The sequence below is a fragment of the Indicator indicator genome, chromosome 12 (assembly GCF_027791375.1).
Source record: "Indicator indicator isolate 239-I01 chromosome 12, UM_Iind_1.1, whole genome shotgun sequence".
Classification (NCBI taxonomy): Eukaryota; Metazoa; Chordata; class Aves; order Piciformes; family Indicatoridae; genus Indicator; species Indicator indicator.
Genome location: NC_072021.1, coordinates 10,018,310 through 10,079,257, shown reverse-complemented (window position 1 = coordinate 10,079,257; position 60,948 = coordinate 10,018,310). Strand labels below are relative to the sequence as shown.

General features: G+C 40.1%; 1 protein-coding gene across 1 annotated transcript; it reads right to left on the bottom strand.

The window, feature by feature from the left end:
* Positions 1-19,318: 19,318 nt before the first annotated feature.
* On the bottom strand, positions 19,319-39,068 carry RAD21 (RAD21 cohesin complex component). Its single transcript, XM_054385679.1, has 14 exons — positions 39,044-39,068; positions 32,179-32,352; positions 30,942-31,071; positions 29,808-29,907; positions 28,751-28,857; positions 27,730-27,933; positions 27,040-27,165; positions 26,735-26,857; positions 25,280-25,503; positions 24,812-24,974; positions 24,305-24,456; positions 22,683-22,832; positions 21,817-21,900; positions 19,319-21,022 (listed from the first exon to the last, which is right to left on the bottom strand). The coding sequence occupies exons 2-14, from the start codon at positions 32,320-32,322 to the stop codon at positions 20,831-20,833; spliced, it is 1,899 nt and encodes a 632-aa protein (XP_054241654.1). The 5' UTR covers positions 32,323-32,352; positions 39,044-39,068; the 3' UTR covers positions 19,319-20,830.
* Between the last annotated feature and the right edge of the window lie 21,880 nt (positions 39,069-60,948).

The window sequence follows — 60,948 nt, the reverse complement described above, 5'->3', positions numbered from 1 at the left end:
TCCCTCGCACTTCAGTGGCTGGGATTGCTAGCACACATAGGTCAACAGCCTGCTGCACTGACACTATTGTAAGAGCCCAGTCTTCACCCAACACACAATAAATCCTAAATAAAACTCAGCTGTACACTGAACTTACAGCTGCATCCCTATACCCTAAAATGAAGATGTAAATGATAAATCAGATAGAATACAACCATAGAACAGCCCAGGTTGGAAAAAATTTTAGATCTTGTCCAGTCTTTCATGGGAAGAGAAGGCTAGATAAGATAATGTAATACATCAGTCTGTTCAATGATGGGAACTCCACCACATCCCTGGGGAGGTTGTTTGTACTGTGAAAAATATCTTTCTTATGTTGATACTACCTCTGACAGTGTACCTTGTTCCTGTTGCCCCTTGTCTCTCTGTGTGGCTCCATGTGAAGAGAGAGGCTCTGACCTCTTTGTAGCTGTCCTTTAAATAATGGAATAAAGTGCTGAGGTCCCCTTCTCCAGGGACAAAAGGCCTAACTCCTTCAATCTTTCCTCAGAAGGCAATTTATCCATCCCTTTGATCATCTTTGTACTCCTCTTTTGGACCCTCCTGTCTGTCCACATCCACCAGAACTAGCCACAATATTCTAGGTGTGGCCTGACACTTACTCAGTAGAGTGATATGTAAAATATCTGTGGGATGTTTAGTGGTTTGGCTTTTTTTTTTTTTTTAGTTGGTCTTTGTGTCTAATGGGCTAGGAAAAGGTAAGAAATAAAGCTGTATAATTAATCTGAAAATTGTCTTGTTTCCTCCCCTCATTTATTTCCTTTCAGCTGTTGAGATTTTGTTGTTATTTATAACTTATTTAATTATCTCCTTTGGAATATTTTTTGGTGGATTCTTGCCAGTTTACTAATATTCACTGCCCACTATCTGATGGTGTCACAAACACACCATCTGTTCACATGTGCCTTCCAGAAGTCTCTGAAGTAGCTAGCTGACTCAAGCTGCAGGTGGTAGGATTGCTCAAAATACATAATCACCACACTTGTAAATAACAAACCTTTTCTTTCATGGATGTTTGCTTGTTTTCTCTTTCAAACTACATTCAGTTAAGGGTTTCCCTCCTGTTGTATGTCTGCTTACCTCCACCACAAAGAAATCTGGTACCATTATGCTGAAGAAGACTAATGCTCTGCATTTGCTTTTTTCTTTTTTCCTCTTTTTTTTTTCTGAAGGTTTTCTCAGCATTTTTTCAGTCTTGCTACCATACACATCTGCCTAGTGGTAAGCACCACTTGTTTGTATTTCTGAAGGTGACATGAACACTACTTAACATTTGGCTGTACCTCTGCACCAGGACCTGCCTCATACCAGACTTGGCATCTCCACTCCCTTCTTCTCCTCTCACTCTTCTATCTCTTTCCACATTGACTCCTCTCTGAAAGCCACAGAAAAACCTGAGACATTTAGGTGCACCAGTCTTCTGTATAGACATGCAAGGTGTATGGACAGTGAATAGAACACAGCTGACACCAGATGAAGAACAAGAGTTTAGGGAAGACACTGGATGATTTACATGTATAGGTACATGAGGGCCAGGAAAGCAAATACAACCTAAAAAAAAAGGCATCTACAGCAGTAACAGCTATTAGGTTTAAGTTTGAGTATATCTAAAGTTACTAAGTTTAGTTTAAGTAAAAGCTTAAAATTCTGTGCTTCCATTGAGAGCAGAAGAAATGGCTGAAAAATGTGTAGTACAGTTCTGAAAACATTTACTCTTCATTAATGCCCTTGGCTTTTTGTCTGTCTTTATCTGACTGTCTTGCTGGTAAACTTTTCCAGGTTTATGACCATAGACCTCCCCATAGAATCACTTAAGAGTTTCCCAGTTGCCCATGGGAAGTGACATGTTACGTTGTTCAGCATGAGCTCCCCAATGGTGTTAGGCAACTGACTTACACTGGAGTCCTTAGGCACATTAAATGACTTTGTAAAAAACAACCATGGCTCAACCTTTTACCAGATTATGGTTGGTAGAGTAGATCTGAAAACTGTCAATGCTGGCTCAGTCTCCTACTAAGGCAAGACAGTGCTTGTAGCTGCTGTGCCCTTTCCTTCAGTTGCTAGTGAATTAATCTCTGTTAAAACATTTTCAAATAAGAAATCTCAATAGGTTACAAGAATAATAATATCATGCTTTTAAAAGGGAAAATAGCAATATTTTTGTGGGATAGTGGATATCTCTACAGGCTTTTACTCAAGCTATGTGAAACAGCCAGTGTTATTGCTGTGACTGAAGATTAATTTCTATGCCATTATCAACAGTAACCCTTGAGGAATTAATTGCATTTGTATCTCATATTGAAGTCCTATATGTGTAATCATGCAATCTGGAACAGCTAAGCCCCTTCTTGGGAAACCTTTGCTGCTCAACAATATTTGACTTTGCCTCAGACAGGTTATGGCCCACTGGGATCTGAGGAGCTCACTAAAACACCATTTGTAATGCAAAGTGACAAATCCCAGAGCCAGGGCGATAATCTCTGCAAACTCTGTACAAACAGTCCCTCTGTCTTAGCAAAGTGATTAATGGGCTCTGCAGAATCAGCATAGGGCCCTCTGTATTAATTACTTCAGAGGGCTGCTAAATGGAAACCCCAAAGCCTGCAGCGGCTCCAGGGGAAGGCTGGGGGATTGGTGAGGCCAGGCTGGATGTGGGGCTCTGCTCTCGGGGTGCAAGGTGGAAGGGGTGAGAGGGAACTTAAGCTCCTTCTGCAAGCCCTGGGGATGGTTGCAGAGGAACTGGCAGCTCCCCAGGCCACAGGTCTGCAGGCAGCAGTGGCTTTGCCTGTGCTCAGCACAGCCAGTGACATCACACTGGCTTGGCCAGGGTGGGCACGTGAGCACTGTGCCACTTCTGACTGCAGGTCTGTTCCTTCAGGCACTTTTTGTCCCCAGGTCAACCTGGGGTGCTGGTGGATGAGAAAACTTCCAGCAAGTCTGGCTTTAAACTAGAGGTAGTGAGAGCAGTCAGGTGGGGACCAGGAGCTGGAAGGGATGTGGTCATTCAGAAGGGATCAGGATTTGCAGTATTCCCTCTGTCTCGGCCATAACTGATGGGATTTAAAATGCATAGGCTCTTCATAAATTATTGCAGCTCTGCTGCTGCAACAAGTGAAACTGTGCCAATTTATCTCCAGAGAAGATCTGAGACTAAATGTTTTACAGAGAAGGAAAGAAGATGAGAAGTGTGCATTTATGTTTCCAGTACATTCTCTGGGCCTCATCCATTCTACATCTTGTCTGAGGACCTTGCAAGCCCAGCTGTGGGACTCTGGTTAGAGACCCCCACAGATAAGTCTTAATGAATTTACCATGGCTATTTTTCTAATTCATTAAAAATATGTCAAATCCAGTAAAGAACACTGTCCTGCCTGTGTATTTTTCACTTCTCCCATAGAAGCCTATGGCAGGGATATCATTACCTGCCTAGCTCTCTGGAGTTACCCAGCGATGGCACAATCCCAGCACTGCTGCCAGATGTGATGTGTTCATGCCCAGAAGGGGAACTGCCAGTCGCTACACCATAACAGTGATTTCATCTGGAAGAAATCATTTAGTTATTCTGTTTGGTGTGATCCAGTGACAACACAGAACTTCACTGTGCTCAGGCAGGTATTACATTGATTATTGATGGTACTACATCATGTATGGAGCCACCCTGGCTAAGAAAAATTTGAGCTTCTCTCTTTGTGTCTGTGCCTATGCCAGTGACAATTGATAAAAGCAAAAGAAGAGCAAAGTTCTGGAGTCCCTATTACAAGAGGGATATGGACATGCTGGAACGTGTCCAGAGAAGGGCCATGAGGATGATCAGAGGGCTGGAGCTCCTCTCCTGTGAGGAGAGACTGAGAGAGTTGGGGCTGTTCAGTCTGGAGAAACCTCCAAGATGACCTTATTGTGGCCTTTCAGTATCTGAAGGGGGCTACAAGCAAGCTGGGGAGGGACTTGTTAGGATATCAGGTAGTGACAGGATTAGGGGGAATGGAATAAAGCTGGAAGTGGGGAGATTCAGTCTGAACGTAAGGAAGAAGTTCTTCACCATGAGAGTGGTGAGACCCTGGAATGGGTTGTCCAGGGAGGTGCTTGAGGCCCCATCCCTGCCTGGAGGGCCAGGCTGGATGAGGCTGTGGCCAGCCTGATCTATGCCCATGGCAGGGGGGTTGGAACTAGATGATCCTTGTGGTCCCTTCCAACCCTGACTGATTCTATGATTCTATATATAAGGAAGCAAAGGCAGAAATAACTTCTCCAGGTGAACATGGAAGGGGGTAAAAGTTACAGCATTTTGGCTTCCTTGTCTTGTGCTTATCCTAATGTCCTAACTGATTTTTAAAAAGTGTATTCATCTGATGGTCACCCTCTTAACTGAAAGAATGCACCAAAATGGGTAAGCAATACCTGCTGGGACATTTTGCACGGTGTGGTGCTTAGTACTAGGGGATTTTTTAAAGATAAGGAAATGAACGGGACAGATTTTCACATGCTCAAAACATCCACTCATTAGGTGTTACATCTGATTTCTAAAGGCACTACTCTGAGTCAGAATGAGAAACTCCCAAGTGTTCAAACCAGCTGTAAAGACAGTACTAACAATCCAATTAGCTGGCAGAATCTTCAAACATCTTTAAAAATGTGGCTCTCAAAATTTCACCACTGAGGCCTGAACTCGATCTCCACAGGCAAAAATCACTGTTTTCCTTGCACTGCTCTGTCTTGAGAAGAAAAATGCATGAAATACTTGGAAAAATAGCATAACATTTGCTTTCCAGAATATGTTCCCCTGAAATTGCCTGGATAAAGGCAGGGCAGCAAGAAAACCACAGCCACATCAAGGAAGCTGAGGTCTCTCTTCTGAGAAATAAGACAGCTGGAATTTGAAAAGGACTTTAAATATAACAAGCAATAAAATAAAATTATTTCAATCTGTTCTGAAGTCTTGCCACTCCTTTGGCTGATCAGTGGGCAGGGAGGGCAAGGAGGGCAGTCCATGCAGGGGCACTTAGTCCAGGATGCCTTGTGAGAGGCTGCACTATGACACCCACACGAGGGGCTTTCTGCATGCTGTGAACAGTTTGATGGACATTTGATACTGGAATAACAAATTCAGACTTGTGGATATATTAAAAAGCAAAATGTCTTGTCAAGTAGTGGAATCTCTCTCCAAGTCAGACAGGTCAGAAGTGCACTGCCTGGCAGTTTGCTGATGGGAACAAGTGCTTGGGGAGGGCAAAAAGCAGTTGGCCTGGGTCATAGCAGGCTCCTTTCTGTATTATTTCTTTTGCCCCTCAGGGAAGGAGTCTTCATTCTTCTCTAGGAAGTTTCTAGCTCTTGTGGTATTCAGAGAGAACAGTTAACCCATAACCACTGGCAGCAGCTGAGCAGGAAGAAGCTGTGTTAAAAAGGAACCACTGAGAACTGTTTAAATTGCATTTCCTCATAACGAAACAGGACGGAATTATGTCTCCTTGGCATGGGCCTGAAACCAAAATGATTCTGCAGAGGCTAAATAATTTCAGGCACTGGTTAGACTACAGAGTGCAGCCTCAGATGGGAAGGAAGCTGGCTTTTCTTTAATTCTGTCCCTTGCTCTCACGAGAGCTTGAAACATGACTAAAAGTAATTCTTTCCATTGCCAACCTTGGATCCAGTTTAATTGCATTAATTTAGTGATCCTGTGATTGGAACCCATTGGTTTGCTGATTTAATCTCAATAGCTTGCAATCATAGAATTGTTTCATTTTTTAATTAACTTAGCAAAACTGTAGCAGATTAACCCTTTCTGCCTTAAGAGCAAACTCTCTTGCTTATTCTTTTAAATAAAATCAATTTCAATAAAAGCCACCACACCAGTTTATTCTATCAGACTGCTCCATGGGTTAGAAGCCCAAGGGAACATGCAATTTAGAATAAAGTGTTTCCAGGCCACTTGATTCCAGGCCACTTCAGATGAGCATGAATCCCTCACATAATACATGCATAATGCGATCAGCACAGAGAACAAAGATGAACAGGGGGAAAAGACTTTTTTTCATACTACTTATTTTTTTCCAGAAACATGCTATTGAATCACATAATTATTTCTGACTTAACTGTTGTCAGACAGAAAAGGTACAGAAATATGATTTAGGCATGGACAAAATAACTGTTCTTAGATGGATGTGCAGGTGTCAGACTATTCAGTAGGGTGGCTTCAAATAATGGTCAGAGTTCATATTTGTATGGTACCTTACAATCCATTCTGCCTTCTGTCATGTCTGATAAGAAAATAGTCCACTTACTGCATTGAAGTTTCAGCTGCAAGCCTGTGTAGAGAGTAATCATACATTTTTAGGGAATTTTCCATTCTGGCTATCTGGTGCTATTATTGAACTTTTCAACTAGTTGCCCATGCTTTTTTCAGCATAATCATACCTTTTATTTCTTTCTCACCACTCTGTTAGCTGTTACTCAGCTAGAAATCTCCAATACCAGAGTACAAAGTAAGGCTGCACAGTCCAAGCCTATGGACTTTTTTTTCTTACTGTCCCTACCTCTTAAACAGGGAGCTCCTACATGTACTGTGTGCATCCTCCTGGCACTGGCAGAAAGATGCTGGTTTCCCCCCTTCAGTTTCCCTGGCCCTAGAAACATCATATTTCCATCTAGTCCTCTTCTTTGTATGAACCATAGCCCAAACAGTTCACTCTAGGCTGAATACTTGTGTTTGTAGATGAAAAGCTCTGGGAGTTTGTTCTGAAATCTGATTTTCTGAATCAAACAGTGCATAGAAAGAAGGGGGATAACGTGTGTTGTCCACCTAGAAAAAGTATGATGTCTATATATTAAAAGAGGGGTGAGAAACAACCAGAAATTACCAGGATGTTGTTGCAGCTCAATTTCAATCTTCAAAACTACAAGCAAGAAAATGAACTGCATCTCAATGACTTGTAAAAGAAACTGGGGCATTGTCTGCAGTGAGACTGAAGCTGCTCTAATGAAATCATTCCATCAGATGTGTGCAAACAGCTGGAAGAGGAAAATAGCTTAAACAGCTGGTATAAAGACCCTGAGATAAATTGCTCACCAAAGTAACAAAAATTGCAGAAACATGTCAAATTCATTTAAGTTTCAAGGAGAAAAGACAGCTGCTGACCACACTGGTGCAAAGGAAAAGGTGGCTGCCAAAAAAACCCCAAGGTTATGAGCCATGTAACATCCACAGCATCAACAAAAGAGATCTTCTCTACTCAGCAGCCCTTGCTGGAACTTCTGCCACTTCAGGCAGCTCACAGAACAGAGCAAAAACAGTGGCCAGAGGTTTCACCAGGATGTTCTGCAGAGTCACGCAGAAGGGAGCCTCCACTGATGACAAGGCTGCTCCAAGCAAGACCCTGCTGGTCCTTTCATTGCAGCTGGGACTCACTGGGAACTCCTGGGACCTGCCCTGGGACTCTACTGGGACAGTGAACGATGGAGAGGGAAAGCAGCTTTGATCAGCCCATGGTGTGGTTTGCAAGAAGAGGGTACAGAAGCCTCAAGGCTTTTGTTTTCCTGTATTTGGTATGTTATTGTAATGCTGCCCATATTTGAGCTATTTTTTGATGCAGAACAAGTCCATCTGCTCTCTGCTGACAGAAATACTTCATTTATTGTCAGGCTTTTTTCAATTTTCAAACTTAGGCTGCTGAGAGGGCTCAAAGGTAATCCCATGCATCTTGTGAGTGGGATAGAGCAAACAGAAAGGCCACAGCACTGCCAGCTCACTCCTTCATCCCTTCACAAATCCATGCTTTCCTGATAAAGTGCTTTACCAACTAGTATTATCAACCAGAAAGATTAAGCTTCTGAAATGAAGGAAACAGCTGGGTCACAGCATGGTTGGTGAGCAGTAACTGGAAAAAAAGCCTGCTTCATGTCAAATACAATGGGAGCTTTACAGCATATTGTAGGAGACACTTGGTTATTTTAAATCTCATATGATGGACCACCCTCACTCTATTCACACACACACACACACACAAAATTAGATGATACTTAATTTTCTGCATCTCCCATGGAAGAGTAAGAGGCTGGGTCAACTCAGCCAGAAGAAATTGGATTCCAGGGAGTCTCCCCAGTTTTATTTCAAAGCTCAGTTCAATAAGATGTTCCTGTGCCTTAGAATAAAGACTTGTAAATATGTATTTGCCACCTGATTCTCTTTGTAATAGAACCAGGGGGTATGTCTCAACAAGTGATAATTGGAAAACACCCACATGTGAGAAATCACCTTCTTTCAGAAAGGAGACAGCCAAAAATAGAACTAAGCAGATCATAGCCCAGGGCACTCCAGGATCTTTCCACGTGAATGAAAGTGAGTGGAAATGAAATGGCAAAATCAGAGCTAATGACAGCCTGCCTGCCAGCTAGATGTGACCTGCAAATGAATTTTAAATCATTTCCAACTGCTACCACAATTCAGGCTGCATATCCCTGTTATCTGCACACAGAGGAACGTTTTAGAGGCAAAGGGGTGACTCTTTTTAATGGCTATACCTCTTAGCAGGTGTGAGATATTCTTTAGTAGGTGTGAGGTATTCCCAAACTCCTTGGTTAGGTCTGTGGTACCTACTATGCGTATTTCTGTGCCATGGACTCCTATTCCTATTTCAAATTCAGCACATCATTTGAGGAGTAATGAAACTACCATTTCAATCAGACATGAATGTTGTGCCAGCCCTGGCTTGGTGCTAGGAAGCAGGACCTGTTGTATGGGTTGAAGTTTGGCAAAAGGAGGTTGAAGGATGGCTTTCAAGAAAGTAGTGGTAGTTTCTAAGAGCAAGAGACCAAACACAGGGCCTCATAATAGATTTTCACCTAGAGTGGCTGAGATCTCCATACCTGAACAAAGAGAAGGAAGCATTCTTCCTGTAGCTTGAGTTTAATAAAGGAAAGAAGAAAACAAGAAACAGAGGGAGACACAGTGAGGAGGTTAGGACACCTGAAATGAGAAAGTCGTGAGGAGATGGAGTATAAGAAAGACAGCAGGTCAAAGCTGTGCAAGGAATTTATCAGCAGGCTCAGTTGTGTCATCCATCACAGGGATGTCTTCTCTAAATGAGTGAAGCACACAGTAAGCTGCCATTACAGTTACATGCACATTTGGGACTAAAATACCTTGTCACAACTTTTGCCAGAAATTTTCTAATATGCTAAGAACACAAGGAGAGGTTTGGTTTTTTCCCTCTTTTTTTTTTTCTTTTTTTTTTTTTTTCCTGGTTCTATGTACTGTAGGAACATTCTTTTTCCTCTCTTTTATAATAACCCTGCTCTGAGGGTAGGACATCAGTTGGATTCATTGTACTTCATTTATCAAGTTTGCAAAGCTTCTCAGAAGACACCCCTCGAGGGATGAGAAGTTCTGGTACTTAGAGAAACAAAATTTAATATCTACTTTGCTGGAGTAATGGAAATTTTTATTACTTTCAGAAATGTATTTCAAGTTGGAAGACAAAGGTTTTAGGCAGATCTTTTGGAGGAGATTGTGGTTTATTGCAAATGGGTATAGAAGTAGATTGAGTTTCTTCCCATACATTAATGCACCATACTTTATTCTGCTTCAGGAAGCCTGGCCAGCCTGTGAAAAATGTGAACTTGTCTAACTGATAGTCAGGTTTATCAGGGGACATCCTACAGGTAAGCCCAGTGTTTACATGGAAGTATCTTCAACACTGGAAATTGTCTGTAAAGCCAGGCAAAAGAAATGAAAAGCAGACAATTACAAAATTCATAGTAACTGAAAACAAAACAAAACAAAGACAAAACCCAAACATATGATAAACACCTCTGTAAAAACCTCAAAAGCTGTAAAATAATGTAGCAGCAGTAACTTCAGCAAACTGATACTGGTGTCTTGGAGACACAAGCACAGGTTTTGCCTCCTGCTCTTCTAGTGGTGCTTAGATAATCAACTAAGATTTGATACCATTGCCTGGCAGTAAATTAATGTCTCAAAGTTAGTTATGTCTCAGAGAAAAGTGCAATCCACTGGTGTTAATGCTCTTATCAGCCAGCAGACTTGCAAAGCAAAGAGGGCAGGAGGTTGCCAGTGAACTTCAGCTGCGGTGAGTCTCTTGCTTAGACAAGAATCTCAATACCAAGAGAGTCTGTGATACCCATCTCAGGGCCATGAAAGGATGCAAAGGTAAGCCCAGCATAACCCTGTCATGAGCTGTGATTGTCACCACTCCTAAGGAGGTTGGCTGTCCTGAATGCTACTCTGGAATGGTGACACTCTCCATCAGACCTGCTAGAGCTTCCTACTAACAAAGAGGTTGAGAAATGACAACCTCCAAACCCAGAAAATTGTCTCTTTCTGAAGGATATCAGGGAGTGGTGCTGCTGTTATTCTGGTACCAAAAAGAAAAAAAGAGGAAAACTGTTTGTTCATCCCCAAAATGATTCTGAACTAATCTGTTGTGTCACATTTCCAAAGCTCACCAAAGTGAACTTCTTTGCACAGTTCTCCCAGTGTGCATGAACATCCTTGTCTCCTTTTTTCAGGTCGTTCAACACCTTCCCTTATTCGTGCATGGACAGTGCATAAGTGTCCAGGAGGTTTCCTGACATGGCTGTATTGGAGTGAACTGTCTTCCTTCCTATTGCTCTTAGGACCAAAAGCAGCAGGTCCTTCTAAATGTCCCCGTGTTCCATTTTGTGCATGGACCTAGATAAGCAAACAACATTCATGTACACTTTCAACTTGATGAACAATCTGAAATACTGGAATGGCACCTGAACACTGCTTCCATTGAATCCACAAGAGAAATCTAGACACCAAGTGATTCATAAGTGGAAAAAGCTGGAGGGAAATCTCCTGTGCTGCTGGAGCTGGATTTGTGATGCTTTGCTAAACTCAGCATTGGTGGTGATAGCAGGTCTGTGCCAGATGTGCCTTGGGATGGGGATTTATGGAAGTGGAGAGAAAGCAATTGCTAGAAAGGGTGGGAATAATAGTCCTCCAGGGACTTTCTTGTAAAGAACATTCCCTGCTGGGCGGTTTCCTGACTGGATAATTTTAAATGAGATTTTATATTCTCTGTTTGGGATATTTAGCTCTTATGGGTTATTTTTATCAGCTGTGTAGTTTGGGAGATTCTATTTGCTAGCTGTGATTCCCTCCAGGGCAGCTGCTTTGGCCTTTCCTGAGAGGTTTGTGCTCTGGTGCTGATCTTCTAGCTATTTCAATTCTTCAAGAACCTTCTGAAAGCTCCCCTTGCCCAGAAGCAGTTCTCCTTCCCACCTGTCTGTAAAATCCATCCTGAAAAGTGTAGCTCTTTCAGGAGGGAGCTGGTGTCTCTTTTCACCTGGAGTAGCTACCACTTTTTCAGTGTGTGGATGAGCTTTGAAATGAAGGCTTCAAAAAAGCTGGTTCACCTAAATCCAAATTGAGAAGGAACTGGACAACTGCTTTTGAGTTATGCCACGTATCTAAATTACATGAGGGCATTGCTAAGATGTGGTCGAACTGCCACAGTGAAGGGACCCAAGAAGCCTCTTCAGCCTAGCAGACCTTTCAGATTTGAGGATAGAAGAGGAAGGGAATGAAAAGAGACTCAAAATCTGTTTTCTATACAACTAAAGTTCTCCATGGCAGAGAAAGCATATGGTGTGAATGCACAAAACTCATTAGTGCAGACCTTTGGGAGACACCACCATTAAGCAACACAGAGACAGATGAACATGTGAGAGAAACAACAAATTGCCAGCACTGGAGAAAAACAACTGAGAGCCAAGTGATTACAATTTTAGACTCATGAGAAGAATATTCAGGGATGTGATTTCTGAGGAAGACTTTTCCTGAGGAAGGTTTTTAGCTCTGTGAGAGCAGTCCAGGCATGAAGTAGATTGGCTCAGTCCTCAGTGGTGGTACAGAGAGATATTAACATTGGTAGTAGATAGCTGATGACATTTTTCTGTGGAGCATTTCCATCCCATAATACTTTAAATATGTCAAGAATTGAAGATCCTTTGTTGGACTTGCTTAGATTCTTGGTCAGTGTGGTCTTCTAAAATCAAAATATCAGTGCAGAAATGTCATGAAGAAAAGTTTCCTTCCCCTCCAGAAGGAAATAAGGAGTCATGATGGGATGTATTTACATGTGACCTCACACACATCCATCAGTCAGCAAGAAATTAACTCCTTGACATTTTTTCTTGGCCTTTTGCCCACCATTACATAGCTTTCATCAAGAGCTTATACCTACCAGACTTTATTTGGCATCTAAACCTTAAGCCTGGGGAAAAAAAAAATCTAATGTAGCTGATTGGAGGAAGGGAATATGGAGAAATTATAGTTTGTAAGGGGTTCTTTTAAATGCTAGCTACTTCCACTACATTTAACTGGGATCTAGAAGCTTCTTAAAAGAGGGTATTGTAGTGATGATTTGTCAGATTATGAGCCAATTAGTTCTGCAATCAGACTTCACAGATGTAGTAGTGCCCTGCTGCTGCCTGTGGCAGATCATGCTGTGACAGGAACATGGCTTTCCTCTGCAGCTGCAAGGTGCTTGAGGTGATAGGACATAGGATTAAAATGGCAGGGCACTCACCTCAGACATCTTCACAGAGATGAGATGAGATGGGAGATTAAAGAGCCACAAGGTTCTGTTACCTGGGCTTCCCTCTGCTTAGCCATGATAAGGCTTTCTAGTATGACTGGGTGGGAAATCCCTCTTCTGGGGGAGCTGGGGCTGTTTAGCCTGGAGAAGAGAAGGCTCGGGGGAGACCTCATTGTGTCTACAACTACCTGAAGGGAGGTTGTAGCCAGGAGGGGGTTGGTCTCTTCTCCCAGGCAACCGGCAACAGAACAAGGGGACACAGTCTCAAGCTGTGTAGGGGGGAGTTTAGGCTTGGTCTTAGAAAGAAGTTCCTCACAGAAAGAGTGATGCCCATTGGAATGTGCTGCCCAGGGAGGTGGTGGGGTCGATGTCCCTGGAGGCGTTTAAGAAAAGCCTGAATGAGGTATTTAGTGCCATGGTCTGGTTGATTAGTTAGGGCTGGGTGATCGGTTGGACTTGGTGATCTTGGAGGTCTCTTCCAACCTGTTTGATTCTGTGATTCTGCTTCTGTGGAAGGAAAGAGGACACTTGGGCTACAAAGTGCTGTTCATGGAGGGGTATTTCCATGCATGTCCTTGCACAGTACATCCCTGAGGAAAACATCAGCTCCTATGGAGCAGGCAAGCCCTGAGTCCAAGGTGGTCAGGCAACTCCTAGCAGCTCACAGGTGAGCTCACCAGACTTGGGGCTGCTGCATAAGGGCATCTGTTTCCCCTTTGGGCAGAAGAACACTCAGCCCAAGGTTTTTACCTGTGTACTGATAACCTTTGTGTGAGCCTGTTGCTACACTACAGGAATGCAACAGCTGTGGTACCCTTCTCAGACAGTGCTGTCTCCCTCAGCCAGACACAAACATTGATACCATGTGCCCATTTGCCTCACAGATGAGGTTGGAAATCACAGCTACTGCATTGCCAAGTATCCAGGCATGTTTAACTGGTGTTTTTCCACTGATGATGCACGTGAGGTAACAGTGTGCTTTGCTTTACAATACAGAATGAGCACACGTAGTCTTGGTTCCACAAATCTGGTCCTTCAACAGAAAAAGTCGTAGCCCTAAAATTAAACAGAAAACTGAGCCTCAAGGACCATGGAAAGACCTCAGAGACAGCATGTTCAGATTTGTACCCATGGGTCGTGTGAGCACATGGTAACTTTGTCACATCCTTGTCTCAGCAGACAAACTGCAGGCCCTGAATCTCATCCTACTGCATCCATGTCCACAGCTGGCAGGTCTCATGTCTCCACCTCTTTTGTGATGAAAACCCACAGTCCTCTCACTTTCAGTCCAGCCTCGGGGCTTCAGAGTCCTGTGGTTCCCCTATACATATGCCCAGCACACTTGGCTGGATTTGGTTCTTGTGCATTTCCCTCAGGGTGTGACTGCTCTACACATTGCACTGAACCCAAAGTGCCTTTTCCTAACAGAAACAGCACTTACGGTGTCATAGGGACAAAGTCTGCCAAAACACAAAGTAATGTTAGGTAAGGTTGGATGTGTACCTATCTAGCCAGACCTAACACTCCTCTCTGAAGCACGCTCAGCCTCCTCCTCCCCTGGCTCTGCAGGGAGTGATCTACATCTGCCCTCTGGGGAAGGACTGTGGGTGATGAGAGACAGGGAGTACAAGCTGCATCAAACACTTCCTCCACAGCTGTGTGCACCAGAGGCTCAGCCACTGGCTCGCTTTCGCCTTATCCAAAGCAACTGGTTAGAAATCAGTGAAACCTGTCAGACATCTGCAGAGCTCTGATGGGCAGGTCCCCCCTGCCAAGGGAAGAGCACAAGCCAGACAAGGGAATCATTCTGGCTGCAGCACAGAGCAGCTTTGTTGCTGTGGAGGATGATTTCTGACAAATTTTTCTTCTATTTCACGGGTCTGCTCTTCTTGGGATTGGTTTTAAACGTTTTTAGTATTTGGTTTTAAACTTTCTTAGTAATAAGGCTACCTGCTCAGCTTTGGACAGAGCCTTCCTGCAATTCCACAGACTCAGTGGTGAACGTGACAGAGATCTCGGCTCCAATTCACACAGCAGGGATCAGCCTGCCACAGTTAACAAACTGGAACTGCTTCTGACAGATGTGAAGATGGAACTTGGAACTGGAAGCACTTGGTGTCCTCCACACTTATTTCTGTCTTGAGAAATGATCAAGGAAAATCTACAGCTTGTGTTGCTAAGTAGCTGCCACCATAACAAACCTTTTCATGCCTTTTCTGGCTCGTTGCTGCCTCCCTCAGCATCATCCAGACAAGCTACAAGTTTGCATGCACGTAATTACAGAATGCAAAATAGCAAATTTAGTTTCTTTTCAGGGGGTCTCAGTAATCTGACCAATCAGTGAAACATTCCTAAATTAAGCATCAAATTTGTCTTTTGAATCCAGATGCTAAGCTACTTCTGTTTTTTCTCACAACACTGACTATGGTTTCTTATTCCTTAAACATCAGCATTTCTTTTGTTTTGGAGATTATTCCTGTAGTCAAGGAATATGAGAGGCTGCTTAATTTGTGCAACCCCAAATTTAGCTGAACTTTCCTGCAAAAATGCTCAGCAGTGGAATAGTTTATGGTATTCCCATCTCTGAGTTTCCCAGTTGACAGTCCCCTGTGATGTGTGGTACATGCTGCCTGTGAAGTGCACGTTGACTCTAATTCTGGCTTACCCTAACGTGAGGAGTGGATATATTAACTTTCACAGAACGAACAGAAAGCTTGTGCAGACACATCCTCTGGCAGAAGCTGGCCTTGAGCTCTGTCATAGAAATATCCAATTTGAGGGAGAACATTCAACTTCTGCCTTGGAAAAGCAGAGTATTATTAGTGGCATGCAAGCTGATGAGAAACATGCCAATTCACCAGTTTTAACCCCATTTCAAACAGCATTATTGTGAATTTCCTAGGCTGGTTTAACACACACACAAAGCTGGCACAGCCATCCAAAAAAGCAGCCCTCATCCCTTCCCTATTCTCCTTCCTGGTTGTTCTTGTGTTATGTTGGCACAAGTTTCTGTGTGGCTGCCCAGTGCACAGGATGTAGGAATTGATCCAGCTGGAAGGAAAAAAAAAAAAAAAGGCAACATGTTTCTTTTTGTGGGTTTAACCCTGAATCAGTTCCAGTCATCTCCAAACCTAGAAAAGTAAATTGTACAAATAATTGCCAGCACTACCTGGGCAATGCAAGGCAGGGAAGGGGAAAGCATTCCAAGAAAGAAGCAGAGCAGTAATTTATTTAATAATAAAGGAGGACTCTTTGCACGAAGAACACTACTGCCTTTAAACCCCCATCTACTCTAGAAGGATGCTGAGAGTTGTTAGCAAACCTGGGTTTCTATAAAACCTATTTCTGATCAATGTCAAACAACATTTATAAGCATCCATGACTAAATGTCAACCACTCTGTCCTCAATTATTTAGTGTTAGTTTTAGGCTATGTTACAATATAGGCTATGTTTGTTTTTATTGAAAACAAAAGTTGGGCAAACAAGACAAGCAGGGGGGCTGGGGAGGGAGAACATGTAGAGACCTAGTTCATAACAGCCAAACTACTTCTTGTATCCTTCCTGGCTGCTGGGGAATAGCTAGGGCCAAATGAAATTGAAGGGTGTGTTCTCCCAGAAAGTTTCTGGCACCTTATTCTACTTATAACACAACATTAACATTGGCGGTTGGCTAATATGAATATTTTATCCTAGCTGAGCTTTTGGGTTTTTTTTTTTTTTAATTTTATTTTTTGGACTCTATGAAGATGTTTTGAACTAAAACAAATGTAAAACCAGATCCCCTAAGAACAAGTGGGAAAATTTCCCTTTTCCCACTTTCTGTTCTTGTCTCTCAAGTGGTTTTATCAAAGGTTAGCAATAAATGCAAAGAGAATTGTCCTTTCTCTTTGTGTGTTGCAGAATCTATTTCTTGGTGCTTTAGCTTTTCAGTATGCTCATAGAATCAGTCAGGGTTGGAAGGGACCACAAGGATCATCTAGTTCCAATCCCCCTGCCTTGCAGAAGCTCACAGTATACAGCCTCACCAGTTCTTGTATGTATAACAGAAGATAAATACTCGAAAAACCACAAGCAGGAACATGATGACCACTAGAGGAAATATGTTCCACAAGTAGTGGACGTGTGAGAGCTCTGGAAGCAGAAAAACTTATCAGAACCCCACTCTCTCCCAAAAGAGTATCAGCACACAGACACACGTGGCAGTGGGATGCCAACAGGGAGTGCAGAATAGCCCTCTGAAGTTTGACTACCTTTATTTGCAGTTGTAGGAGCACATCAGCTGGAAAGACCAAAGCTGAATAGACGAGACAGGCACAGCTCAACACCTTTAACACCATACACCTGACCTGCAAGCAAAGGCCCTGGAGCAAAGCTGCACATGGCAGCTACCAGTTAGGTCACTAACCAAGTTGGTTTAAAATCCTGAAGTCAAGTTCCAGCAATACCCTCAGCCAATACATTTAGCCAGGTTAGATCCTGTCCATCCTGCTAGATTCCTGCCATGTGAATTTCAAAGAGTCCTCTACTCATACCCTTCCCAGAAGCTGTTTAACCTACAGATGCAGATAACATTATCTGCCTGTCTTCCTCCCTTCTGTCCCAGCTGGAATAAGAACAGAGCTGATTTGTGGGAGAACTTGGGACAGTATATCCTCAAGGTGGTCAGATATGCAAGGCAGGAATTCATTCAACAACTGAATCCTTGTGGGATTCATGAACTGTTTTCCTTCTCACCCACCAAAAAAGGAGTAATTTGGAAAGCAGGGCATGCATAGCAGTCACTGATGTAAATACTTAAAATCTGCAGACAGAGCAAACCTGTCAGTGGGGAAAAGAGCAAACTGCCAGTGGGGAAAAGAGAGCACTGTAAAGGTATTCACAGCAGTTCCTCCTCCTTGCTGGTGAAGGGTAATGCCATAGCCAAACACACCAGACACATTCCAGCCTGAACGTTAAAGCAGCAAGGACTAAAATTTTAACAACACTGTTATCAAATCTAAACCCCCTCACAAAAAGATTGGTTTCTGGAAAGTAGATGATATTACTCACTGCACTGCTAGGAAAATGGCTTCTTATCTACTAACTGAATGCTTATGGTTAAGGCCTTTAAAACCTTTCAGACATTTATTTGAAAGGGAACTGTAATAAAATGCAGATGCTGTAAGTACGGCAATATCTTTTTAATAAACAAGAGTCAGAGGGAAAACAGAATAAATGCTGTGCAACAGGACAGCCTTTCTGCATCTCATCATCTGTCTGAACAATAACAGAGGAGGGAAATAATACTTCTTGTAGTTATAGGAGATAGAGCAAATGCTTTGTCCATCAGCATTCCTTAAACCTTACTCAACAGCTGAGTGTATTACTGCAGAGCCTGCTTTCCAAGAAATCTGTCAGAGCTGCTTGCAGGCCCATGTTCAAAACTGGTAACAATCCCTGCAGGTTATAAAGCACAGCTTGCATTCATTGCTTCAGGTTGTATTTAGTGTCATCAGTATACATTTGTGCACAATCAACTTGTCCTAAGTGCTGACCACAGTGATATAAAAGAAGAGCAGAAGTGATGATAAAAATGTCCCAGATAATTGGCATGAGAAGAAAAAGGCAGAAAAGCTACCTTTCATTCTAGTCTGAGTATCTGAATTCCCATACTTCTCTCCCTTACACAGCTTTAACAAAAGGAATGAAAAATGAAGTCCTTATTTTCCAGAGCAGGCAAGTTGTGCACACACACTACCCCACCCCACCCCAGGCTATCTCACCACAGGCCAGCCTGCATTCCAAAAGTCTTGCAGCACACTCAGGATCAGCTCAGCTATATCCATGGATAGCTCAAAAGCAGTATAGTCACTTCTGTGTGGAGCCCAGGTGAAGTCAGCCTATCAGCTCCAGGATGGTTCTTCAACCTCCAGAGACAGTTCATGTCAAACAGAATTCATGATCCCAGACTCTCTATGCTCTGCAGATAACCCAAGTGACTTCATAAGCACTGGCATATAGCTGCCTTCCTGTAGGATCCTTTCAGGTATTGGAAGGCTGGAGAGGCACCTTCCATAAGGATGCTGCCATGGGTGACAGGACTAGGGCAAATGGTTTTAAGCCGAGGAAGCTGAGGGTTTAGGTCTGGATCTGAGGAAGTAGTTCTTCAGTACAAGGGTGGTGGGACTCTGGAATAGGCTGCCCAGGGAGGTTGTGGATGCCTCCTCCCTGCAGGTAATTCAAGGCAAGGTTGGATGGGGCTTTGAGCAGCTGAATCCAGTTGAGAGGCATCCCTGCCCACGGCAGGGACATTGGAGGAGATCTCTAAGGTTCCTTCCAACCCTAAGCCATTCTATGATTCTATACCCATGTTGAGGCAAAGGAATTCAAGCTCGATGCTTTCTGGCATTCAGAAAGGGCTGGCATGGAGATGAATCCCATTTTATAGTCTCCCCCTATTTTCCACACAGACATTCCTAGCAATGGAACACTAGAACAAAACCACAGCAGGGCCAGTAAAATAGCAAGAAATCTATTGACATATTCCAATTTTTGAATCTCTCAAGGAACTAAACCATTTCTATTCCCCAAACCAAAATAAGCCTTTAAGTGTTAGATCCCCACTACATAAAATGAAAGGTGCTCAAACATGACACAGAGCTAATACATAAGAGCTTATAACACAAATTTTATTAGAAAAGTTATACATAACAGCATCAACTATATTCAAGAATATTAACCTTGAAAAGCAACAAAAACGGACTAAAAACGTGTAACAAGAAACTAATGACCCTTTCTATAATTAAACATTCAAGTTATCTACAATGTCTCTTTTTACAAGGGGGAAAACCATGGTTTTACAGGCACATGTTGAAAATAAAGCTGCAGTAACTTTATACAATTAACTTTTCCAAGGATTATTAAAACATGGTCATCGTGTAGTCTCAGATTTCTTCTTTTTTAAACATTCACATAATTTTACAGTTGAGTATACACTGAAATTTTAGAATCCCAAAATTATTTCACAAAGTGCCAACATTAAAACCAGAACGTTCTGTGTGAATAATTTTGCCCTAAAAAAAAGTTAAGACAGGTTTCCATAATCAACATATTCACATAATTTCTGGTGCTACCTGCTCTAACAGTAAAGTTCCATTCTTTGTAAGTAAAATCAAACGGGACTTCTTTTGCAAAACTGATAAAACATTTCGAACACAGCAGTGTGCATTATTGGGAAAAAATTATACTAAAATCATAAATATATCCAAAGAGCCAATAAAACACCACACAATTAAGTGGAACTGTGCCTGTCTGCACTGTAGATTGAAGTTTGTTGCCCTTTCAGTACAGGTGGTATCAGAATTTAGCATCTTTACAAAAGCAGCCTGGTCAACTTCTCTTATTCTTATCTTCTGCCCATTTATTTAACATCAGATAATTTACAATCTAGAAGTCCATTTTGATGTCTTCAAGGTTTAAATGAAATGACGAGAATTTTTAATTGATGCTTACTTAACAGTAATTAGCCATTATCAGTAGTGGACCATGACGAGGTGAAAAGGAATGTTTCATCTAATACGCTTAACACACTCCATCCTTTCATGTACACAATTGTATCATGTAGAGGAAGTGCTTTCCACAGACACCCATTTCCCTTTAGCATCAAGGGCTACAAACACCTGACTGCAAAAATGCAGTGACAAAGCAAGCTGACATATCAGGCACTACCTTTTATACTGGCAGCTTTAAAGACCCACAGTATGCACAAAGATCTAAAGAACGGGAGGAAAAAACCCACTACTATGAGAAGCAGACAGAACATTTTAGATGAATTTGGCAAAGTTTTTGATCAGACAACAGGTTGGCCATTCAGGCTTACTTGTATAGGTTAAAAGTACTGAATCAACTAGTCAAATCATCGTAAGATGTTTCATTGATATTCAACATTACATGCACCAATATTGCACACAACTGCTCAGTTGTTAAATCTCCATCTGGGTCCTTGAGTCGTCTGGTTTCTGCACTTGGAACTGAAGCCACCCACCCCAGCAGTTTCACAACAAGTTTAAAGTAGTAAATTTAAAATACAAAAACCAAAATAACCCGAAAAACCAAGGACTTTATACAGACAGTAAAATCTAAATTCTCTGCAATGATCTTGTGGGCCCTACAGATGGGGCAATACATGTACGCACTAGTGAAACAAACACTAGCTCACCTCTATTCTAACCATTCAAATAATATGAAATCTGGGACCAGGTGTTGCAATGATGTCACTGTAAGGCTCCTCCTGTGTCAGCTCTATAGCTTGCTGTTTTTTAAGTACCAGGAAACTGTAGAATTTTGCAGCTGCTTGTTTTCTATTCGTATTTCTGCACAGCTCAAGCAAGCTGATAGATTCTGCTCCAGTTTTAGCGAGAGCTCTCTGAAAAACACAAACATTGATACCATAAACTGAAGTAAGGATGACTTTGGAAAACAAAAACAGCTTAAAGAGATGGAACAGAAACACTTCAGTGACAGCACCATCTGAGGAGTTGCAAAATGCTTAAGGGAACAAAGGAGCAGGAACTGCAAACTAAACTGAACGGTGAAGATAGTCCAGGAATATATGAAATACCCATACAGAAACCTACACGCAAACACCAATTTGCACTTAATTTCAGAATATACTAGGGGTGCTCAATAATCTTACCAGAAAAAAGTTCTTTAGTTCTAGCAAGCAAGAATCCATCCTACAAAGATTATCCATTTGTGCAGACTGAAGCCAAATGCTGAAAACTATTGCAGCACCTCACCCAAGGTCAGATTCCCACAGTTGTTAATAGATTCACTTTATCATAGCATGGAAGTTTTCAAAGTAGCCTAGCCAGGAATAAACACCCTGTAAAACGGTTTTGTTCCTAGACCTTAATGTGATTTGCCAAGGGTCACATAGCACAAAGTCAGAGGTGCTAAGGGTTCACTAAAACACTATCAAATTATTTTATAGTTTGAATTTCTGGGAGTCTTACTTGCACACCGAAGTTAAGCAAAAAATTTTACTTCCAATGTTCTTCACAGAAACCAACCATATATTTTTTACACTCTTAAGACAGAACTGGTATTTTAAGTCTATAACATCTACTGCAAAGAAAGCTCTTTCTTAACCTTTTAACTCAGGTCAAAAATGTCAATGGGCACACTCAAAAGCTACTCTAAGAGAATTATCAAGTGTACCTGAAGTCCATGAAGCATCTGTTGAGTCCTCTTGTTCCATCTCCTCTCTTCTTGGTCCTGATCACCCCCTGTGCCATCTTCTTCCTGCAAGCAGCCAAAATTCACTTGTTTACCAAACAATAAACAATGTTAACCACTGAGTTATAAGAAGAAAGGTATTTCTAGGTATCACTGCAGTTTTTTCTTTTCATCAAGCCTTAGGGTTTATACAATTGAGTCACAGGATACACCTAGAAGAGGCAAGAAGTGGAACAGAAGAAGAAACATATGTAATCTAATGTACTGTAGTAAGATTGCCTGCCACTGATGATCATGTCTCAAAATGTCATGCTGACAATTAGTAAAACAAAGTTCAGTCACGACAGCTGAACGAGAAGAGACACTCCAGCTTAATCTGGGATTGTTAGTACTGAACATGGTATCAACAGTGCTTTTATTTTGCAAACATTAATGAACACAGGCATGTTCTCATTACATCGTGGAAACAAAACCACTGAGAAAAGGAAAATAGGTTATTTTCAGTTATCAAGTTTGTGGATGTGGTTTTCTTACAAATATCTACTTTTACTAAGCAGCATGAACTATTTAAAATTAAGTTCAAAATTTCTGTAGAAGGCATCATAAATAGTGTTTTAATCCTACCATGTGTGAGAACAAGAGAACCCTCTAATTCAAAGCAGAATGTATATGCAATGTATAAAATGAAACAATATAAAACGCTATTGAAGTAATTTTGGAATCTACATTTCCAAAGGTTATAATTTCCCAAGTAAGGATTGAAGAATTATTTCTTATGCAATTTAATGAATCCAATGTCAAACAGTGCTAGGGAACATAAAAACTCCTTCAGTATATAGAGCTCTTACCTCCTCTTCTTCCTCTTCCTCCTTCTCTTTTTCCTTCTCCTTCTCTTTTTCTGGCAGAAGTTCCAGCTCTGGTATTAGTTGGCAGATGTTTTGGGGCTCCTCTGGAGGCATTTCTACAGGTGGTATTTCCAGCTGTTGTGCTGGTGGATGCTTTAAGAGTACACATTAGTTAAACCAATAGCATCATTTTCTCACAGTGCTTTTACAACAGAACTATGATGCTACAAACTCGTTTCACAAAATCTAAGTCTCCAGATCTAAGCCATTTGTCAGAACTTTCCATTTGTGAGAAGTTAACAGCAATTTGCTTTGTTTTGCAGTCCACACGTATTTTTAGTCTTTTAGATTCTACTCACATCAGAAACTACAATGCCACTATAAAGAAAAAGGCTAATAACTTCACTTAGTACACCACCCAAATTACTCAACTCATTTCTTGGATCAGCACATGAAACTGAAATCCCATGTGCCCACAAGCAGTGCTACACGAACACACAAACTCTCTGGAACAAGATATCTCTGAAGTATCAAAATGGTGTTCTTTGCAATACAAGCATGAAGGCAATGAAACACTGGTACTTTTTGAAGTTTCCAAAAATGTATGATTGACTGGTACTCACGTGTCATTATCAGAAGAGATTTATATCAGAAGGAAAATCCAGAAAAGCACTTTAACAGGATTTATGGAGTCAGTTTTAAGTAAAAGAAATATACAATATTCTTCTCCTAGATCTGTACACAGTTAAGTGCTGGCCAGTAAAATTACCTTGACATCTGAAACTGCTTCTAAACACATCCTAAAAGTAGTTCAAAATAATTTCTGGTTTACAGTCACACAGCAGATATCACTACAGTTATGCTGATAGAGGCCTGATCTGGTTGGTGTGATCAGAAATTCTTAACACATCCCAACAGCACTGACTTCAGCACAGCCAATGCCAGTTTCACCCAATGACATGGCCAAGAGGAGCAGCAGCTGCCATCCTTTTCAGTATGATAATGTAACATCTAACAACCTCATTCTATAATGAACTACTTGCTAAGCCAAGAAATATGTGAAAAGTGGGGTTAAAAATGCACAAATACAAGAACTATAGCGTAAAGCAGGACTGCTCTCACCAGGTAAGCATTCAGAAAAAGAATATGCCTTTTATTTTGTCCACTTTCTCTTCCTTTCACAAAGATGGTTTCCTTTCACAATGCATGGCAGCATTTGCAGCACAGGCAGACAGCTAGTTTTGAGTCTACACATAACTAGGAAATATTTCCTGAAGATCAAACTTTTTTGTGAGCCCTTAAGCCTGGAACAGTAGGACTACCTTAAAAATGAAATTTGTTCAGCCAGCAGATGAAGGATGGCTTTGTAAACAATATCCTTCACTTGAAGACTTTCTGGAGGAAGCAGTACCATTTCTTTATCCTATTTTAAATTTTTCAGTAAGCTTTCCACTGAAGAAAAACACCAAAAAGACTACCCAAGGACAGAGATTCTGATACTACTCCACCGTCTCACAACATCACAGAAAGCCAGTGCTTCAAATCTGTCCCACTTCTTGGTCAAGACATTACCCCTTTTTCAGTCTTGAAACAAAATAAACCAAAAAATTGAAGATCTTACTCACAGGTAACGCTGGCTCTGGTTCTACTTGCTGCAGCTTGCGTTTAACACCTGTCTGAGGCGGTGGGGGTGGCATAACAGATTCATCCAGGTTGGTTCTGCTGCCTTCCATCATTGATTCTTGCAAACGACTTGGTTCTTCCAGAATAGGTTCATCTATATTCCACAACAAACCCAGTTTTAGATACTTCGGTATATTACTAAGTCTGATTTGCTATTACATTAGAATTAAGCCCTCTTTGATAGCCTGCATAACTTTTGCTGTGAGTTAAAGAGAATTGGTACAGATAGGCATACAACCCAATCATTCATTTAATCCACTGGATCAAACCAAACCTTTAAGTAACTTCTAGGAAAAAACGCTGTATTAGGTCACAGAACGTGTATCAAGCTAAACAACCATTACAAAGCTCTGATTCATTCAATATCTTTGATGACCTAATACAAAGCCCAAACAAAAGAGAAAAATAAGCTCCAAGGAAAAGCAGAGCATCTTTAACAAGATACAAACCAATGACATCTCTTTGTTGCTGTTGCTGTTGTTGCTGCTCCTCTCTGGGAACCTCTGGGTTTTCGAAGTCTTTAAGGAACTCATCAAGGTTGTCAGCTTCTCCACCTTTCCTTCTCTTTCTTAGGTCTTCTGGTACCAAGGGTGTTAGACAACGTGTGAAGAGCTACAGAGGAAAGGTTAATTGTTCACTACTGTAGTTCTCAGCGTCCTTCATTTCATATCAAGTAACTATGGGCCATCCTTTCCCATTCTTAAGCTCCTCTCCAACAGCAGTAACATTTAAAAAAACCAACATTTATATCTGTAACTGAAAGTATTTTAGGCATTGGTGTTATTTTAGTTGTTTCAACAATGTTTTTCTTTAAAGTAATGAATACTTCTATATCATTATTTATATGCTGATGCTTACATATAAGGCACAATCCTGAACATAGTCCATTTAGGATTGAACTTGTACAAAAATATTACCTTCAGTAGCCTGTTGTTCCACAAAGGCTGTGCGGGCAGAGAGAAAAGCTTTTCAACTCCACCTGTTTCTTTCCACATCATCAGTTTCTTAGTAGGAGGTGCCAAGTCCAAAGTAGTAACAATATCAGAGTAGTCACTTAATTGGGCTCGAATAGTCTTGCTGTCCAGTTCTTTCACACTGTCCACAATCAGCTTTCTCTTCCTCTTTGCCTTGGTTTCCTTGACTGTTGAGATTTTTATCAAATCATGAAAGTTAGCTCAAACAGATAACATCACTGCAGAAGAACCCTGCATGCCTTAGAGGTCTTATTTGCCTATGTATAAAGCTGCTTCAAAAATCTAAGGCAAAGTTAGTTTTGGGAAAAGGAATTAAAAGCACTATAAATGGTGAAACACTATGCACGATGTCCCATAACCTATAAATTCTTCTGTGCATATTCCTACTCCTACCTGAGCCTCAACGTCCTCTTCTGCACATGCCTCCCTCCCTCATGGCTTGCTTGTCAGGCTGGCATTCTTCAGGAATAAATGCTTGATAGGTAAGCTCCCTCTGACCAAACAGTCAAAATACCATAGCAAGTTTTCTTCCTAAGCCCTACCGAGCTTTGGAAGTGTTAAGATAGGTGGTTATCTTACCAGTACCTGTCATCCTGCTCTAGAATGACTTTACAGTACACTGCTTACAGTCTGGCCCTCTGCAGCAGACCCTGAAGCTCTGGCGAACACTGTCTTTGCTGGTCCCAGCTGATCAGCTGTAGGACCTCTGTTGCTAGCTTGCCACCAGAGGGCAGCGCTAGGGCTTTTTAATTGACCAAACAGTTAAGTCAGGGCCCGGAGCTCAGTCTGAAAATAGAAGACAAACTACATTTTTCCCATTTTATTTTTTTTTAACCAAGCAGGCCTCTGTTTATAATGATACAGTACAAGTTAAAATAATAAAGTGTCTTGCATTAGAGAAAAAGACAAGCAACTTCATTATTTAGTGGAACTCCAAATACAAAGATGAATGTCCTGAATTCAGCAATTCATTAAAATGATGAATCACTGTAAGAGCCCTCATTCTGAGAGTAAACAGTCACTCCTGGCCATCAAACACAGTGTATCAAGAACTGTGCTGTACTACAGATACTGTATTACAGCATTAAAGATATAACGAGTTCTATTCCAACTCAGTGTATTTTAACTACCATGAGCGTCAAAAGCTGCAGTATCATGCTGCTATATATACAGAATGCAAAAGCTGCAAGCTAGTATCCTCCAAGACCATCATTGTAAGAAATCTGCTTGGAAAGTACTGGAAGGCTACCGTTAGACTAAAAGAAATTTAGCACCGGATCCCTGGTTTCCTCTCTTCCAAATAGAGTAAGCAGTAATGCTAAGACATTCATTTCCATTCCAGTGAGCTAACGTGGTCTATGATGACCCAAGTAAAGTATTCCCAAATAGTTCACTCACCAGTTATGTCAATTGGCTCCAGAGCAAAAGCTTCCTCTTCATTGGGAACAAGTGTTGTCTGATCAGTCATAGTTGGTAATGGTTCAACTGGATCTACTGAGTCAGGACTGTCTGGTCCGCCCACTGCCAACGAGAACAAGTATCTTCACTACATCAAAACGTTAACAAACTGTGCTACCCTTCCCCATACCTTAGCGTAGTTTGCCACATTTCATACTCCTGAGCTGAACATGCTTTTAAAGAAGTAGAACCCAAGTTAAATTAGTTGAAAAAAATTAATAGATCTGGCCCTAGATCTTACTCACTTGATACATTATCATCATCATCCATATCATCATGGGGAGGTTGCTCTGGCATTGTTACTCCACTTTCTGAGAGTGCAGGAGGGTCATCAAAGATACCACCATCATTATTGCTGAGAAGTTTGTCATCTGAAACAGCCATGAGAACGAATCCATTATGCATCCACAAATTCATGAAACAAGTACAGACAAATTTAGAAAGTAGTGCAGATTAAGTTTATGAGAACCAAGATGAAGATAGTGCAAATATTAGAGAAACCAATACGTTTGATGCTGACACTGAAGCAGTTAGAAGTGTTTTTCAAGGTGCAATTCAGCTCAACTTTTGAGATCACGACTATTACAATATACTAGGTTTCTTAGTACTTCAGAGAAGCTCTCAATATGATTCTCAGCATAATTAAACAAACCCCTGGAAGGAGTCAAAGAAGAGTTGCATATTGATTTTTCTCTAAAGAATGCTATGTACAGAATGGAAAAACTCTGTGTGACTGTACTTAATTTGAACTATACTACCACTGAACACGTCATATATCATCTATGTTGTTTAGCACTCACACACCAGAATTCCAGTGATGAAGGCATAAGAGAGGCCCCTTGACAACAAAGGAAGCAACCTCCTCTCAGTCCCCTCAGGAACTAATTATTGAGGCAGAAGGTAGGACAGAAAAAAACCAAATTCCTCAAACATACCCAATATTCCACCATCGTTTCCTTCTCCAAAATTATCATCCTTGTATTGGTCTTCATATTCCAGGTGATTAGATTTCTCATTGAGGTGACTGGTGCTCTGTTCGGGCTCCAGTAAGAGATTGGAAGCACTGGTGCTCACTAGCATGTCATCCTCAAACGCACTACCTTCTCTCATCATCTCACGATCATCCATCCCAAAGTCACCTGCAAGAACATGATTTCACTGCTTTAAATGCTGAAGAACAAAGACAAAAGATAATCAATCAGCCATCTAGCTAATCATCAGCAAAGGCCTGAACGTAACACCAAACCTCATTTGAACTTAACTGCAGAGTTAATGACAGGACATAAGGAATTATGCCCAGCAACATCATGGCAAAAATACTGTTCAAGAAATTATTTAAAAAAAAACCCTGTCTTCTCTTCAAAGCATTTTATTATACTTATTTGAAATATTTTTAGCAAGATTATACTAAGTTGTAGCTGTACCGAAACCAGAGAAAAAGTCAATATCAAACCAACACCACTATTGATATCTACGTTACACTTTCAAAAAAGATAACTAGACTATGGATGACATTGTACTCTGGAAACTACATATTCAAATACAACTATCTTCAAGCTTTGATTCACATCTTAGAACTGTCCTTGAAATGATACTGACAAATTAAACTAGTCACCACTGACTTCTTCAGCTTTAGAAACCTCGTAACACTTTCTGACTGAACGTATGTTTATGATTAATGCAGCAGCTAACTTCATATTTGCATTGAAAATGATGACTGACAGTACTTCACTAATTAACCAACTAAATATTCTTTAGCTTTATATAGGCAGCTAGAAGCTTGATGAATATTAGAGGACAGGATTTTTGGGGAAAATCACATGTACAAAATAAAAATTAAATGTATGGAAATACTGCATGCTTGATCTAGTAAGAACTCTATAGCACTTTCAAAATCATAACTTTACAGTAACTACAAGTAACTTAGTAACACATAATAACACACAGGATTTTTACCAAAGTCATTATCCTGGAGGATACTGATGTTGCCTACTTCTTCTCTCATTGTAATTTCTTCCACTCTACTCTGGTTCAAACTGAACTGCTGGGCCACATCAATATCACTTTAAACAAACAGAAGGCAATTATTAAAACAACCCAAACAACTCCATTAAAAAAAGTAATTAACAACTAATAAAAGACTGCTTAGACAAATGTGAAATTAGTTCCTAAAAAGTACACTATATACTTCATGAAAAAGCTGATGGTGAGTACAAAGTAGAAAATACTACATAAAACAGTAAAACTATTCATGGTTTAAACCTAAATTGCATTAGTTTCTGGGAAACGTATATCAGTTACCTCTCACTCATTGCTATGCTGGAGTCAGTAGTTCTAAACGCCAAATTAATAAGCAAGAAAATACCTCCCTCTCTTCAATTTCGAAAGCTATTAGTGCAATTTATCAGTAAGTTTATCTACTAATCGATAATATTCTGTCACTCATTCCTAGATGCAATTTCAGATTAGCATATATTCTTAATTTGAATATAAACCAATAGAAACCTGAGGAAAGCAAGTTGTATCCCAGAAATTCCATTATAAATAATCCAAATGGGTAATATAAATTTTGTAAGTATCAAGACCTATTCAAATCGTAAACTTGTTATTATGTTTGCAATTAACACAATAGCATTAAAGGTTTTAAGAATTACAAATGCCACTACAAAAGGCCAACAAGGACACTGACATAAAACTAGTCTTGTCTAATCTGAGAAGATATGTGATGCGGAGTGCCTTACATGGAAGAAAAAAGAAAATTATAATGCATATCGGAATTTTTCAAAAACCTCTGAGGACAGCTTTAACTTCAGTTAAAATTGCCTGCTACTATGAACTTAAAAATCAATACCAAGATGACTGTGTATTTGCTTGGTATATTAAAAGACTTAAGAATGAAAGTTATCTACAGACTTTAATTTGACAACAAGTTTGCTGTTCAAAATCAAAGTTCTCCTCAACTAAAATCAAACATTATTTGCATGGAAATGAAACACAAACAAACCAAGCTTACTCTAGATCAGGAAGTGGCTGGTCAAAATCATGAAATTCCTCAGGTAATGTAATAGCATTGTAAGCAGCCTCCCTGTTTTCCTCAGGCAAATCGACAACCCCTGCAGAGAAGAACAATCAGACATGAGTTCCCATTCCTTACAAGGACAGTGTTTTTCCATGCTCCTTAACCATTATTCTCTCTGCAGAGTTTCTTGTCTTTAAATTGTCAAATTGAACCAATGCTAGGCACCTACAAAAAAACCTTACATGTTAGTACTGAGATTCATTCTAAATTCAAAATATACACCCTCAAGCCCTTGTATTGTTTTGTACAACCCTGAAAGCCTCAAATCACTCAATGTTTATGTAGTATACTGCAGAGCTGTGCAGCTAACACAGGTGCTGTACATCATTACAACTATGCAGGTATCTGATACAAAAATCAATTTACCACGATGCTCCAGGTGAGCTTGTTCATCCTGTATTATGGTTTGGGTAAGACATCAGCAACAGTATCACTACTGGTAATTTAGTCAGTTCAATAAGCTCTGAAAAGTCCTAGCACATTACTGACAGTACTTTGGCCACACAAACTCTTAGGCTTCTCCCTTCAAAAGAGCTGGATTACCTAAACCACATGAACAAGTTTTCTTCTCCTCCCAAGGTGCTTCATCTGCTATTCTGTGGGCATTCTCAGAGCATGACTATAAGATTCGGCATCACAGAGAAGTGCCAGTAATTGGTGCCTCTTTTTTTATTCAAAGGCTTAGAGGTTACAACACTTGAAAGTGAACAGGAAAGCCAAGTTCAATTCCTCCTGTAACTTGCAGAAAATAAGAACTTTTTATTTTGCCTTCTGACCCACACAACACAGGCAGATCTGAGAAACACTCTGCCCATGTGTTCTCTTCTGCAATAGATAATCAAAGACCCACAGGCCAGAGAGACCAGGAATAAGCAGGAGTCTGTACTTCACATATCTTTGTACTTGGTTTGGCCACACAGCCAGCATGAATCTGCACTAAACAAAATACCTTCTGTAATACAGCATAACTTTATCCAATTCTTCCATAGACAGGAAGATAGAATCATATACCTTAATAAATATCATTATAGAACAATGCAACTTTTCACAGTGCTGAGATAAAGATACCTGGACGAAAAGCCATCTTAATCTTAATGAAAGCCTCATTACAGTCTGCAAGAAGATATTTTGCTTTCCTGTGGTAGATTCTAACAACGCCTAGCAAGAGATGTCCTGAGGTTCGAAGTGCCATCTTCACCTAAAAACATATTGCACAATCACCCAATTAGATTTAGCCTCACTTTTTCTTCCTTTAAAGAAATGTCAGTCATATTTCAATGAGTTTTTCAGTAACATCAAATATCCAAAACAAGGGTAAAAATCAGCAGAAAAGTGAAGAAACAATGAAACATCTACAGTTCAAGATGATTCTCTACATATTATAAGTCCTTTCAGACCTGACACTGAAGTGAACTACTGTTCTGGAATAGTAAGTATATGTTATTGTATTACCCATTTTTTCCTTATACTTAGTAGTTCTTCCAAAATCCAGTGTAGCATTATAGACACATTATTATATTTGCATCCATCAAAATATTTTTTTTCTTTTCAAATAGTTGTTTTTCTTACCAGACATTCAGACATCTCTTAAGTGATAAAAATCAACCATATCAGCTAACTAGTTCTTAAATGGCAAATTTCTTTTTCATGAGTAGTCAAGGGGAATAATTAAAAAACCCAAGTTCCTCAAAATTTCCTCTGGTTTCACAACAGCCATCCAGAAGCGTTATGTTCTTTCATTTTTATTGCTGTCCATTCGCTTCCTAGAAACCCAGAGACTAAAAATGTCAAAAGCAAGGCTTTTACACTAGTGTGTTATTTATATGGAAAACTACCCTCATATAACCAGTAACAGGACAAGTTACTGTGATACTTCGGAACTTTTAGGTGTAACTAATCAGAAACAGGCTCTGAACTTAGGTCACAAGCATAAACAAGAATATCTGAAGTACCATTTCTACAGGTCACAGCAACAACAGCACTGAAAGGCCTTTAAGTGTTACCACTCAGAAAGACTGGGATTGGTTCTTTTTCAAACATTTGCTCATAAGTCATGCATGGTACATCAAGATACAAGTCACTCATTCATACAAAGCAAAATGTTTTGTAACTAATTGCATGACACTTCAGCATTAGAGTAACTGATGAGAAAACAGTCTTAGGAATCAAATAGTCAATTGAGTATTCCACATCTGAACAGACCTTTCCTTTCCACCCTTTAAAGCCACAACATTAAGAATTTTATTTGTTCCAGTGACCCAACAGCAATTCTTTTCACTACAAGATAACATTGTAAAACAGATACCTTTGGTGAAATGATACTCTCCACACTGCTCTCCAGATTACATTCAAAAACATGAGCTTTGGTTAGCTTCTTATCCCAGTGGGCCGCCAGCCAGATTTTGGCCAGCGGCCCACGTTTGCTCAGAACAAAGTGGGCATAGAACATGGTTCCGAATGTCTAAAACAAAGTGCAAACCTGTAAAGAGAAAGGAAAAAAATTTTTTGTTTGGATTTTTTTTTGAGGAAAATCTTTATGAAGAACAAGCAAAGCACATGTTTACTTTTCAATCATTAAGGTCAGACTATTTGTACAAAATATTAAAAAAAGCCAACACTTTGCCTTTGTAATAGCACTTACATGCTTTGTAATAGCATATAAATTTATTGCAGAAGAAATATAAAGCAGGAAAAACATCAATTAATGACCATTTATGTAATGTAAGAATGTTAACCATCCCACGAAAAAAAATCTTCTGTGTATTAAACCTTATGGTAATGGTACCAAACTTGTAACCCAAATGTCTCCTTTTTTTTTTGAGTTCAACAGTAGTTTCCTACCACTTTCATTTCTTTCTACTCTCAACTCGGCTGCTACTACTGCACTATACCACTATATATTCTACACTGTATCAGTAAAACATTCAGCATTATAAAACACACAGTCCTAAACTTTTTGGACTTCATATTTTCTTTAACAGGAAATACAATTATGTCTTCACTTCTGAAGAGACTGTTCTTCATTTCATAATCCTCTTATAGTAATGCTTCCTATTTTTGATTCAAGTATTGATAACAATGGTAAGAAAACTGTGTAATTCTCAACTTCCCAAAGATTTAATTTTCATCTTTCTCCTTCAGCAGAAAAATAAAGACTTCCTTTTATCTACTCATCTAGTAACTATACTCTTACAGCTGATAAGATGCCAACATATCAAACCATGGGCAAGTAGAACAGCACAATATCTTATGATCTAAACATGGCAATTTCAAGCATGAGGTAAGCATATGAGTCAGTTCAACTACAAGTTGATAAAACAAAGTTTGCTTTAAAGAGGTGGAAGATTCTTTACAAACAGGTTTTCTCCTCCACAACTAGAGGAAGGGAAACAAAAGAGAACAGGAGAGATGGAGCAAGTACAGAAGAACTGTCAGAAGCAGCACAGCAACCTAACAGTAAAAGCAGAACAGTTTTAACCTGGGTAGAACTAGTGTGAGCATCATCAGTTTCTAGTCATTAAAAAACCCAACCCAGTCTTTCCCAAATGCATGCCAACACAACTTCTAAGCAAACAGGGAACACACACTTCAAAGCAGCTAGGGTAGAGTTGTTGATATTTATACAGTATGCTTTACAGAGAGGGGAAAAAAATAATGACAAACAAACAAAGAAAAGGAGGGAGGAATATAAAAAGACCAATTTTGACTGATAGAAAAATAAGTACAGAGCAAGAGAATGGCTGGCATTAGTGGTTCAGGGGACGCAAGGCCAGTCTCTAAGTATCTGGATAACAGATGAAAAAAAATCATAGATCTAGGCAGGTATCTCTGAACATAAAGGCCAATAGTATCTGTGTGTTTCTTATTTTTGTTATGCAGTTCTGCTTTGTTTGTTTCTTTCGGGTTGTTTGCTTTTTGTTTTTCAGGGTGTGTGTGTGTTTTGCTTTAATAAATGGGATATGAAAAAATATAAATGACAGCAAAAATTATTTTTGTAGTGGTACCATACTCCAAACGTATTCCCACTCATAGGTATCATTCAATGTGCAAGCTAATGAGGGCTTTGAATTTCAGCTGCATCAAACAGAACAGAGTTGTCTGGACAACAGAAGAGATTATGAAGCTTATCTGTCTTAATGACAGACTGGCCACTGATTCTGTTCAAAACCAAGAACGACAGCGTAGCAGATTTAAAGGAAATTAAGGCTAGGTTCAGTTTCAGCTCAAGTTAACAGAGTAGATAAGACAGGATTAAAAATCACTCTTGGGAGTGAAGTTGATAGCTTTGAGTCGTAACAAAGCTGCAGATGAACAAAAATTTCCAAATGCCATTTTTATTTGTTGTGATTGTGGGGGGCTAAGGACAGCACTGCACTAAGATGGACATGAGCACACTTTTCAAAGAAGCACAATGAAACAATTTTGGAAGTTTCCTTGATGAACAGAAGTTATCTAAAGGAAGGTACTTTACTCCCCCCCAGTGTTCTGAAAGACATCAAAGGCCAGCAAACAATTCAATCTCTCCTGTGTTCTCAAAGACCTCACAATATTTTTCTGTATGCAAAGACTTTGCAGCACAGCACTTCGACATCTAGAATTGCTATCACAACCACACACTGCTCTGGTAACAGCAGGCCTGCAAATTACCCCTAAATATGAAGAACAGAAAAAAAATACAAATACACCATTAACAAAAAAATCCACTTGTATTACTCCACCAAAATCTTTCAACAACAGTTGCAAAAGAAAGTACTTTTACACATGGACTTTGTACAACACTAGTGAACAATGTGCAAATCATTAAAATATATAGCATGGCCTTCACAAACTTCAAATATGCAGTTAACGGTAACCGCTAAAACATACTAAAGATTTCCTGTTAAACGTGAAACATACTATTTGGAAAACTCAGGAACTTACCACTTCAAACCCCAAACACAGAGGGTAATAATATGAACAGTAAGACAAACAACTACAAGATATCAAAGAGAAAACAAGGTTCCCCAAACTCCACGGCTAATGAATTCCCAACCTTTTTTTTTACATTTTATTTTGTTAAACAGACAAATTGTTAACTTTTTTCCTGTCTTTTAAAGAGTTGTCAATCCAAGTCAAAGTACCCCCCAATAAGGAGGCTTAACATACATGAATAGATTTCACAACATATCCTTCCTTAGCAATAATATCAAAGAATGCAAGTTGAAAATCACTGCACCAAGGGATGGCACAGAAACAGTAAGTGGTCACCTCTGAAGTGTTTCCTAGGCTTGACTCAGTACTGGAGTTATGTATCTAACCTAAAACTTGCTTGTAAGGCTAATAAGGAGACTACACTACATGTGCAAAGGTACTTAAACTTTTGGAGTAAGAACCAAAAGTAACTTCATCCATTAATGAAGTCACAGAGAAACAGATTAGAGAAATGTAAAGTGTATTAATCTGAATTGTTAGGAGTATTTTCTACTTCCAAATTCCAGCAGATGTTCTGCTCTGTATTGTAATACCTGGGTTACATCAACTGTACAAACACTACCTTTACAGTTCTGAGCTGAGGCAGTTCAGATACTGTTGTTTAGCACATCAACACAATTCTTACAGCAGGCCCCAACGGTTGCTCTCACTTTTGTTTCAGATTTTTTTTCTTTTTGGATAATACTTTTATTTCAGACTTTATGTCTGATCTCCAATCCATAAAACAGTATGCCGATGAAGTGGCATAAAAGGAGAAGAAATAGATTTTCTGGCATAACTTGAGACTGAGATGAACGTTAAAGGAACTATGATTTTCTCGGAGTGGCAGAGTGCTCATGCAGACATGTAAAACATATGTTGTTGGCTGTCAAAGCAACTCATAAGAATCCTCCAAAGAAGGGTAACTGATGGCTCTTTAAAACTTGCAAGGTAAAATATAACAGCTAAGTTTTTTTTAACTGACTAGAGATGAACCAGGACTTTAAAACTTCTTCTAAGAACTTCCTCATTTTTTTCTGTCTTGCCTGCACTGCTGTGAGGCAAAAGTAGTATGTACTGACATAAAATCAGGTAAGACCAAATTACAATCTTGCCAAGTTGTGCTTCTAAAAAAACCTTTACAGTTGATTTTAATTAACTTTAAATTTCCTTCTAAGTGCCATTCTTGTCCTCAGATTCCTCTACCTAAATCTGTTCTAAACAACTCCACGATTTTTAATATTTTTATTCGAACTAAAAAGGTAATTTATTGTCCTAAGATGCAACAAGAAAACTGGGTAGGTGCTACCTATGAACTTCATCTTAACCATCAATTTACAAATATCGTTTTAAAATCCTTCTGCACATTAGAATCTATCTAAATTCTGAAATACACTCTTGCATAGCTTGAGTCACATCTTTCAAGACACTCAGATAACAATAATATTGCAAACAATATTCACTGCAGCTCATTGAGTCCACTCGCCTATCACTCTACTAGGTCAATTTATGTATACATACACTCGTTCATAAGTTAAGCTCAACCTTAGAGTTGGGTTGTCATCTACGTTTGCGCCTGTTCAAAGGCTACTCCAGAACTACATTCATCCACTAATCTGCAGACAAATTCCATACTACAGTTTAAAAACAAGCCAGTCATTTGAATTCCTTTGTTCTTACACTATCTCTCAAACTCTCTTCTCTGATGGTTCCCCTCTACGTGTATTTTCATTCTATGCAGCTGTCACTTCTGTTTCGCTAAGCCAGCCCTGGCTGATCCATGGAAGAATGAACTCACCCTGGGCACCTACAGCAAGTTGGCCATACTGGACCTCAGAAATCCAGAAGGATTACTTTGACCCTGCAATTGTACTTTTCAGTTCTTCAACATTAACCCATAACCCTTCACTACACAATCCATCTTAAGTGCCCAGAACTTCCTTGGTGCAGGTACGCTGTCTCACCAGCACGTTTCATTAGCACACGGAACATCCGGTGCTACTAAAAAAAAAAATATTCATCATAGGATTAGTCTTCATGAACTCCACTAGTAACTCCTTAAAGCCTACGGTCTCTTTTCAGCACTAGCTTATCTCATATCTTTCCTTACCATTTTTACAATTCTCTGGTTAATCTGCATTTTTCTGAATTTTAACGTGTTTCTTTGTGGCACCTGCAGCATTACCGAAGTTCAGTGACAAATCACCTCAATTTCTTATGTCCACAAAATCAATTATTGGGAAGATATTGAACTAATCTAACTTGACATACCTTTGACGAAGACATACAGCATTTCCCATTTGTCTCCATGTCTTGATTGTTTCATTAACAATTTTTCTGAAATACCATGACTGAGGTTGCACTACCAGGCCTGTAACTGCTAAAAACACACCACTCTTTTACAGGAACTGTTCTCCAATTATAATACACTAGGCACCCACATAATCAAAATTGCTAGAGCCTGTGCCCCACTAAAATTACTAATACAAAAGGCTGATCTCACTATGGTGTTTGAGATTTTTCAAACCCTATGAACACAGGCCTTCTCCCAAGTTTTTTTGTATCTAAACCTCAGCAAATACCTTGCCCTTGCCCTCATCTTGTGGAAAGAGTATTTTAGACCCTAACTTGATTATCCCAAACTGTTTTGCACAATTCCAGTTCCAACTCAAACTAATATACTTGCAGAAACCATGTATTAACATACTCCTTAAACGTATGTAAGTTAAAAAGATAGAATTCCTTGTATTGCTCCATCTTTTGCAGCAGTTATTCTTCTGTAGTGTTCACCCAAAGAGCACATCGGCAAAACCCTCACATTTTGCCCTAAAGAAGCTAAACTCATGTATTAGCACAGGGAACTAATCTAATTTCTGTGGGAAATCCCATGATACCAGCAACCCTGATAGCAAGACAAGACTAATTTAATTATGTGGTAGTTTATTGTAGGTCTCACTCACTTTTTGCTCCTCCTTTTATTCCCGCCATCACACTTATTTCTTCTCCAGTTAAAACTTTGTATCAGTGGGCTTTGTGTTTCCAAGTTTCACAGAATGCAAAATATTTACAGCAAAATATTTACAAATGGATCTTCACAAAATAAAATACAAGCTTGGCACTACTAATGTTTTTATGTTTCCTCATTTCTGATGTAATGAATTTTACTGAGGAAGAGATTAATGAAAGTATATGCTTACTGCACATGGTCACACAATGTAGGCCTAAATGAAAACGTGTCCAAATTTACAATATTTTCTTCCATGTATCTAAATGTAATAAAAAGCCATTTTCACTGAAACTGGCACTGAAACAAGAAGTCAGTGAACTCAAACTTCCTCTCTTATTGATAAAAAAATACAACTTGCTTTACATTTAACAAAACCCTTTTATTCAGAGAAAATCTAAAATCTATTACAAGATTTAGATGGGAATAAGAAATTAATTCTTCAGGAGACAGACATTTTTAAAAGGACCTTTAATTTGCAGATCAACAGTCACAGTGCCCTGAAAGGCAATTCTTATGCTACTAGTGAACATTACGAGAACATTCAAAAGCCTGTTTTATCCAAGCAAGAAGTTAAACTATATTAGAAAATAAGAGACAAACAGACAAAACTCTGCTGCTCTCCCAGGCCCCACACTGCAGCAGCTCTGACGACCCTTTGCCAGCCCACAGCTAAGGATTTCGTTATTTCGGCCACGAGACCCCACGTCGCTCCCTCGGCTCCCCCATGAGCTGGCTCTCCGGTGGAAGAGAGGAGCTCACTGCACTTCCGTGCGTGTGACGGCTCCCGGTTTACAGGCCGTCTGCACCACGGAGCACACTTCCCTCGCCGTCTCCTGTGGGGCCGCACGCTGAGCTCCCCTGTGGGGTTGTGTCCGTGCCGCCGCCAGGCCGCAGACGGGGCCCCGCTGCGCCCGACCTCCGCGCAGATCACCCCAACCACTCGGCCCCGCGCCACAGGATCCCAGCCCAGGCCTCGCCACCCACTGGGCTAATAGGCTCTCCCCTCCCGCTGCCCCCCACCCGCCTGCACCAAGGAGGCTCGGCAGAAAAGCCGGTGCATCTGCACCCACCCGCAGAGGCCGCCAGACGAGCCCGAGTAGGCCGGCAGCGCCCCGAGAGCCAGGCTGCGGCCGGTCCCCGCCACGCCTCTTCGGACAGCGATAGCGAACCGGGTCGCCCGGAGGTAGCGAGTGCGGCTAGCGTCGCTTCTTACCCTGGACCGGTGCAGGAGATGACGGGTGGGGCGGCTGGCGAGGCCGGGCTCGGTAACCGCTCCGCTCCTCCTCCCAGAGCCACTCACTCAAACAAACAAGATGGCGGCCGCAGCCCTTCCTGCCGCCCAAACCAGCCGTTCAAATCGGCAGGATGTTTACTGTTAAAATGCCTCCTCCTCCCTCCGGGCCACGCCACCGCCCAAAGCGCCTGCGCGGCACGCCGCATCACGGGCCTCCAGAAGGCGGGCACCCAGCAGGAGAGAAGGGGTGGAACAGTAAGGTCGGGTGAGTGACAGGATGCACGTGAGGCTGTGATGGGATCACTCCGCCTGCGCGGCTGTCCACCCCCTGTGGTCCGTTCCTGCTGCCTTAGACAGCGGCGGAAGTGGGTGTTGGACGGGCACGCTCAGGTGCCCGGGTGAGTGCAGGTGCCAAGTGCGGCCGGGGTGGCTGTACGTTGCAGCAGTGGGGCACGGGGTTGGGGCCGCGTCCGGCGGGGTGTCAGGCAGCCTGGTGGGCCGAGCAGCCTGCCTGTGGTGTACTCGTGTGGCTGACCGACCGAGGCGGTGTTCTTACTGGGGACGCCGTTCAGTCGGGAGCGCATAGCCCAGCCTTCGAGTTCAGCGCCCGGCCGGATGTAATTCTTGGGTCTCTTGTTATCTGACAAATAAAAAGCACTGTCTCAAAGACGACTCTGAGTTTTCAGTTAATTTGTTTTGAAACATAAGGCTCTAATTTAAATCAAATACCCTTTTTTGTTGTTGTTTCTGGGGTTTTTTTTGCAGCCTGCTTACTTGAGGTTAATAACCAGGTCTTTTGAGGCTTTGCATCTTGACATCAGTATACAAAAATAGTGTTGGAAAATATGCTTACTAAGGGTTTAAGAAGTATGACTGCAATTCATGGCAATCAGATAATATATCTCACTGACTGATAACATCAACAATTAATGTGTAAAAACTTACAGGCTCAGTCTGCTGGTTCTCTTTCCTCAGATTCAATTATTCAGATTTCAGCATTCATCTTTATTAATATTCAAATATTAATTCACTGAGTGCCCCACGTAGAGTTTTGCACGGTATGGTGATTTAAGAGGGGTTTTGTGCAGGGAAGCGTTTGCTGTGTCCCCACTGTTTATTCTTTCTCAGTATGAAATGAGTTAGTGGCGTAGGCATTGAACCAAGGAGTGTCTAGGCTATAGGCCAAGGCCTAGAACCATTGATTAGAAATATAATCTGCTGATACACTGGACTGACAAACCCAGCAAAAGTCTGGACCAGTAAAGACATGTTGCATGCTGCTATAGGAAAACCACTCACAGGGATGAAAAAAAGCCACACTCATAAAGGAATAGCACAACTGTGTGAATTAGAAATCTAAACTCTTTATACCCCAACCCCTAGTATTGTTGAAAAGTCTAGAATAGCTGTGCTTGGGTCTAGCCCTGTTGAGAACTTAATTCAGTTACATGCATTTTTAAAAGGAAACCTCTATCTTGACAGACACTGAGTGTTTAGTAGCCTTTGGCAAGAATTGCTTTTCTAGCTAGTATTGGCTAGTGTGTGCTAGTTGCCTTTCTAGAAGCTCTACACCAGATTGCCTTTGACTGACAGCAGAAATTAATGATGGGAGAGAATTATCAATAATTATTTTTTAAATAAATTGTCACTAGCATTTCCCTAATCATTGCCTGTTTTTAAAATAACAAAAAATAAGGGCCTCAGATATTTTTATCTTATGGTCTATACCATTTAAGCAAAAGATTCTTTAAAATAAAGCTAGGATGCTTATAATGAAGGTATTTTAATACTTACCATCTAATTAAAACACAAAGTTAGTAAATAGGTTCCATCCTTTCCAGATGACTCTTTGCAGTCAGATTTTGCAGTTCTTCTGAAGTTTAGTTTCCAGTCTTTGCATACTTAGTTATTATAGGACTTTAAAAGTACCTACTTCAATGAAGCAAGTATGTGCAAATCACAGAGAGTTTACAGTGGATAAATTTGGCTCAGTTTAAAGGATTTGAATCGTTCTCATGTTTCTCATGGCAATTTGTGACTGCTGTGAAGATCAGTCCATAATCTTGCCCTCTAGTTTATTCTGGAATGTACTCTAAAATGATGCCAGTCTAATTTAATATGGCTTATTTTTCCCAAGGTCTTTTAGTTTGATACTTTTCTGCTTCATCTAACAAGAATGCTTCCTTCCATCAAAATTAAAATCAAGACAGTTCATTTGCACTTTGATAAAGAGGTTAATTGCCTAATAAAAGAATGTTTCGTTTTTATCATGCTTCTTGAGCAAGTTGATATTTATACTTCAGCATAATTTTCAGATAATCTGGTAAAAATGTAAACAATTATAGTATAGTAAACAAGGAAGAACAACATTACAATGTATTGAAACTCATTTCCTTTTAGTTCCATCTACTGACCTGTCAGTTTTAAAGAATACAAATGAGCTCTCTTCATTATTGATACATATATGACATTGTTGCATGACTGCTTCAAATATTTATGATTAAGTCAAATATTTTCCAATGGTATCCTTTTGCACTTTGCTCCTCATGAAGATCAATTCTTTAAAAAAATACATAATATTTTTTCCATTACTGATGTTTGTTTGCAGTTTTCTTTTCACTCAGATTGGAAGCTGTCCTGGATGTCCTAACTCATCTTCCTGACTCAGGTTTTTTTTCTAAAAAACTACCAGAAGGAAAGCAGCACACTGTTTAATTTGTATGCAGCATTCAGTTCTTAGCTAGAATTTCTCCTCTGGCTCTGCTCAGACACATGCATTCCAGATGGTACATAAAAACCCAAATTTGTGACTATTTTGTGCACTCTTGGTAGCATACAGCAGATCACATTATGCAGTGACATTTAGAAACCGAGGCAAAAAGCCTGTTTTGGTTTCCAACTTCGGTCAAGTGTATCTATCAGACAACACAACCATGATTTTCAAGTGCAGAACAGCTTAGTTCACATATAAATAGGAGAAAGCACAACATATTGTAATTCCTTTTGAATAGCTGAATTAATAATTTTCTCCAGAAATACATTTTCCCTTGAAATTTGAAATCCAGGCCCTTTCTTAAATCACACATCCATCTTCCATTTTCTTTCAATCTAAGCTATTTTGCCCATCACTTCTACTGATGTTTTCCTAGGCCTGAAGGCATCAACTTGCTGCTCAGTTGCATTCTTCTCTTCTGTCTTGTTATGCTCTTCCCATACATTTCTGCCTTTCTTCTCCCAACATGCTAATGGCAATTTATGGTTATCTTTAACTTCTAAAGTTGATCAGAAGGGTGAAACTGATAAGGAAACTGGCTGATAATAGGTGGTATAGATAACACAAGAACAGCTCTGCAGGGAAAGGAGAGGCCAAAGGCAAACATCAGAGATACAGAAGAAACATTGATTTTTGAATGATTTTCAGTCAAATCCACCAAGTTTACAAATAGCTTGAGTGCTGATGCTCTACAGAATTTTGAGACCAGTCTTATATTAATGTAAACTTTGTAGGAATGAAAGTGTACCTCAGATCTCTATCAGCATGGCATTATTCACATAATACTTCTTCTGGGAGTAGTTCAATACTAAAATGCTGTTAGGATAATTTTACCTGATTCACAGAACTAGAAAGGTGGATAATGTTGATGTATGTGAAAATTGTGTGTTATTGATAATGTCTGAAAACATTCCCAAAATAAAGACACAAGAAGTTTCACCATTTCTTACCTATTATAACCCACCATACCTTTTTCTAAATAGAGAACTAAATAAAAGACATCATTAAAATCATTAAGGGAATCATGAAACCTTTAACTGTGACCCTGAGGTGAGTACATATTTGAAAGATAAAATACAAATTAACTAGATTTTTACTGTAGTGATTAGGTGAATTAGAAAATTTTAAGATGCATAATGAGAGTGTTAAGTAGTATTGTTGGTCTGGTCATACATTAAGCAGATTTTACTCTCCCTCTCTTCTGTCTGACTTCCCAAGCTCCTGTGATGTCAGTTAACATCATCATTATTTTCAAAGTGTTGACATAAAAGGTGTGTTTACATCAAAACTATTGTTTTACTTATCTACTCATAGTGTCATTGTGCTGTGTTGGCAAGCATAAGTCTTTTGTGTTAAAGTTGTCAAAGAAAACAGATTGATTCTTTGGCAAGCAAATACTTGTAGGCTTTCCTACAAGCTTTGCTATGTGGCAGAACTATTAAGTCTCCTGGTAAGCCCTAAAGATGTGGGTATCGATTAAGTAATGTCTTCATCACAAGATTTCTTACTGTCTCTACCTCATAACTTCCCAGCAGCAATGCAGACTGCTGAGCTTTCAGAGGAAAATGGCCACACCTTCCACTAGAGACAAAGAATGTCGCTGGGCTTCTGAGGCAGGCTCTGCACCCATTACCAGGAAGGTACCCATCTTCCTTCTGGTTCTGTGGCAGCTATGGGGCTAACTGTATGAATGTACCTAGTGGTGTTTTTCACAAGCCTGGAAGCAGTTTTGCACACAATGAAGCTGCCCCACCAGCCGTCTCTGACACTACAGTGCCAATATGTAGCTACCGTTCTGAAAACTGCTGTCAGCAGCCTCCAAAGGTGCAGTCACCCAATGATGATATATCAAAGACAGAAGGTACCAGTTGCTCCCAGACACTGCTGTCTTCTAAAAGTGTATGGAAAATTATATCAGGATTATCCCTTGATAAAATTATAAGTGATGTCTGAAAAAAAAAACCAAAACAACACAAAAAAATTTCCATGCTCTGAATTGCATTGATTTCCTATGGCTTCTGTTAAGTGTCCTCCAAGCCTTCATAGAACCGTTTCCCCAAAGCATGGTGCTTGAAAGGGGAGTGAAAAAAAGCAGCATACTTCTTCCCCAAGTTTGAGCATGTCATTCAAAATAAATTCCATTCTCTGTATAGAAACAATGCATCATGGTAAACTGAAAGTCAGCTCATTGAACATGGATGAAGCATCCCCATTAGTGTGACATGAGTATAATGAATATTCTTACTGCAAGGTAACCTTCTTGTAGGCAAGGCTGAAGTCTTTGGAAAATATATGGAATCGAGATTCTGTGTCAAACTATGTAACACTAATAGATGTTGAGCAAGGTTGCCCACTGGCATAAGTCAGCCTCCTATTAAATCAAGTACTGGAAGTTAGTAGAAATACAGTATTTCATATCAGGTAAGTATCAGGTCCTAAAATCTTTTAGTACTGAAAAGGCAGTTTTCTCAGTGAGATTTTTCTTTAGCTATGTACTTCGTGGGTTCTTACCTTTCACAGTTCCTGTTTGGCATTGCTTTACAACTTCAAAGTGGTCACTTAAATATTTTTCAGTACAAATTGTCTGGGACTATCTATCTATTGAAATTTTCTCCTCATTATTTTACTGCTACATCTAGGTATGGCTGTATTTATTTCTTTGATCAAAAATAAAAATTAATTAAACCATTTAGGTGGTCTACATGTTTTAGAGAGAGTTATATTAGAAGTTAGAGCAACATGATGCATCAAAATAGCTATTAAATAAAGAATGAAGCCACATAAAAATTTGTATGTTATATGTACAGTATAATAGCTGTACTACCCAATTTCTTGTACTGTTGAACATGTCAGCATAGTTTCTCTGTCTTTATAATCCTATTTTTACAGGATACTGTAATTTCATTCTATTAATAAGAACGTTCTGGTTTGTATAATACAAGCCCTCAAACAATAAATTTCTGCAGATAAATAAATCATCCTTTATATGAAGGGTGCATTTATAAATACTTCATGTGGAGTTAATAGAGATCAATAAATGTTGTAAGTAAGTTACAGCTGCATGTAGAATAATCTGAAGGTATAAAAGTGGAAGATGTTAGAGATTTTGATACACTAAGGTCATAAGCAAGCTGTAGACATTGGCTGTTCAGGTAGTCTTGAAGAGTGACCAAGATTTAGATTGAGGTATGTTTGGAGACTGATAAACCAGAAGAGTCTCTTCTGGTTGTCATTCTTCTGTGGATAAATGACATGACCTGGAACAGATCAGGAATGGTTATGGCAAGCTAGGGAGATATTCTCAGGAAATGGAGCATCTCTTTCCATTTGCCCTCTACTTATTAAGATTTCATTTACCTTTTCCATTTACCCTCTGCTTAACACCAGTAAGGTCACATCTCAAACACTTTATAAGGGCTAGGCCATGCTCTGTACAAGGGAGCTGTCAGTGTACTTCATAGGAATCACAGAATCGCAGAACATTAGAGGTTGGAAGGGACCTCCAGAGATCGAGTCCAACCCCTGCCAAAGCAGGATCATCCAGGGTAGTCAGCACAGGAATGCATCCAGGCGGGTTTTGAATGTGTCCAGAGAAGAAGACTCCACAACCCCCTGGGCAGCCTGTTCCAGTGCTCTGTCACCCTCACTGTAAAATGTTTCTCCTCATGTTAAGGTGAAATCTTCTATGTTCAAGCTTGTACCCATTGTTCCTTGTCTTATTATTGTGCACCACCAAAAAGAGCCTGGCCCCCTCCACTTGACACCCACCCCTCAGATATTTATAGACATTGATCAGATCCCCTCTCAGTCTTCTCCAGACTAAACAGCCCCAGGGCTCTCAGTCTCTCTTCACAGGGGAGATGCTCAAGTCCCCTAATCATCCTCGTGGCTCTCCGTTGGATTCTCTCCAGCAGGTCTCTGTTTCTCTGGAACTGGGCAGCCCAAAACTGGACACAGTATTGCAGGTGTGGTCTCAGCAGGGCAGAGTTGAGGGGGAGAAGAACCTCCCTAAACGTGCTGGACACACTTTTTTTGGTGCACCCCACAATACCATTGACTCTTGGCGACAAGAGCACATTGCTGTCCCATGGAGAACTTCCTGTCCACCAGCACTCCAAGGTCTTTCTCTGTAGAGCTGCTTTCCAGCAGGGCAGCCCCTAAACTGTACCGGTGCCTGTTGTTGCTTCCAGCATTTTCTGTTGACATTCATTACTAGTTAGTGTTTTATTCTGTGATACAATGCGTTTTAATGAAGAATATACATTATCTAAAAGAAATAGCAGCAGTATGAAACCAGGAGGAGAAAATGGTGCACAATAGTAAAGAATACAGTAAAATAACTAGGCATTGCTGTGCTGATCTCCCATCTTTGCAGATCTGCAAACTCTTCTATTACATTGCAGAATATTTTTCCAAGCTCACCTTCTATTGAGGTGGGGCAAAAGATGAAGAGATTCTTGATTCTGGTGATATTGTAGGTTTTTTAGAATCAGTTTTAATTTGCACACTGTAACAGTTATATCAAAAAAAGCTGCAAGCAGTAATTTCAAATCTAATTACTGTAAGCCTAAATTTAATTTTGCAGTTAGGAAAGAGAATTTTCGCTTTTTAATGTTGTTCTTCCCTTATTGTTACCACCAGAAATATCTTTGTGTACTTGACATTCAGATATAGCAGAGTTAATCAGATCTAAATACATACATCTATATATGTGTAGGTCTAGAAAAATTAGTGTGATCTCTTTGCAAAAGCTCAGTTCACTGAAAAATGCTTAAGTATGATACCATGATGACTGTTTAATAAACAGGAAGCTAAATGATCCACAGAATTACTTAAATCTCATTGCTTACCAATTTGTGTCTCTGTTAGTACATATTCTCTATACCCTCACCTAGGAGAACTCTAAGCCTCACTCACAGCCCCTAGTACTTTGCCTTTTCTTAAAATATTCCCCTCTCATTTCCCTTAAGTCTTTTTTCCCCCCACTTTGTCCTCCAGTTTCCTCCCATGGGCAAGGTAAGAGAAAGTGAGTATTGTGGCTGATTTGGGGCTGCCAGGATGCTGATTCCCTGGATATACTGGGATGCTAGTTCCCTGGATCCCCCATTGTGGAGGGGCTGCCTGACAGGCCAAACACAACAGGTAACTTGAGCTCATTTGTCTTCTCCACTGGCTATGCAGTATTTAATTCTTCCTTCTTTGTGTATTTGCTTCTTTTCAGAAAGCTTTTGGGAACTTCAGCCTTTTTTTTAAAAAAAAAAAAAAAAAAACTGGCCATCTGGTTCAGAAGTTATTAAGGAAGGATTGACAGAGACCTTAATTGAATAAGCCTCATTTCCTTTCAAATTCAGGCTAACAGCTCGTTCTGCTGTAGGCAGCATTTCACAGAGAAAGCCAAACACAGATCAGTAGGAGCGTGCTTGTATTATGCCAGGCTTCAAATTCCTGCTCCAAGTCATCGGAAAACTAAAGCTGCTAAACCCATCTAAATTAACATGGAATAATAACTGGTTTTCCTATCTTATGGCTCCCTCTGTTCCAAGAAAGAGATAAATTGCCTTTGGCTGAAATTTGGTGACAATACTAGGGTATAGTCACCTACCCACTTTCTTACCTATGCTCTAGTTTAACAAATCCTCCTTATCTCTAACTCTGATATATAACAATGTCAACACTGAGAGCTGGAGGTTTTCACTAACTATATCTATTAGTGTGAGCATCTGCCAGGCTAACTGGGACACAACAATCCCATTTCTTTTCTTGCCTTTGTCAATATAGTGTTTTGAGAATGAAAACCATATCTGTACACACACCCCCTCACATACAATTATGAGATCTTTGTGTACCTTCAGAATAAGGTCTTGCACAGTCTTTCAGCACAAAGTTAACCTAGTCAGCACATTACTTTTTTATAAAAACTAAATTTTTCTTATCATAGAATGGTAGGGACCTCAGAAGATCATTGAGTCCAACCCCTCTGCCAAAGCAGGATCACCTAGGGCAGGTCACAGAGGAGTGCATCCAGCTGGGATATAGGAACAAACTAGTACTATTTGCCTGTAGTGTGATAATATTCCTGTCAGGATAAAATTGATGTCACTGAAATCCACCTGAATTTTGAGTCAAAAATATAAATATTTCCAGTGGTGTAATAACTAATATGCAGAAATCTCTTAGACCTTATGTTTCCTGTGTAAAATATCCTCGGCTCCCAGCAGTTAAACACCATGTGCTATTATGAATTTGATTTTAAGGTTCCTTCAAAGTATAGTATGTTTGCCCTCATGTGAAAAAAATGTGCCCTTAGCATGTGAAAAAAAAATGGACTGTGGGAAGAAAAAATCAGACTGTAGGAAAACACTTGAAAAATCACTGATGATGAGAAACTGTCCACAGTGACCTATAGAAGGCCCTGAAATCAATTCATAAGAAATGTAAACACTGCAGGAATATTTGTGAGAAGCACAGAAGTTTCTGCTCCATATGTATGAAGGAAAGTAGCTTGTAGACTGATTTATTTGTATGAATTACACTGCTTCATATTCCTGAATTCTCTTGATGTGTTACTTGCTTGTATTTTCCTCAGATGTCAGTAGAATCCTGGGTTTACCTTAGTGATGTAACAGGACTAGGGGGAATGCCTTACTGAATTAACTTAATTATGTGAAGGCATACAAAGGCAGGTGGCCTTTTTAAAAAACATTTTTATTCTTACGTAATTTATTATTTGGTACTTTTCTACACCAAGAAGAGGGAACAATCTATGAAGGGAGCTCTCTTTCCAATTTTTTTGTCTTGTCCTTCCAATTTCTTTATCTTGTCCTGTTGCAGGGAAGTTAGGTGTCATCTTCAAGGACATGTATCTTGTTAGTTATAGGGAGAGTACCCTAGCATTTTCAATGTTGGCTATGTAAAGTAACTTCTGTGTTTCAGATTAAGACATGAGCCAGCCTGACAGCCTTAATCAGTGGTTTACTGTAGGTCAACAACTTACTCTGTACTCAACTAATGCCATACTCTCAGCACAGTGAACACTACCACATACAATGAGGATGTGTCAAACAGAAGCTGTGCTGGCATTTTTGTGATGGATATTTTACTGTCTGAGGGAGTTACTGAATTTGTCAGGGAACTGTAGCCTTCTCAGCAGTACGAGGTAGCATCAGAATACCAGTACAGCACACTACATCACACTACAAGCTACAGTGGTACCTCGCCTTGGAACTATGGCATAAGTAGTTGTTGGCAAGGTGCAGGTAGAGCCCTTCTCATCACTAGCCCTTCTGAAAAACATTACTTGTTTGGTAAGCCACAAGTAGCTTGGAAACTGGGAGTTGACCTGCTTTGCCATGATCATTTAATGACTGGAAAACTATGAAAGATCCATGCTAACTTCTTAAACTAATTATCTAGGCACACATTCTCCTCCCAGACCATGCTAGGTCACTGAGAGAAATCAAAAGCAGCCTGCCTTGACACTTCATCCACAAGGCTGGTATGGCCTCAGTAGTCCCTGTAGTCTCCTCAAAAATAAAAGACTGAAAATAGGGATCCCCACACAGTTTTATTCTGTCATTCCCAGGGCCTGTAAATCTATTAATCAACCCTAATGATTCTCAGAAATATTTTCACCTCAACACTAACGGTTAGATCGCTTCATAACTAAGACAGATTTTTATGGTATTTTGTCTAGTTCTATTGTACTTCTAGTGACTGGAAAGCTTCCATAGAAGCTAATCTCTTTCTTTGTTCAGGAAACAAGGTCAACTATATCATCAGTTAAATAGATGGCACTACATCTATCGAGACTTCTGGATCTTGCAGTTGCAGAGGACAGTTTCAAAGTGTGTAACCTTTTGCTAGTATTATATAACACGACCCCCTTAGAGATAATTAATACTACTTTAATTTTTCTACCTCATCTCTTTTTGCTTCAATTAATTCCAACCTCCTCTTGCTTTCTGTGTCTTGAAGGGTAAGATTTTTTGGTATTACCTCTCTACTCTGTCTTCAACACAGTCCCTTGTTCTCATATTCCTCAGCCATTTCTCTGCTGCTCTGCCTCTGTTTTCCAGCTTTTTCAGTCAACCTGGAAACGTGGTTGCACTTTCTGCTCTGAAATTAATCTCACACCCAATTACATTTCCAAACATTTATTTTTGCCTAGTTTTAAGAGACCTTCTTTATTATCTAGTTTTAGTATCTGCTGAGACCTCTTTCACCAGTGCTTTTCTACTAGCCAAGGTAGAGGGATTCTTTTAATTCAGATCTCCCTTAATGCAGTCTTCAGGACTGCTGACACTTCTCCACGTCTTCCTTTCCACCTTTTGTGCTCTCTGCTTTCTACTTTTACCTCAAGCACTGTTGCCTTCATCGCCTCCTCTGGTAGACCCTCCCACTCCCTATCCACTATCTGTTTGCACCCTCCAGATTTTCACCCTCAGTCCTCCTCCTTTTATCTTTGTAGTCTGTATTTTGACTGACTCCTCCCCCCTAAGAGTTTCTGTTATTTAGCTTTTTTTCCCTCCTGTTGTGACTTTTTGCTTCTGACACACCTTCTCTGATGTTACTTTGTCATTTCAAACTCTCTTCAGACAAGATTTTGCTAGCTGCACCAAAGATGCTCTTTTGTCTCTTTTTTTTTTTTTGTTCAGAATTTACTCTCCTTCTTGTTTTGTAGCCTTATTGTTACCTTTAATTTCTCGTTCTTGCTTTGCCTCTCCATCAATACACTTACTAAATCAAATAATTTTATTCCATGTGACATTACCAAGCCTATTCAGGCCAATTTATCTTCATTGCTAAAATGCTTGTCATTTATGCCCTCATTTCCAAGCTTCCTTTTGCTGTTACTGAAAAAAAAAAGCTAAACTAATCTTCACCCTCTCTTTTCTAATAGTGTCTTCCTCCAGCCTGAATAATTTCACTTGCTTTGTGAGTCTTAATTTGTAGTCCTTTTGAATTCCTTGTATAACCCAAGAACCTCTCTGAATTTACCTACAACCCCCTCTGCTTTTTTATCTCCCAGTGTCTTCATTTCATTGTCCTTTCTATCTATGTTCCTTGCCATTTGGAGTGGAGTAAATATTCTGGGTCCTGTTTCTTCATCCTATCTCTGACATTAGCAGACAGGTTAATGCCTTTAATGCTGTTGTGATGCTCACACCTAACTCCAGCACATACATGCTAGAGAAGCTGCCGATATATGCATTGGGGTGAGGTTTTTGAACTGAATTTATTTTGTCCCTTTGATTCAACATTGATCTATTTACACTGCTCTCCAAAAGTCTCATATCTGTGCTAGCAATCTCCAATTAGTATCCTTTTGTCTCAGGGAGATGGGGAGCAAAAAGATAATAGGAAGATAGTTTTCCTGTGGTCCCTGTATGAATCATGTTGGATGAAGGAATAGCTTCACTTCTTCATAAGAAAAATAAGCAGTGCCCTGCAAAAGCCAGCTGGGAACATTAAAATAGTGCAATGGGAACATGTAGCCAGCATTTTAGACCTGAAATAAGCAGTGTGGCAAGTCTTTGTCATTTATGTACTGCTTTATAGAACTGTCCTTCATTTTATCTTACAGCAATAATGTTCATGGCATTCTAGCAAAAATGGCTTTTGCAGTTATTAAAATGCTGAGGTGTGGACACTCAAATTCTATGTTACAGCATTTTTTTCTCTTGAGCACCAATTGTTAAAGAGGACATGTCAACAAAATTCAGTGGTGCTGTCTTAAGTCTGTCTCTTTTTAAGTTACTATAATTAATATCCTCCTACAGGCAAAGCCTCGACTGCATGTTTAAGGACTGTTTGAAGTGGGACCTTTGGTAGGTATCACCTTGGCAGCCTAGTTCAGGTTATTGTCATGGAATATGCACAGTGCAGATTTCTTGATATTGTATTACCTCACTCTGACCTGCAAATGCTGCCACCAGAGGCTAATGAAGTAGTCATTGGATGTTGCTGAGTTTGCCAACTAAGCTGTCAGTTGTATATCATAACTCTATACCATGAAATTGTCATGTGATTTTGTCATACAGACAGCAGTATGCTGTAAACTAGACAACACTAAAACCATTGGGCTCACTTCTTGCATGCCCTGGTTTGAGTTGGAACAGAACTAATTCTCTTCAGTCATTTTGCTTTTCAGCTGTTTCCCAAGTGACTGCAGTCTCTGAAGTGCATACTTCTGCAGATAGAGTCTGCTTTTAGAAGTGATAAGACTTGTAGTTTATAGTTACTACCAAGGACTGGTGTGCAGGTAGTCTCCTGTGGAGACTGCTAAATTTTGTGTACCATGTTTAGGGTGCAGTATGTAAGAGGTCCCACAGACAGGGAGGAGTGGACAGGACAGGTGACCCTAAATTGACTAGTATGGGAACAGCCTGCCCAGGTGGAGTCACCATCCCCAGAGGTGTTCAAGGCATGTGTGGACATGGCACTTTGGGACATGGCTTAATGGTCATGGTGGTGGTAGATCGATGGTTAGGCTTGATGATCTTTTCCAACTGAAACAATTTTCTGATTCTGTGATTCTAACATTCCATATATGTCATATTCAGTATAAAACTGAGAGATCAGAAAGGTTTAAGCTCTCTTCTGCAGTAATTCCCTCACCTTTGGAGGGAAAATACCTTCTGTTTTGATGGATTTACATCGAAAATGTAAATGGCTGGTTACTGCTCTGTATCTGTAAAATACCTAGATTGACCCAGTAGGATTACAGCCCAGAAAAAATCTGGGGAGTAAAAATAATCAGATACAGAAATTTCATGGAGAACAGGCAATGGAAATTGTTAACTTTCAAGTGTGAAAAGTTCGCCCAATTTTTAAACTTATAATATGCACAAATGTTAATTACAGTTTTGAAAGCCTGAAGTCCGCACATTTTAAGAGCACAAAAGAAACTATAGTAACCTGCTAGACACTTGTCCTTCTCTTAGAGTTTTCTTTGACACCCTCGATAAGTGAGTGCTAATAGAAGGGCTGAAACCACAACTGCATTTCTGATGCAAAACACCAAGGACAGGATGAACCTTTAAGAAAAGAATGGGGCCTTTTTGTTGTGGAAATGAAGCTGTGATAACGTTCCCAGACTATAAACGGGCAACCAGGAATGGCAAAAACCTTAGGAGAGTTTTCAAATTCCTCACCAATATCAGCAGAATTTTTTTTTTCCTCCTGTTGGGGTTTTAGCTAAGAAAACTGTTACAGTTTATGTGAAGAGTTTGTTACTGTATATATCTCTTAGCAACAGGACTGGAGAACACAGAGGTAAACATTTTATTGTCCATTCACCAGCCAATTAACACCATTAATGAGGGAAAAGTTTCCTGGACTGAGGTGGTCTATTTCCAGAAGTTAAACTGTATTCCAAGATGAGTTACTGTCTGCAAACAGTCATCTGTAGTTGGGAATACTTAGTAATCTTTACACGGCTACCCACTTACATTTGCTTTCCTGACAGATGAGAGAAACAGAACAACCTGTAGCACTGTCTAAGGATCTTGGTAATTTAATGCCAACAGTGCCAAGCTGTCATTAGTGACCTCAGTGAGCCCAAGATACCTGGTGTATGTTGCTGGCTTCTCCTTCTCTGGCTCTACAAAAGACTTCTGCTCTCCCATCTGCCCTGCCAGAGCATCATCCCTTCCTCCCCCATCCCCTGCAAGGACAGTATGGCATCTTCTTTGTGTTGCCTCCTTGTCTCCAACTTTGGGCAGAGGCAGGTAAATTCTCCAGACAGGGGAATGAATCAGAGAGAGAAAAACCAACTACCACCAATATTTGTTGGAACACATTTTATGAATTAAGCTATTATTAATATTAGAATGAAGCTGTTACTCTTAATAGCAGGTGACTACAGTCTACCCACTTATCCTCCTCAATTTTATCCAACTAGAGAAGCAGCATGGAAGCCTCCTTGAATATTTACTGAGAAGCAGAGGGCCATGCTGATGTACCAGGGTTTTTTTTTAGAAGGTGTTCAGAATTTCCTTCCTTAGGCACATAAACCCTGTATCCTGTGGTCTGTGTCTGCATACTGCAGCTGCCAACTCCTTGACTGTGATCTCAGTTATAAAACTTGATGGTGCTCTTGTGTGCTGATGGCCTTGGATACACTTCAAAGACTGCTTGTTCTGAGTTTATCTGCTGTCTCAGATTCAGCAAGGCCAAACGTCTCCAAAGCTTATCAGCTTTTGGGAGATTTTCAGTTTCTAGCTCACTGTACATACTTTTCCTCATGCTGTTTTTGGCTACCTGTTTCTGTATGCACACAGGTGTGTATCTACAGAGCCCAATAACACAAATTCCTCAAAAACAGGGATTTTGTGACAGGAATCAATAAAGAGGAAGCAGCCCTTCCGGCAGCATGAGATGGATGCTCTGACTGCACCATCCCTACAGAAATTTCCTATATGGATATAAGTCTATGCTGCATCTTTCTTCATGGCTTAGTAGCTCCTCAAGCATCAGAAGTGTCTTCACCAGGTCAAAATGGATCTTTGTGCATCTCAGAGAAGCCTGGTGCCTTTGCCTGTATGAATGCCATCTTTAGAGAGATGTAATTTAAAGCTAGCACAGACGTTTCTGTCCTGCTTTGCTGCTTGCACTGCACACATGCAGCCAGATTGAGCATTTGCCCTGAAGACCACAGAGTTGTATCCAGTACATAATAAAGACCAATGGCAAAATGCATCTAGAGAAGGACCAGAATACGTTGAAAGTCTCCTAACCCAGCTTGCAACATGGTCAAGCTGCAGTGAATCAAATCTTCCCATTTTCTTAACACTCTGATGAATGAGTTTTTTGTCCCTTAAAGAAATGAAAGAGACCCACAAGATATAACCAAGAAGTCAACGACAGATCTGGGCAAAAAGCCCAGAAATTCCTTGTCCCCAGTTGCCTGCCTTATGAATTAAAAATTCCTTTTATTTTCCCCCTATTTTTCCCTGAAATGAAAACTACTTTTAAATTCAACATAACAGAAACATAGCAGAAGCTTCATTGCTAAGTAAGTGTGACTCAGTTTGGCTAAGCAGGGTACAGAAGGCCTAAATCTGGTCTTTCCCCTTCCCTTTGATCAATTCTTTTTCCAGAAAGGCCATCATACATCTACCCCATGAAACAGAAAATATGAATTATGGATTTTTCAGTACAAATTATCTAGCCAAGCTTACCAGGTCTGCAGAGGCACCACCAATCCCTGCAAGTGTTTGAAGACAAGATCAAACCCCTTAGCAGTCAATAGGATGAAAACCTAGATAATTTGCACCTGTCTAATATTGCCAGTTTAAGGGTGAACTAGCTCTTCATGCATTTTTGCACTGGAGATGTCCAAAAAATGATTAAAAATATATTTTTCTAGTAATTTTATACAAACTTTGCAAGTATGGTGAGGCAAGAGATCAAAAATACACATAAGAGAACAGCCAGACAGAGAGGGACCTGGGAGTGCTGGTTGATAGTAGACTGAACATGAGCCAGCAGTGTGCCCAGGTGGCCAGGAGAGCCAATGGCATCCTGGCCTGGATCAGGAATGGTGTAGCCAGCAGGAAAAGGGAGGTTATTCTTGCCCTGTACTCAGCACTGGTCAGGCCACACCTTGAGTACTGTGTCCAGTTCTGGGTCCCTCAATTCAAGAGAGATGTTGAGGTACTGGAATGTGTCCAGAGAAGGGCAACAAAGCGAGGAGCCTGGAGCACAGCCCTGTGAGGAGAGGCTGAGGGAGCTGGGGGTGTTTAGCCTGGAGAAGAGGAGGCTCAGGGGTGACCTCATTGCTGTCTACAACTTCCTGAAGGGAGGTTGTAGCCAGGTGGGGGTTGGTCTCTTCTCCCAGGCAACCAGCAGCAGAACGAGGGGACACTGTCTCAAGCTGTGCCAGGGGAGGTATAGGCTGGATGTTAGGAGGAAGTTCTTCACAGAGAAAGTGATTGCCCATTGGGATGGGCTGCCCAGGGAGGTGGTGGAGTCGCTGTCCCTGGAGATGTTCAAGAGAAGACTGAATGAGCACTTAGTGCCATGGTCTGGTTGATTGGATAGGACTGGCTGATAGGTTGGACTGGATGATCTTGGAGGTCTCTTCCAACCTGGCTGATTCTATGATTCTATGATAAGAGGCAGAAAAGCAACTCTAGCAATGCACAATCATTATCTGCATCTGTTGTGCAGGGACTAAAATTAACAGTATAACAAACCCCTCTCTTTTCCCATCTCTGCCTGTGAACAGTACTATTTTTCACTCACATCTCTATTTGTAACATTTTTTACCTAATCATCAAGCAATATATATGCAAGGAAGGTAAAGCTTGATTTCTGCTTGCTGAACTTCCAGTCCCTTACCACATAAATTGTTTAACAAAACCTGTGAATGTTTTCTTATGTTTTGTCATCAGAAATGTTGTGCTCCTGATGGGCCTCGGTAAGTTGTTTAACATAGAGGCTTCGTGGTGTGCTGATTGATCAGACACTCTGCAACCCTAACAGCTTTCTCCAATTTATAACAACAAAAAGCAGACAAAAAAACCCAAACCAAAAACCCCAAACAAACAAACAAACAAGCTCAATAGAAATACACATTTTAACAACCACATTTCCCCCACCCCTCATGAGAGCCTGGACTCTCCTGGCTTTCATTTCAGCAGAAGAAGCAGGGCTAGATAAGGTCCCCTCCACCAGTCACCAAGAAGCAGTTTTCCCTCCCTATCCCTCAGGACCAGAGCTCCAACCCATTAAGACTTCTGCTTAATCCTTCATATGCATTATGTTGAAGCAAGGTGAGAGCAGAGGGATCATCCTCTGTAAGTGTTGGTCTCCAGGGCCATATTCTGGTGTGGTGTAAAAGCTGCACAAGGCCAGCTGTAAATGAGAGGCTGAGAGCTGAAAATAAAACTGGTAGCAGTATCACTGCATTGCATCAGCAGTCTTAAATAAAATTAATCCGTGTGGAGCGGAGTTATGACCTGGCAGTATGGCTTATCCTATCCATATATTTTATTTAGAAGTAGTTTAGGTATCTATATGTCCCTGTAGCACTGCTGATGTGTGCTGTGAAGCCACAGTAGGTCTGTGCAGGCTGCCTCAGTTGATGTAAGGCAGGGGCTGGATGTAGCAGCAGATGAAATCAGACTGGATCCCATCTGTGGCATCTCCAGTGATTGTGGAGTTAGTTTGAGCTATGATTTAGGTTTTGTCCATCTCCTGCTAGCGAAAATCATTGAGTAAGTGATGTTCTGATTTCAGGGTAGCTGAGCTCTTAAGAGAAGCTCAATCCTAGCCAGCAGACACAATGAAAAAAAAAGTGTTAAGATTACAAGAAGTCACTAATGCTAAATCAAATTATTCTGGTAATTAGCTTACTTGTTTAAACGAATTTATGAGCTTATCTTAGTAGTTGTGAGCTAGTCAGAGGACAGATAGGGTGAAAAGCTACTGTTCAGGCACAGAAAGAGAGGTTTGGTTAGAGTGGAAGCAGCTCCTGTGCTTTCCAGGTTTCAAGCCCCTCAGATCAAGCAAACGCCCCAGGCAAGCTAAGGGCAGCTCAAGTTGAGCTGCCAAGGATTCAGCATGGGGCACACACTGCAGCAAGTTATACACTCCTGTTAAACATTAATAATATTCAACATATTGAAATACTGAGCATACTTTATACTGTCAAAAAAGAAACATGAATCAAGTAGCATCTCTTCTTACAGCCAATTTCATAAATCTGCATCAGAGAAAAGCACATTCCTAGTCCAATTAAATATGTGTAATTAAATATTAACATGCAATTTATGACTTTGGGTTATAGAATTGTTAAGAGTTAATTCCAAAACTGGAGTGGTATTTCAAGTTCATGTATTTTATTAATTGTGTCCACAATTACTATGTACTTTTGGAAAGCTACTTTCAAAAGTTAGGATAAGAAAGTGAGGAACTGAATTTAGGAGAAAAAAGCAAAATCAGGATTATTTAGTCTTTAGATTGTTTAGTTTCTCTCCTTCCCTCAATTTCACTGTTTTCCCTGGTCAAAGGAAATGAGTGCAATGAAAATTCACTCGGAGCTATACATTATTTTTTTCCTGATGGTATGTTTGCTTTACTTGATATTTATAAATTGTTTCAGGGGAGGTGAAGCATCCTCACTGCAGGTGGGATGTCCAGTGATATTTTCAGCAAACAGCCATTAAGTTCTGCTGATCACTGTGTATGCTGATCTCTGTGTGTACAAGTGTGTTTTATGTAGTTATAAAAATAAATATATATACTGCTTTTTAGATAAAAATATATGTATAAATGGATATACACAACTTTTATATAGCAAACATTGTATTTAAATATATAAAATACAGATAAATATTAAAAGAATGTCTTAGAATGTCATCATTTGCCCAGAGCAGGGAGTTTTCATGGGCACACCAAAGATTTTGCTAAATTGAATTTACATAGTGCTACATGTAAACATAAAAAGTACACTTCAATTTAATATATTAGTTCAAGCTCATGCAAAGTTACTGACTTCCTCTCCCCCTGTATTTCTCAGAAACAATGGAATTGCCTGTACCAAAACATAAAAAACAAAACAAAACTATAACCAGCTAGAGTAAGGAAGGAAAATGTAGTCTAATTGGTTCGTTTGGGCAAAGTATAAGCCACTGAAAACAACAAATTAATAGGAAAAAATTATCTATAATTATCAGGATCAACTCTCAGGATCCACTGATCTTTCAATAGGGTTAAAATGGAAATTGGTGTTGACCATAATGAAATGCCATTATGGTTTTACTTTGCATTTATAGGAAACATCTGGCAGTGCTGGAATCTGGCGTGCTTTGTGTCTCAACTTTGTACCTGTTCCCTGAAGTTTCTGAGATGTTTGTAGTAGTCAGCAACTTTTACTCTTCCAACACAACTCCTGCCTACACCTAAATCAACCTAAATTTGCTAAGAAATTAAAGGCATGTGATATTCCCTAGGAAACTTCCAGCATTTTCTGTGACATCTAATTCTCTTGCAACAGCTTTGCACGATAGGCGTGATGTGGTAGTTATTGCTGATGAGAAAACATTGAAGTAAGATAGGGAATGATAGAAAAAGCACCTGTTAAGGGACAAAACTTTTGCAGAGGTGAAAGAACTCATTTTGAATGATTTTCAAGTTAATATGTGGGCTGGAGGTGCTTTTAACAGAAACGGTATCATTTAAGCTTAAATTCTCATGGCTATACAAACATTTAAATTCTAATAGTTGTTATGTAAGTAGAGAAACAGATGTCTGGATCTGCATGCTTATATCTCTCTGTCTGCAGATACTGGATATTTGGAAGGTGTATGCAGTTGGATCTTGCACTCCAAGACATACAAACTAAGCATAAAAAGGGTGCAGTCCTGCAAGATGCTGGGTACCATGTCTCTATCTGTTACCACATTAAAACAGATGCCTCTAGCTGTATCCCAATGGGTCTTGAGTGACATGTTTATGGTTAGAAAGTCCTTGTGCCTTGCTGGGCTGGATTCAGAGATCAACATTTTACAGGACTAAGTCTGTTTTAATTTGCACGCTTGCATTTGGTGGTATATTTCAGCTTTCAGATTGTTCACTTTTTGATCCTAATTATTTTTGCTTCCTTTTCAAATTATTTAGGCAGCTAATGAATACACATCCGGCGGTTACTTCTCCAGTGATGGATTATTTTGGCTGCCCTGTAGCTAGCAAGAAGGCTTTATCACTTGGAAATGGCATGAGAAGTGCCTGTTTTTCTGATGAATTTTATGGCAATTGCTTTTATGTTTACACCCAAAAGTATCTATCTGTCCTTAAAGAGCCGTGGTGTAATTTAGTTTGATGGTTATCTTCTGCTAATAAAAATCTTTCCCTCTGTGTCTTTGGTTTGAGGTGTACTCCTCAAGTCGTCAGCTTGCCAGGGCTCGACTGGATTTAAACACAGAACTGCAGAGACTAAGAAATTAAAATGAACTGTCAGCAGCTTTTGGATCCAAGGCACTGAATGTTGCCATGAGCCCAGAATAATAAACTGTGTTTCAAGACATAGATCCTGTGGATGAAATATATGTTCCATAAAGAGTTCTGACAACAGCGTTATGGATAAGCTGCACAAGCTTCTTGATCCAATTTGGTAGCAGAACACATGGCATTGTTTGGAAATTGCAGAAATATTTTACTGAGGGTGTAGGGGGAAAGTGATGTTTATATTTTAAAAAGTGTTTGAAAAGAGTGTATGTACAGGAAAGGGTTTTTGTCTCATTCTTCAATTATTCTTCAAACATGGAATTCTGTACAATTTTCAATTCTTTAAATGTCTGCGCTGATCTCACTGGGATATGTGTCACTGCAGGTATTCATTAGTTTAAATGTTCTTTCCTGAAAATGAGAATTTTTAACTGTGCCTTGAGTTTACTGCATTGTAAGTTGGTTTACTTTTCTTTCCTTCTTTTTTTTTTTTTTTTTTTAAGAAAAACAAACCCAAACTTTATTAGTACCATGCAGTGTTTAAACTTCCATTCCTAGATTCAAATAGCTGAAAGGTCTGATAAAATCTCTTGTAAATGCAGAACTGTCTAGGCAATAAAAATCATCACTTATAAAGCATATGTAACTGTAAAATTTAATGTTTAGCTGTAAAAACTGATGTCTACAGGCACAGGAGAAGCTGACTTATTAACCTTTTATTGCATGCAGTCCTTTTAAAGAGGTTTGTGGAATGGGCAAATTGTACATTCATTTTGGTAAATGTGCCAAGGAAAGACCATTTTGTATTCTCCAGGAATAAGACCTACTAGAAACTCTCTATCGACTTTCCAGTTATTTCACAGCAAGGACAACAAGGACAGGCAGGCAGTTTGACACTTGGAGTTTATATATCCTCCCATGCTTCTGGGATTCTTTTGCAGGACTCCAGAGTTTTGTAAAGGTCCAAGAAAGCTGCACTTTATGATCCAGTACTTGGACTGAGTAAAGTCGAAGCTCCATGCAGATCAAGACATGTTTGGGCAGAGCGAAGTGTGCAGGACTGTTCTGAGACCCTGCAAACTCAGTGCACCCCAATGGTAATGTTGGGCTGCTGAAGACCTTTGCTTCCTATCAGCCAAAACTGTGTGGCTGGCTGTAA

What these genes read in the sequence shown, in the direction of transcription:
- RAD21 (XM_054385679.1), bottom strand. Translation starts at nt 32,322, where the DNA reads ATGTTCTATGCCCACTTTGTTCTGAGCAAACGTGGGCCGCTGGCCAAA. An exon ending in AGAGTATCATTTCACCAAAG is followed by an intron (nt 31,072 to 32,178) that starts GTATCTGTTTTA and finishes ATATGTTTTTAG; the next exon opens with GTGAAGATGGCACTTCGAAC. An exon ending in GCAACAAAGAGATGTCATTG is followed by an intron (nt 24,457 to 24,811) that starts GTTTGTATCTTG and finishes TGTGGAATATAG; the next exon opens with ATGAACCTATTCTGGAAGAA.